Source organism: Anguilla rostrata, chromosome 6 (genome assembly GCF_018555375.3).
Source record: "Anguilla rostrata isolate EN2019 chromosome 6, ASM1855537v3, whole genome shotgun sequence".
NCBI lineage: Eukaryota > Metazoa > Chordata > Actinopteri > Anguilliformes > Anguillidae > Anguilla > Anguilla rostrata.
Genome location: NC_057938.1, coordinates 13,406,956 through 13,479,044, shown reverse-complemented (window position 1 = coordinate 13,479,044; position 72,089 = coordinate 13,406,956). Strand labels below are relative to the sequence as shown.

At 39.4% G+C, this 72,089-nt stretch overlaps 1 protein-coding gene across 1 annotated transcript; it reads left to right on the top strand.

Annotated features, from left to right (window-relative positions):
• The first annotated feature begins 31,463 nt into the window (after positions 1 to 31,463).
• LOC135256590 (BMP/retinoic acid-inducible neural-specific protein 3-like) lies at positions 31,464 to 59,972 on the top strand. Its single transcript, XM_064338515.1, has 8 exons — positions 31,464 to 32,085; positions 32,320 to 32,592; positions 37,435 to 37,625; positions 43,159 to 43,346; positions 47,399 to 47,504; positions 50,755 to 50,991; positions 52,170 to 52,392; positions 57,123 to 59,972. The coding sequence occupies exons 2-8, from the start codon at positions 32,363 to 32,365 to the stop codon at positions 58,237 to 58,239; spliced, it is 2,292 nt and encodes a 763-aa protein (XP_064194585.1). The 5' UTR covers positions 31,464 to 32,085; positions 32,320 to 32,362; the 3' UTR covers positions 58,240 to 59,972.
• The last annotated feature ends 12,117 nt before the right edge of the window (positions 59,973 to 72,089 follow it).

Sequence of the window (72,089 nt, the reverse complement as noted above, 5' to 3'; positions counted from 1 at the left end):
TTTGAATCACCATTTGTGCGATATGGCAGTTTACTAACATTTTTTGATGTGGCCATGAAATACAACTAAATACTGTTCCAATGTCCCAGCATGAAATGTTTTACTGTGATCTAATCTGTGAGTAAACCAGCATTGGACTCCATTGCTAATTAAGCCAGGGTAATTGGTTGTAACAAAATCCTGCATACACACTTTCCCTTCAACAATGGATTTGGCAACTTATGTAGGCCCTCACTGCATCCCTCTGGAGTCAGATTCAGAATCACAACTGGTCCTGGAGAGCCACGAGGCCTGCTGGCTTTTGTTGTTAGTGTGGTCTTAATTGACCAATTAAAATTCTAATGACACAGTTAAGCTTTTTGTTCAGGTGCCGGGTAAACTACCAGGGAGAGCAGAGGGAAGCGTCTTTGAAATTGGGTGCGACTGAGAAGCGCCCCCCACTTGTGCATGTGTGCTTACTCTGGTGAAGCACATGCTTTTTTTGCAAATGCGGGGAGAAATGTTTTTCTTTTTTATTTTGGATAATTTGGTGGGAGTGCATTTGAGGGAGTATATTTGCCTGTATAATTGTCCATTGCGGTCCAGTGTATGCAATGGACAATGCTGTGGTTTAGCATTTTCCTCTTGCATGCAGGTGAATTAATAATACTGAAATGATTTATTTTTATTATGTAATGTAAGCTAAATATGTAAGCTATCTGGGTATCTTACGGGGGGAGAAATTGTAGAGGGAATAGCATAGACCAGAGGCTCTGTTGTTGTAGTTGTAACACCATCTGTTCACCTTTAAGTGGCAGTGTTTAGCCTAAGGGCATGTACAACAGAGAATTATAGTTAGTGTTTGTCTTTTTGTTGTTGGTTTAATGATTTATTTTTGTTTCAGACAAGATTTTCAGGTCTGCTGTCATTGTCACTGTATCACTCTTTACAACCATAAATAAGGAAATGAATTCCAGCATGCTTTTTTCTGGAACATTTTGACTCCTATAACTTCCTGGAGGTCCTTGAAACTACTCCTCACTACTACTCCTACTTTTTGACATTTGAGAAATGCATTATAAGCACAACAAATTACAATTGTTTCGCCTTCTATTTAATGCTTTCTGTTCCTGCTAATTTCATTTTCAATCATTGGTCAACTTCGTGAGGAAGAAAAAAAAACTGTAATATGATGCATTACCTTCAATATGGTATTGTGATTGGCTACACCCACACCCAGGAAGAGTCACTTGTTTGTTATTCGCATTTCTGTATTCAGTTGACCAGATAGTCCATAAGTGTAGGTATCATGTCTCTGAAGTACTACTCATACATACAGTGCAGTCAGAGGCATTTGAACAGTGACACAATTTTTGTTGTCTTGGCTCTATTCCAGAAGACTGGATTTGAAATGAAACAATGAATATGAGGTTGAAGTTACTGTCAACTTTAATTTGCGGGTATTACATCAACAAATGGATTAAACATGTAGGAATTACAGCTTTTATACTCATTTCCGCTGTTTTCGGAGAACAGAAGTAATTGGACTAATTAACATCATTTGTAATTTATACTCATATACTGAATTTATATAATTCATTATATGAGTATAATGAACATATGCTGTATTAAATGTATTATATTCCTTGTGATAGATTGGTTACCTGTCCAGGGTGTAATCTTGCCTCTCGCCTAATGCACGCTGGGATAGGCTCCAGCACCCCCCACGACCCTGCCCAGGAAGCAAATATAGATAATAAATGGATGGATATGTATTATATGAGTATAATGCAATATATATATACATATACTGCAAGATGTCTATTTTGATAATGAAGAGTCACCAAATTCTCTATTTATTTCTGACTAAGGGTCCATGCTATATATGTTGCAGTACGCTTGGATCTTTGCAAATATTCTTTTTCCTGGTACGTTTGAAATGGAAATGTGCCAGATGAAACATTTCATAAGCCTTATGTTTGGAATGATAAAACAAGTTTCATTTTCCCCGCGTATTCCAAATCCCATACTCTCTCTGGGGGGGTGGGGGGTTCGGCGAAGCTTGCGCGGGAAGGCTTTGTGAATGGCGGATTCGAGCGGTGCTCCAGCCCTGTCGCTCCCAGCGCCTGTTCCATTCAGCCTTTAATTCCGATATTATTCTGCAGAGAGCCACGAGCGAGGCGGGCTCAATTTACAATGGGATCACGGACGCCGGTCCCTAAAGGCCCGAGCGCCGCCTTTATTTTATTTTTTTTTAATTACAACTTTAAAGTTTAATGCTGCCCGTCTCAGAAGGTGCTCTGGATATTGGCTGCACTGTGGATTATCATAACTAATGTATTTTTAATAATGACCAGTTTAATGTCATGCGGAGAGGTTGTTTGCCTCTCAGACTGGGATTGTCAACCCTGAGGCACACGACGGTAATGGGAATTCATCATCACACACTGACAGCAGTTCTGGATGCTCTCATTAAAGTGTTTTCTGGAATGTTCTCCCCTTTCTTTTGTAACTCTCAAGCTGGGCTGTCAATCATATGATATGACAGTGGCATTCTGCCCCCCCCCCCCCCCCGCCCCACCGAAAATTTAAATAATTTAAAATGTAAAATTAATTGGTAAGTCAGAACAGATCCCTGTCCATTGTCATACCTTCAACAGAGGTATTTTTCAGCAAACAACTCTCGTGTTTCAACAAGCTTGACGGAGTTTTTCGCTCCACATTGGTCAATAGGTGACTGAAAACAGGAACAAATAAGGTACATTCAATGGCATTGATTTCTATTTTTCTGCCACAATTATGAATATTTTAAGATGTTATTGTGAGATAAAAATGAAAAATGGTCTGTCTGTATTCTCTGTAGTTAATATGAAAGAATGTGTGTGCGTGTGTGTGCGCGTGTGTGCGCGTGTGTGCGTGTGTGGCTCTTAATCTCAACTAAAGTAGTCGGTTTGGTTGTTTTTCAAGTGCTGTGGTCTATTTCACAGAGCTAGAAACTTTTTACTTCAGGGTTTACTTTTCAGCTGGTGTGCAATTACATTCACAAGGTGAACCAGGGATTCATTGTCATTAGTGCTACTTTCTTAACAATTAAGGTTTGTTTCAATGAGCTGGTGAGTATAGTTAAACAGATAAATAAATCCTGGATTGTCAATCTGGTCCTTGCGTACATTATTTACCCACAAATGGCGAATGAGGAGAAAGCTGTAACTCTGGGAAGACCAGCGAGCCGCTTCAGTGCCTCATCGATCTTGGCTTGCCGAGCTGAATACAACCCCCCCCATCCTCCCCCCCCCACCCCCCACCGGCAGAGGTAAAGAGCAGGCCGCAGCTCACCGACCGTGCCGCACCAGCCGCACAAATAAGCCCTGCATCAAAAGAGCTCCCCGTCCCGTGTCCACTGCTCGTCTGTGAATCCACTCGCTCGAACCCATCCCTGTTTATTTTTCTGCAGCGGGGAAACGCATTTCTCTCTGCCAGGGAAGCTCCGGTTGCCAGAACCCAGTGAGTGAGATAGAGAGCACATCCAGCACCTGTTGTCCCGTAAAAAAAAAGAGACATATTTTGGTCAAACGTAAACTCTGTCTCAACGCATCGCACCCTGCCGGAGGGGGGCATAAATCACTCCGGCTCCCCCGTACCTCCCAGCCCCGCCATCACTCAGGGCGATCGCGGTGCTGCCGGGAGATGCTGGCCTCATTGGCATAGTATAAATAAATGTAATGTCATCTATCATTCTGAATGAGATTTTCAGTGAATGATTTACCGCGCTCAAACATTTTCACTGTTGCCATTAGTTGCCATTGTTGTGAGAAACTGTATATTACCAGGAGATGTTACAGATAAAATATAACTACGGAGGATGATAGGAACATCTGTTAATCTAATGTTTGTCTAATGTGGGCTTGGCACAGGCAGGCTGTTAGAATGTTCAGTCGCTCTTTTTTGATATCCACAACATATCTGATAGACATTCACATCTGATATCAACAATTGTTTGTTTAATTAACACCTCTTAGTTATGAATAGATTTTGTTTTTGAGAAAGACTTCAAATTTTTTATGTTAACTTACTCCTCATTATGTCAAAATAAAAAATTTGCACTTGCCTGAATTCAGGGGCTTCACAGGCAATAGAGAGAGGCGACAAATGAGGTATCCCTCCCGCATCTGTTAATGTTTGTGGTTCAGTGAGTGGATGGCACAGAAGGTGGAAACAAGTTGTTTTGTTCTGTATTGAAAGCCTGCCTACCTCAGGAGACTGAGGCATGGAGATGATGTTAGTTATAATGGCAAAAGTTGAAAAATAAATAAATAATAAATAAAAGACACACACACACACACATAGGTGTGTGTGTGTGTGTGTGTGTGTATGAAGGGTGACAAAATAAAGCAAAAACCTGAATAAACGAGTGGAGAAATGTAACGAATGCAGATGCTTCCATACAGGTGTACTGCATGATACAATTAAGCAATCAGCATTCTATCATGCCCCGTGACATCTATAAAAATGCTGAGCAGGCCCAACTGACCTAGATTTTGAATCAAGATTTATGTTGGTTTTTCCTTTGTCACTCGTCTGTGTGTGTATTCATGTATGTATGTGGCTGCAGAGGCCACTGCTCACGTGGTGAACAGACAGGACAAAATGGAATAACAAAAACACAAAGCTGGCACCAACCCACCCCACTGTGCATCACCTAGCTCCCAAACACCCTCCAAACACTCCTGTTCTAGGCCTGGAAGCTAGGCCTCTTATAGAGCCCATAATTAGGTAATGGGTCGCAGCTGATGTGATTGCAGTGAACCACAGCTGTGGCCATACCCATCTGCAGGGCCGATGCTGCCCCCTGGTGGGCTGCACCCCAAATCCCGTTCTGGGATCACAAAAATATGAATAGATAAAATAAAATTATATATACTGTATATATGTGTGTGTGTGTGTGTGTGTGTGTGTGTGTAGAGTCCCTGAGGCATCCTTCGGTGGATCAGGCATGATGGATTGTGGTGGTCACATGACAACAGGCCAGCTGATGATTGGATTCTTCATCCAAGTGACACAATGGACAAGAGTTCAGACTCGACCATGCAGTGGTCGACACAAGAGACAGCGGGGAACTTCTCATTGTGCCTTGGGGACAAAGTCAATTTGAGAGCGACTGAAAGACCTGCATCCAAAACAGGTATCTTTAAATCTCGTTTCCATTAAGCAAGAAATTCATTTTAGAACCACACCTCTGCTCTGCCTATACTCGAGGATGCAGGTGCCTTGTGAAAACGAGTTTGGAAAGATAAATACTTGTTTCAGAAACATTTCGGCCCTGTTGTGTTTGTTTCCCCATGTGTGATTAAAATGCATCCATTCAGTGTGTTGTGTGCTACCTAGCATTCTATTTCTCTTTTATTTGGTCTTCTTTCCCCTCCCAGACAAAAACAACTACAGGTGGCTTTGATTTTAGGTGAAACACAATTACTTATCGCACAAATTGAATATCCACAAGAAGAGAACAAACCAGGCTAGCATGCCAATAACAATTCAAGTTCCAAAATCCTCTTTTTTTTTAGCTGCAACTTGTGAGCTTTCTGTAATAAGAAAAATCTCGACTACAAAAATTGTGAGGTTGCACAAGAAAAATGAATGCAAAATTGCAATTGTGTCTGATAAATTTTTTCATTTGTGATATGTGTGTGTTTCTGAGAGAGAGAGAGAGAGAGAGAGAGAGAGAGAGATTATGATGAAACAGCATCTTCAACTGTCACTATGCAGGAAGTCTGGTTTTCTCATATATTATATTAAATTATTTTCTAATTAAAGTTGATTTTTTTTAAAACCCCAAAAAGAAATAAAAAACGAATTGAAGTTATAAATAAATCATGTGCTGCAATACAGCTTAGCAGCTTTTGTGGGGGTAAGCTTTAGTGTACTAATGATTTACACATGCATTATGATCAGCCCTTCTGTTAGAGGCTATTAGGCAGGTGAGCTTTGCTATTACTGGTATATAGTCAGACAAATATATTGAGAGTATAACCCTGCATTTCTTTCACAGTGTGCCTGTGTGTTTCAGGCCACTCAGAAAGGTAAGCAAGGGCACACAAATGCCCATCAATCTCAGTCCACATCCATTCCCCTGCATGCCAAATGTGCTAAAATAGGTTTATTTGTTTTGGTCCCATGCATCCAGGTGACCCAGAATGCGTTTTTGGATGAGTATGCACTCAACCTGTATTACCGCTCGAATTTGCACATGCCTTTTAATTGGTGACGACGTTCATGTCCGTGTTTGAAATCCCAAATACACGGTGGGAGGGTAAAATGGAACTAGAAATCTGTACAATTCGGTCCATTGTTTTGAGCTGGTCTTAATGCAAAAATTCACAGGCACTAGATCTCTGTGAGACACCATACTGTACATGGACCATTTGTATTGAGTTTTTGAAACCATTAATCCTGTTCTTTCTCTTGCTGAACTAATTAATGGCCTTTGCCCCTGGCTGGCACCATTTGTCATTACTCCTCATCAGCAGTTGGCAACAAGTGATTGTTCCTTTTCTGTCTTTGGTACTATTCTGCAGCCAGTTTATTTTTGTGCAATCATAATAATACAATGCTAATATTTTAGATTAGCTCAGCTTTGAGCCCAATACAAATGCATGAATGTTCTCAATAGCAAGATAAAGTAACAATGTAAGAAAATTATTGTACAGGCAGGAAATGAATTAATTACATAGATTAATTAACCGCAGCATGCATTATGTATTAGCTCATTAATTATTCACAGATTAGCTAATCTATTAAAATTAATTATTAAACAGAATTTTAGATCATTTAACGGAGTAATCACAGACATTAATACCACAGGTTTGTATTTATAAATAAAAAAGTTAAGTGGAAAAAGGTTATGAGTAATATTACACTAAGAATAACAGTTCCAACAAACCAAGATCTGTGTTTGCTTAATTGATTCTAAACAAGTGGTTAATTTGCAAGAAACAATCTGCATATATGTGAACACCTTTCATTCTGAATGATATTAGCTGTGCAGAACTATGATTATTCTTGAAGATTATGTAATTATAATTGTCTAGTTATTTACGGAATCCCACAACACATTCGCTAGCAATAAAACTCGTAAAAAAAGAAATATATTACCTGCAATTGTTAGAGTGCTGTGTCCCTCAGATATTTAATAAATCACTGTGTCTGTGTCCTGGTGGCAGCACAAGTCTTAATTACCTTTAGACTTCTTTAGAAAAGAGATTCATTATCTGATTGTCCCGGGATGGAAATACGGTGGCTTTTATCCCATCTGGCTTACGGTCCTGGTTCTGTGTCTGGGGTCTGTTTGCCCCTTGGGGGGGGGGGGAGACAGCGTATAATGCATTCAGGGACTCGGAATGCTCTCCAAATTCTTTTTGGACATGGCACTGCGAGGAATAAAGATGATTTATGACGCTTTCTGCGAGCACCAGAGGTGTTTAATCTCTGTTATCTTGTCTCGTAGCTTTATCTCGGCAGCGCTCAGTTCCACAAAGTCTCGGCCAAAGATGGGGGAAAACAGCCGTTTTGTGACCGTTTGACCCCACAGAAGAGGCAGGGTGCTAAATGAGCCTCTCTCTGCCAGGACCGGGCTTCGGCATTGCTCCTGTTTTTATAACCCACAATGCATTGCTTAAAATGGAAGTCCTATTCTGATATGATTCACTGTGGTAGAGGTGCTCTATGCTGAACCTATTAATTAGTGCTCAGCCTATAATAATAATAATAATAATAATATGCATACACACCGTTCTCTCACACATTCATACCCAAAGGGAAATTTTGACCCATCCAATTAACCTAATCATGCATGTCTGGACTGTGGGAGGAAACTGGAGTTCCCGGAGAAAACCCACAAGGAAATGGGGGCAACATGTAAACTCAGGAACTTCCTGCTGTGAGGCAACAGCATTAGTCACAGTATTAGTCACACATTAAAAGCAGTAGTAATTAAAATAATAATAATAATAATAATAATAATAATAATAATAATAATAATAATAATGCGTAAAAATAAATCTAAAAATCCTGTTTTCTCCTTTTTTTTCAACCTCCAGGCTCTCTTGAATTCAGTAATTATCTGGAGTTCAGGAAAAGACTGCAGGAGAAGGTGCTAACAGCCACCTGTCAAATGGCAGGTGCCACCCGTCACCTTGACCTGCCAATGGCAGCTGTCACTGTCAGGTATTATAAGGCTCATAGGAAATTGCATGTCAAGCCTTTACATTAAAGGATAATCTCCTATCCTCGACTCAAATGTTCCCCCTTTTAAGCTCTCAATCATTCCACTAACCACAATTAGGTACTGCATTGTCACTACGAACCAAACTTTGAACTTTATAAAACATTTACAATCAACTTAATGCTTAGAATTAATTACATTTGCATGTTAATGAAGGTGGCTAATGGTTTCAAATGTCAACAGCTTTTCAACTACCATGTAAATGAATACAATAGGTGCTCTGTAAAATGCAGAAATTTTTCATAGCAACAAAGGAGTCAAAATTTTGGGTCTGAATAGAAGTCTTTCATGTTTGACTTACGTCTCCAATCTACATTTCACCTTCACTCTTGAGAATGATGATGAGCTCAAAGTTAAGAAAAAGTTTAATATTGCATGGCAGATGGAACAAGTACATTTAGTTGAGAAAAATGGTAAATGTGTATTTAAATTAATGTAATTATCAACTGAAATGTCAAATGAATACTGTTATATTTACACCAGAAGTAATTTACTCATTGCTGTTTTAGCTAGTGATGTATAGCTGAGTAATGTATGGGTGCTTTATATAACTCATAGTCCACTGTGCAGTAGCTGAGGTTGACTGAGTGGTCCCATTGTTCATTTAAATATAGGCACATTTACTGGCGTCTGAAAAGACTGGTCTGACTCATCTCGAAACATAACGGCTCATTATGCAAAAGAAAGCGTCTGAAGAGAATCGCTGAGGGCAGCCGACGAACAAAAAAACCGCATTACTACGAGTGTCTGAAGCAAGACAGAAGAGTTTGTGGCCAAGACCAGCATCTGAAAGCCATACATTAAAGACTCTGGCGCGTACGCTACCTTTCAGAAGCATTCATAACCACCTCGTTGGCGCTGGATCTGTCCTGCGGCTAACGAGGACACAGGAATGCGCCGCGGGGTCACAATGTTAGAAAGATGCTCCGGCCATTTTGACAAGCGCCTCTGACAGCGACTGCGGCGATGAGATGAAGCATCCCTCATCCCAGTCCGAAATCGTTGCGAGCAGATGTTTAGACAAAGTTTACTAGCCCCTTTGGCCAAATGAATTGACGGTGTTTACAGCACTCCTGCCACTTTTAATGGAAGGCCTGAGTGGAATTCTCAATCATTGCTATCTACCCAGATGGAGGTATTTTGCATTATTAAGAGAAGTTGGCCAACCAAGACACTTTTAATGACATGATATATGATTCTCTTTCTCTCTCCCTCTCCCTTTGTGCTATTGCACTCTCCCTCATTTTTTCTTCCATTGCTCTCTCTTGCTCTCCCTCTCTAATAGAAAAAAGGAAATGACCACTGGTTTTCATTAATCATTGTAGGGTAGGCCTAGGACTACAGGGTGCGAAATGTGAATGCTGCTTTAATTTGGCTGGTATACATTGTTAATACATAGTAATGAGGCGGCCTCAGTAATTATAAAACTACCAGGATAATTTATGGCGTGACACTCACCTGTCACTGGTGAGCTGGTAGTATACGGCGTAACTGTCACTGTGCAGTGTGTTCAGGAAGACACAAATCGCTGAGATCATGTTGAAGACAGAAGAATAGCTGTTGATATTCTGAAGAAGTCGACAGGCGTAACAGTGCAGTGTGATGCTGTGCTTAAGGAGGAGAGCTTGGAAAGCAAAGGTTGCATGTTAAAATTCCAACTGAGGCACTGCCATTGTACGCTTGAATAATATATTAAACCTGCGTGGCTTCAGTATAGAGACTTCCAAATGTTTTTATTTTGTATTCCGTCTTCTTCACTCTGATCTGTCGGACTCACCGATGACAACCTTGGTGAACTTTTTAAAAAATGAACAAAAAATAAATAAATAATTCAAAGGGGCTGAGTAAACAGAATTTATCTGTAGGGCTCTGGGGCAATTCCCTGCTTTTCCAAGGTGACGTTAAAGAAATGAGATGCAAAATGAATCAATCATGTTAACCAAAAAAATAAAAAATAAAAAATCATATACAATTTCATGGTACATTAAGTTTATGTGCACTCTGGAAATGATATGGGATATGAAAAACATCATAAATGTAGTAGTTTTCCCTCCTCCACCCACTATGTGACATCAGAAGAGACACAAAACATTTAGGCTCTTGAAACTTCGTTACAGTGCATTCTGGGATATACTTTTTATCCTAGTATTTGAGGGAGTTTGGGTCAGGGCCATAGTGGACTCATATAAACTCATTTAACACCGAACATTGTCTTGTGTATCTTTACTGGATGTGGGAAAATGTATGTATCTTCTGGTGCCCTGTAAGACCGTATTCAGCACGATGGACAGCGCAGAACAAAATGCAAATATTCTAGCTGTGGTGGAAATTGCAGATTGAATTAATACAAATGTGAGAGACTGTAGTGCAGCCAGGTGCTTGATTGTTGCTGGGTTGGAGTGGGAATGTGATTTTTCACTTGTCATCTTTTATTTCTCCCAGAAGTATTTCTGGTTTATTTCCCATCGACAGTTGTTTTGAGGAACAATGATCTACATACTTTTCCTCCATACCTCCCTCGAGCCTGGACCTGAGTAGAAGATGTGTGCACATCCCAGGTCGTCTTGACCGGAACCTGTCGCAACCCCAGCTTCAAAGAAGAAGTTTATCAAGAGTCTCTGCGCATTTGCCATGGACCTTGGACCGGCTGACAAGATGATGCATCACCTAACAGAATTAAGGACTGGCCTCCCCTTTCATTGCCCTTGAGTACTGAAACGCATTTTATTTAACACTGACATCAAACCACAGGATAGCGTAAAACTTGTAATACCTGATGAGGTCATTTTACTGCTTTGTTGTTGTGTTTGTTTTGCTATACGTATGTTGGTCTGGAAATTCAAATTCCCTGACCTTGTTGTTCTACATTGTTAAAACTTCATTTTATGAGGGTGATTAAACAAACTAATCACATAATATAGAGTAGCATGTTACTAACCTATGACAGGAATTAATCTTTGTTAAATGATAGTACTGTTAACCTCTATGTGTAGCCGTCGCAGAATTATCATTTCCTCTGATTAAGAATCTTATTATATTATTCCTCATATTTATGCAAATTATTGATTTCCATTAGCCTATTCACATATTCATTATCATAGCCAATAAATATTATTTCGAAGCCATTGTCATGTCTATGTTATTTCACTAAGTTGGGCTCTACAAACACACATAATTCTGATTGGTTGTTGAACTCCATTGTTCGGAATAACCCTGACCAAACCTCACTACAGCACTGTGCTTCTATATAGAACTGTGCTTGCTTGTGTTTTTCTAATGGATTAAGCTGGCTCTCCCTAAAGACAGGGTACAGAATTTGAGTGTGTTACTTACCCTCATCGAAGCATATAGCACATGGCCATTTGTTATTCTGGCAGAGTACTAAGAAGAAAGGGCACACAAAGCATACTCAAATCACCATTTGAGGAGATAGTCTCATTAAACCTCTGCAGCTAGCCTAGAAGCCTTTAAGAGCACATTGTATCCAAAGTGGATGCTTTTACCTGCTACTCTGGCTTAAAAGTGAGAGCATGCAATATGCAATGTAGCACAACTTGGCAGATTCAGAAAACTAAATACACGAAAGAGGTACACAGTGACTCAGTTGAGCATGCTCAATTCTTGGGTATTGACTTGTAGAATCCAAGTCTCATTGGACCTAGTATTGGTGAAAAGGATAGTGACAAACTGGGGAGGGGGATGCAAATGTAAAAATAGTATTTCCAGTATGTTTTAGTCATGCAGATTCTTCCACATTTTTGAGGAATATCTCATTATAATAGTTTTTGGAGATGTGATACATACACGCTTACACATTCATCATGTGAGTGTGTGCCAATGTGCCTAGGGCTGCTTCGTTTTTGGGATGACTCATAAATTCAATAGAATTTATACAAAAAAGTTGCTATTTGGCAGGGTTGCCTTCTTGAAAGAAATTAATCCTGAAAAGCCGGGCAAAGCCCCCTATTCATTTTAAATCATTTTTTAAAATCAGTTTAAATCAGTAAATGGATGTCTGTGATATTTATTCTTATACGTATTCTCCTTTTCTAAAGGAAAATCTGTGACTGCATCTTTTTTGCCCTTGATGTTTACATGTAATGCTCAAAGGCTTGAATGATGTGAGATGCTTCAGTTTAGTCAACTGTTTTAGCATTCAGACTAGAAGGCAGCATCAATCTTAGTCACGGCCTCCGTGCTGACATGAAAAGAAGTGCCTTGTGGGACACATTTTGGCCATCATCCCTGTTACACAATGACCACAGCAAGGCCCACAGTCCCATCTGATTGCACTCATGTGAAAGGCCTTTAGTTCAGTGGGGCATGTCAGTGAATATCCACTGAATTGACATCTCTAAAGAATTATTTAAAATTTGTGACATGCCAAAATTTGGTATCAAGAAAGATGTGGATAAATGTATTTGAAAGGAGATAATATTTATTGGATGTAGACTTACTATAAAATATGCATCACAGAAACATATACTGGTCAATATTCAAGACCATACGCACCATAAAATTCACATGTGAATGCATACTGTTTGTTGTATCAGTACACCCCACAAACAGCTCTGTCAGCAGTGCAGTCATGGCAGGCTACATTTAGAAACAGTCCTCATTAACCAGGCCATAGGTTTACAGTGACAGCCATAGATTGCACAGAAACCACATGCACACATGCATATCTGCAACTGCAATGCCGGAGACAGTGCGCCGTTCTGACCAGAGACGTGCTCTGATGGAGGTGTGAGCTCGTGCATTAACTCGAACAGCTCAACCCTGCCGAAACAGAAGCGTTCAATCAACTCACAATCCCCGTATATATATGGAGAGGGTTTGATCGTTCTCGTAATATTTTCTCGCGTCTGAAAGCACGCTGGTTGGGCAATCTATAAACCAGACGTGCCATATACAGAGGTTGTTGTTTTTCATTTTGGAAAGAGCGTTACCTAGGAGAATAGTTCGAATGTTTCACTTACAGTATGCCTACCCCGAAGGAGGCGTAGAATTTACACCCAGGTGTAGCGCTGCGTCCCGTTGGTGCAACAGGTATATTTTTTTATGTCTGACCTCGCGCACTTTCGATGTCAGATCTAGCTGGTGCAACCGGCCCCAGATGTGATCTCTCTTTTACACTGCCTTGCTACTTCCAGCATCAGTTAAACCCTCATGCTGCCAGCTGAGATTTTCTTGCACTATGCTTTTGTTCCCTCGCCATCCTTCTCTTTCAGACAGACCCATCCCCTATGTCCTCCCAACTCTCCTCCCAATCTCGCTTGTTTGGCATTGATTCCCACTGTCTCAGCTTATGTAAGAGAAGAACCAACAGCCCTTCTACCCCAATCCCCCCCAAGGTAATCAGCATGCCACACAAAACATACAGGTAGGAGAGAGATGAGTGTAACCCGTCATCAGTTACAGGCAATTAGCCTGCTCCTAATGAAGCGATTACCTAGAGTCCTGCCTCCTGAAGCCTCCCTGCCTGCTGTTTTTCATGTCCTCGCATTGAGTATTCAAACCCTCAGGTGCGTTTCCGCTGTGGTGTAGAAACTGAAGGATGAAACACGGAAACATCCCACAAGGCAGACGTACTATAGGTTGAAGCCAATAATGGGTCCTCGTGTAACCTCTGTATTAGCACCCCCAAATTGTGCACCAGCCATTATTATGAGGGAGAGATATGTTGGTCCTTTGAGTGTTGCTATTTGATAGGGAAGTAATTGAAAATGAAACAAAGACAGAGGGGGACTGGCTTCTGAAAGGAATCAAACAATTATCAAATTATCAAGGCATCAAACAATGATCAATTTCTTGACATTAGCACCAACATATAGTTAGATCAGTCAAATAACTAAGCACTAGACATGAATGGTACAATGTTTTTCCATTACAAAACTATGGAAAAATTATTATTAGGCTCTTTCAAATTGTCATGGCTGCATAAGTGTAATGGAGGTTGAGAGGAGTTATTTGTACCTCAACACATCTTTGGGGCGTTGGTGTCAGCATGAACCTTACCGGGGAATCTGTAAGGTTTCTCACACTGACAGGGAAAAAGAGGAAGGTGTTAAAACTATTATATGAAGAAGTTGTTATATATATATATATATATATATAACATCAATCTAAAAATGTATATTCAAAAAGAAAGTTTTCATATGCTGATTTCACTGATTTGATATGCAATGTGGTTCATAAATAATTGTACAGTGAAACTTTTTTATGTTTTGTTTTGGCTCTGTACTCCAGTACATTGGATTTGAAATGAAACAACAAATGTGAGGTTAAAGTGCAGACTGTCAGCTCTAATTTGAGAAATTTACATCCATATTGTACGGATTACAGCCATTTTTATATTTCGCCCCCGCCCCCCATGTTAGGGCAACATAAGTATTTGGACAAATTAACATAACCTTAAATAAAGTCATCATATTTTGCACTTGGAAAATCCTTTGCATTGGATGACTGCCTGAAGTCTGTGACCCATAAACATCACCAGATGTTGGGTATCTTCCCTGGTGATGCCCTGCCAGGCCTGAACTGCAGCCATCTTCTGCTACATTTTATTTTATTTTTTTTTCCCGTGGGATTTTTGCCTTTAGTCTTCTTCAAGTGAAATGCATGTTCAATTGGATTCAGGTCAGGCAACTGAGTTCCATTTAGGAATTGCATCCTCCTTATACTGTATGTAGTCCTCCCATTTTAAGGGACTATAAACAAATTTACATAATCCTAAAGAAAGTAATCATATTTTGTAATTGGTTGCAAATTCTTTGCATTGGATGACTTTTTGGCCCTGAAAAACTCATTGTTAGCAGTGTTCGGGGTCATTGTTCTGCTACACGGTGAAGCGCTGTATAATGAGTGTTGAGCCATTTGGTTGGATCTGAGCAGATAAGGTGTTTATGCACACCACAAAATTCATTTTGCTGTTGCCATCACCGGTCACATCATCAATGAAGAGAAGTGCTCATACCCAACCATAGTATAGTAGCAGCCATACATGCCCAAGCCATAACGCTACCTCCACCCCATTTCACAGATAAGGCAGGGGGTGTGCTATGGATCATGAGCAGTCCACAAGACTCTACAGTTTTGTATGTACTTTTTAGCAAACTCTGGCCATGTTCTTGAGGCTTACTAGTGGTTTGCATCTTACTGTGAACCCACTGAGGTTACATTGGTGCTTCTTTTTATGGTAGTCTTTGACAAATCTTTGTTTCTTTGAGAGGGTTCTTGATCTTTTCAAAAGTAGAAAATGGGGTTTTCTTAACAAAAAGTATTCTTCTGTTATCCCCTACAGTTGTCTTCCATGGTCTATGCTTACGATTCATAATAATATTAATACAAATACTAATAATAATACATTTTATTTACATAGCACCTTTCCAGAGCTCCAGGTCCCTTGACAAAGCTAAAGAGATTTTTAAAATAAATAAATAAATTTAAAAACTAGTAAGTACAGGAGGCAGTCAGATACAGAAGAGAAAAAAGTATAAACACAAACAAACAAACATAAGATTCAAGGCAATAGTGGAGCTAAGGGTAACATATACTGAATAGGTGGGTCTTGAGTAGAGATGTAAAAATGTCAACACTCTCTGCTTCCCTGATGTTTATTGGAAGAGTGTTCCACCAAGAGGGAGCAGCCACAGAGAAAGCTCTGTCACCAAACTTTCAGAGATGGATCTTGGGGATGGATACTAAAGTGCTAGTATTAGAGGAGCAGAGAGTGTGATGGGAAGTGTACACGGTTCACAGATGAGTGAGGTAGGGAGGGCCAGGTCATTGAGAGCTTTGTAGGTGAGCAAAATAATTTTGTAATTGATACACGCCTTCATGTTAAGTTAATGGAGGTTTTTTGATAGTGGGTGTAAAGTGTTGCCAGCATCTAGTGTGAATTATCATTTTGGCAGCAGTATACAGATTGTTTGCTATTGCTGAGCTCACCAGTCCATTCTTGCTTCTTGACAATGTATCAGTTTATTTTGGATATGTCCCTAACAGATTTATTCAGATTTTTCATGGTGGTCTGCTTTACTGCCATTGACACTTCTTATTCCTCATGTTATGGGGCAACAGTGACAGACATGTAAATGCCACACCTAGAATCAATTGTTAGCTGATTGGCCCACATACAGTTGAGCAGCCAACTGTCTAATTACTTATGGTCCCCTAAAATGGGAGGATTACGTATAAAAAGGGCTGTAATTCCTAATGGATCACCCAATATGAATGTAAATACCTTCAAATTAAAGCTGACAGTTGGCACTTTACCTTGTATTAATTGTTTCATTTAAACTGCAGCGTGCTGGAGTAGAGCCAGAACAACAAACATTGTGTCACTGTCTAAATACTTACAGACCACACTGTATTTGTCTTACTTCCAAGAATACAGTAATTATTTATTTTTGAACAACTGGCCAGAAAATTTTGGATGAGACGTACAGTATGGCGCAGTTTGTAGGGTGCCAGACTCTCAAGTCATATGTGAATTCCCCCATACAGGCAGTGCTTCAGTTCCTGCCATGGCACCTTCTGACCTATCATCCCTTCTCTGTTTGTTAGTCTCTCTGCTTTCTCCTCTTTCTGAATGAAGCAATAATGCAAAATTACTTTTTTAAAGAATGAGCCGATCCAAGCGTACTGTGCATTAATTAATACATATTCAAAGCAATTGAACTAATTTGGAATAGGTCAGCTGAACAAAGTTTTAATAATTTATGTACTAATAGGCCTATAATTTATAAATGGCTTATTTCATAAATACATTGGTCTTCAAGGTTTTCCTGTCTACACCGGTTGTTTTTGGTTAATTTATAGACCCATATATCTGGACTAACCACCACTCCTCCTATTTATGGACATGTAACATAACTGTCCACGAATGTACAGTAATTATTCAACACTTTGACAATCCATGCACCTTGACTATTGCATTGAATCGTCGATACGATTAACTGTCAGCCTTAACTTTGGCTGACATGTAAATCCCATGTTCAGCTATTCGAAAAACCATTGATCAATCATACCCCCCCCCCCAAAAAAAAACTGACATAATACAGAATTGTATATAAGCATTTCCTGTAAATGCATGGCCAAAAAATTGTCTCTTTGCATTTAAGTAGTTACTGTGCACAAAAATGACATAAGACATTTAAAATAACCATTGGTACAGTTCACTCAAACCTCTCCCTCTTGGATCAGGTCAGACTGTTCCAGCTCAGCCATAAACTATTACTGTGTGATTCAGAAGGGAAGAATAGCACAACAGTGCATGTCTGTTACAATAATAAAAAAAGACTGTGCTGAATGAGTTCCTTGAAATGAATTATTGTTAGTATAGTATGGACCAAGAGTAATAAAAGCCATAATGATGAAAAAAACCGTAAGCTGCACATTATTTTTTTAACGGATATTACTCCAGTAGCATTTTTTTACTCTTGCAGAAGCAATTTTGCTAGATCAACAAAAACTACAATTAAATTGTTTACCTCCCTTGCAGATAAATCATCTGAAATGGGCTTGGTATTGAGAAATATCTTTGAGCGCATGCATTTAATAACTCTGAGTGATTATACGGCAGAGTGCTGCTTACAAACACTGGACTAAATATGCCCCTTTGCTCTTTATAATCACCATGAATATTATTCATGCAAACATAGAGATGATGGACAAGTAGAACACCAAATGGAAACTAATCTGACGAAATCAATAAATTTCCAAGCTGAATGATGCAACTAGCATCGGAATTCAATACACTATGAAATTCACCAGTGCATTGATTTCTAGTCGAAATGCCATTAATGGTATAATTAATGCCATTAATTAATTGAGGTAACTTACGGCTAGAATATCTGAATCTGACTATCACCACCCTCCTCCCCCCAGTCAAAAGATTTTGTTAATTGAAGATTATCAGTTTAGAATTTGTAAAAATTGGAAATACACCAGAAAATACAAATTTCCCAGTGCATCTGTGTCCCACTGCTATTCCTCTGGCACTGGCCATTGGAGATGCAATTGACAAATCACTGCATCTAGGGCCCCCTAGTTGCAAAATAAAGTTCCTTTCATCATCACAGCAGTTGTGAAGTGTGTCCTGCTGCACTCTCACCTTCAGGGTATGTCTGTGTTCTTCTGCCTTTGATTCAGTACAGATCTTACAGATAAAGAGCTATAGCATGTGTCATGAGTTGTTTGGACTCTATTATATAGCGATTCTGAAATTGTTCTGACACAGTTCGCTGTTTCACAGCTCTTTTCTCTGAACATGAACTTGTACACTATTTGTCATCTTGGTCAAAAATTATCCAATGGGTGTGTGTCACGGTGGTGGATGTGGCTATAGTGTTAGTCAGAGAGTATAAGTTTAAAAAAAACAACCGCCTGTGGTTTCACCTTTCATGGGGTTGTCAAAAAAAAGAAAATGAATCCAAACTACACAAACTCTAAACACCCCACACTGCAGTCCTCTCTATTAAGAGAATAGTTCTCCCAGCCATGGCAAGCTGTGCCTTTATGAAGGGCTTAATGAAGCCAATGGCCAACAACTCAGCTGGGTGCTGAACAGCCGCAAGTGATCATGTCTACAGTGTGTGTGGCCACTGCTCTCCTCGGTCCTGTAAGGTTCCCTGGTTGAGGGAGGGAAGAGGAACGACTGGCAGTGCTCCTCCCTTGACCCCTCCTGGCCTCACCAGTGACAGGATATGTTTAAAATGTTACCAGAAGTCCACCCATGTGGTGTGTCTAGCAAAAGAAGAGTCATACACAGTTACATACAATTTGGTTTACCCAGATTTTATCAGAGTGATTTCCATGGTCATTTAAATAGCTGCAGTCCACCTGTATCAGCCAGTGGACTGCAGAGTGAAAATAAAAATTGAATGAGGCTACAAAAATGATTGATTATTTTAAGTCAGGAAATTGTGAAATGAGATAAAAACTGGAAATAAATTAAATGTGTTTCATTCACTTCAGCGTGTTTAATTACAAGACCTCTACCAAATCCCTCCCCTGACATTACTGGCTTACTGTCTATGGGTGGGTGGAGTTGGTTGTCATTAACATCCATCAAGTAGGTATGTTTGTTCAGATATGCATTTGACCAACATTAGCCCCAAAAGGTAAGATTGATGCTACAAACAAGGCATACACTCATAACGGGTCTTTTTATTTTTTCACACAAGCTTCCTGACTTCCTTTGCTCTGGCCACCAAAATTGTGCATTTTTTATATTGTTCTCTTTTCTTGCATATACAGTACAAATGTGGCACAGTTTATCTCACATAAATGTGCATACCAAAATGCATAGGAGTACATATAAATTCATGGCCTTAGCTAGCACGAATCTAAGGAGTTCCCAGAGTAATAAATTGTACAATGTCCCTTTCTGTAGCAATGCAAAACTCAGAATCTTGCTCTTTAAACCTGATGACAGTTATAGGCATGGGCTGATGTTCAAATTTCTAGAAACATTTTGAAAATGTTTTTTGTTATTATTATTGGTAGTGTTCATGGGTATTCAGTGGTGAAGTTGGCTGATTCAGCACGAGTGCAGTCACGTCCTGCAGGAAGAATCACATTATAAAAACATAATATTTGGAACAAAGGCATATTTTTTTGGGATTTGGCTCAGTACTCCACAATTTTAGATTTGTAATCAAACAGTTCATGTAGTTAAGTGCACATTTGCCGCTTTTATTACAGGGAAATGTTATACGTTTTGGTTTCACCATGTAGAAATTACAGAATGTTTTATACATAGCCGACTACCCCCACCCCCATTTCAGGGCTCCATAATATTTGGGACAAATGGCTTCACAGGTGTTTCTGATTAGTCAAGTGTTTTCACTTTATTTCTTAGTGCAGGTATAAGAGAGCTTTCTGTGTCTAGTCTTACTTCTTGGCTTTTTGATTGCTTTTGCAGTCTGTTTGTTACATTTGTCAACATGAGGACCAGGGCTGGCCCAGTGAAACTCAAAGAAGCCCTTATGAGGTTGAGAAATAAGAATAAAAAGAGTCAGGAGCATAGGCTATACCTTCGGCTTGCATAATCAACTTTTTAGAATATCATTAAGAAGAGAGCACTGGTGAGCACAGTGATAGTAGGCCAAGGAAGACCTATACCACTAATGACCAAAGAATTCTCACCATAATGAAGAAAAACCCCAAAACACCTGAGTGAAAGATTAAAAACAGTCTTCAGGAGGCATGCGTGGATGTGTCAGTGACTACTGTCCACAGAAGACTTCACAAACAGAACTACAGAGGCTACAATGTAAGGTGCAAACCAAGCAAATGCCCCCAAATCTATTGGATGGCGCTTCATCCTACAACAAGACAATGATCCCGAGCCTGCTGCTAAAGCAACAAAGTTTTTCAAAGCCAAAAGCTGTAATATTCTTGAATGACTTAATCATTCACCTGATCTGAATCCAATAGAACGTTTCATATGCTGAAGGGAAAACCTAAAGCAACTAGACCCAATAACAGGCTGAAGATGGTTGCAGTACAGGCTTGGCAGAGCAACACCAGAGGAGATACTCAGCACCTGGCAATGTCTTCGGGTTACAGAATTCAAGCAGACATTGCATGCTGAGGATATGCAACAATGTACTAAACATGCCCACTCGCATCTGCATAACATTAATATGTTGTTAACATTATGGTGCCCTGAAATGGGGGGCTAGGCATACAAAGTGCTTTCATTTCACAGTGAAACAAAGGTGTAGGAAAATACCCTTAAATAAAAGCTGAGAATGTGAACTTTAACCACATGTAAAGTGTTTGATTACAAATATTGTGCAGTCCAGAGCCAAATGAAGAAAAAATATGTCTTTGTCCCAAACATTATGGAACTCGCTGTACGTCTACCACCCTTATTCAAAAATTGAATTATTTCTTCCCTGCTTTACAAAGCAGGTGGTAATTGTATGAACTGTCACCCAGATCAATCCATCATCTATTTTTTTCTATTATCAACTTCACTGTTGAGACGACAGACAGACACACAGGGGAGTAATACATTGATTAAATAAAACTAATTAGCTAATAAAAGTAATGGCTTAATGAGGCACTATGGAGGTAATTAAAATGTACTTATTAAACAGATGGTTGATGGTTGGTATATTGTTTTTACTGTATAATGTGGAGGCTGTGCAGAAACACAAAATGGCTGGTCTGGAGTTATGCTAATGTAATTTCAGCTGGAGCATTTTAACCATTGGTAGCTGTTGACTGTGGATAAAATACATTTATTGATAATTATTTTCTGCTGAGAACTCCCACTCAAACTTTTAAAATGAAAGTCACGGACAATGAATACATTAAGGGTCATATTAATAATGTGAAATGTTCTTCAGTGCCTCTTTCCATGCGCAGGGGAAGAACATTGTATGCTTTTGGGGCAAAGTTCATCCTTAGAAATGGTTCCTTTCAATTAAATGAAATCACAGGAACATGGCACAGGTTAATGGTTTATGAACTAAAAAAATAACTGATAATCATGAAATTAGATTCGGCAGGGAAAAGCTATAGTACCCAAAATGAGTGGGATAGACATGTCGCTCAATCCATGTCATTAGTAGTCTCGCTCCAGTTTTAACCTCAGTGAAAGGAAGGCCACAGAGACCATGCTGAGGGCTGGCAGGCATTTCAGTCTCACACCATTGTTGTACATCCTATTTGACTCTGTCGGCCAAAAACCCATCTTCCCTTGAAAATTTGCTTAATTGTATCTCAAGCGTCTGTTCCTGACCCACCTCTGGCTTGCCTCTGTCATATTTTGTTAGAGCTCAGAAAGCAGGATTCTGCTAAATGACTCCGTGAGGCATTGCTGCTAATCCATAGAAACCATTCCACAAGGCAAATGAGGGGAAGGTGTGGCACGCACAAAACGTTTTTTTGCGAGGAAAAACCCCCACGCACAACGTCTGCCTGCCTCTTAGAAATTTCCCCTGTAAAGAATGCACGCTGTTTGAAACAGATAACAGCCGTGCCCGTCGCCACCCCCGCCACCTTCCCTTCTCCATGGGGGTGGGGGAAGAAACCGTCATTCTTTTTGCCGTGATTAGTTTGGGCTCCTGGTCTGAAAAAAAAACCGTGCATTCTTTTCACATCATATTCGCACCAAATGTCGAGGTGAATAACATCACCAGCCCTGGCTCCCGGCTCATGCTGAATGCCTCTGGCTTTTCCCTGAAGTCTGAATTCCGGTAGATGATTACAGCGCCGGCAATCTGCGTCAGCCCTGTGATGTACAGCACTGCCGTTCAGCGAAATTGGGAACGTGCATGTTTAGGGGAACATTTGAATGACTATACGTACAACAAAGGCTAAGATTATGGCAGGTTGGATCAGTCTTTAGCCTGTAGGGAATCTTAGTTTAGCTTTGTCAGTCCTCTCCCCGCTTCCTCGATGCAAATTACAGAGGAGAGACACCTAATGCATTTCGTTTCCGGCATAAGCAATCGCAAACAACCATACTGTATCATTAAACATCATTATATAATGTCAGAAGAACAAATTTCACCAGGTCCGCAATTAAACGAGGACAGCATTATCACGCAAATGGAACAGATTGATGCTTTGATGGAACTGACGTTGGGACTCAGCATAGCACCTCACGACTGCTGCAACAGCAAATGCAATTTAGAAAGTTGCACTCCTGTAATGATTTGAGTGCTTTTGAAACGCAACAAAAAAAAGAGTTTCCTGTCAACACAAGTTTCCTCAGTGACGCTACAGAGTGCCCGTTCCTCCCAATTGCACACCAGGCATCCACAGGCTGACAGTATTCTTCAGTAGGAGATCTTCTGCGTGATGACTTAGTAAGAGCACTCATTCAGTCAGTACTGTGTGGACTGTGGGCTGTAAAATAGCCACTGGCTTATGGCAAATGTAATTATGGACAATATATTTTGTAATAAGAACATCTAAAACATCCTTGCTACTGTTTATTTTTATATTGATTTAACGCAGAATCAACCGCAATCATTAGCTCTGTACTCCAGGACATTGAAATTGGAAAAGAAACAATGAATATGAGGTTAAAGTGCAGACTGTCAGCTTAATTTGAGGGTACTTACATCCGTATTCGGTGAACCCAGTAGGAATAACAGTCCTTTTCATACATAGGCACCCCACTTAAGGCAACTAAAACTAATTGGAAAATTGGCTGTTCAGTTGTTTGTTGGACAGTTGTCTGTCATTGCATCATTAGTTCATGCACAAAAACAACTAACAAAAGGCTTAGAATTGATTTAAGGCGTGGAATTTGCATTTGGAGTCTGTTGCTGTTGCCTCTCAACATGAGGACCAAAGAAGTGCCAAAAGAGTAGAACAGGCAATCAAGCTGAAAAGCTGAAAAAATCAGAGACAGAGCCAAAACATTGGGTGCATCAAAAAAAACATTTGATACATTGCTAGGAAGCAAGAATGCACTGCTGAGCTTATAGAAAACAACCTGGTAGACTACCAAAGTGCACTACAGTGGATGACCGAAGAATACTTTCCTGGATGTAGGCATGGATGCATCAGCGAAGACCATAAAGAGAACACTACACCAGTATATACTTACCATTGGTAAGCCTCAAGAACAGAACTGCCATTTTAAAGTTTGTTACAAAAGTACATCAGTGCAGATTAGATAACTATTAGCATGTGCCAAAGTCATGGAAAGAGGAAGCTGTGGAGAAAGAATGGAACTGTTCATGATCAAAACAATACCATGTCATCTGTGAAACATGGAGGTAGTGTTTGGTTTGGGACTGCCACTGGAACTGACTCACTTTTCGTTATTGATGTTGTGACTACTGATAGAAGCAGCAGGATGAATTCTGATTTGTACAGAAACATCTTATCTGCTCAGATCCAACAAAATGCCTCAAAGCTCAATGGACGGTGCTTCACCTTGCAGCAGGATAATGACTCCAAACACAGTGCTACAGCAACCAATGAGTTTTTCAAAAGTGGAATATTCTAGACTGACCAAGTGAATCAGCTGACCTGAATCCAATGAAAAAACAGGAGCTGACGATACCTACAAAAACCTCCAGTACAGGCCTGGCAAAACATCACCAGGAAAGATACAAAGAATTTGGTGATGCCTATGGGCCACAGGCTTTGTGTATTACATGCAAAGGAATTGCAACCAAGTCCTAAATACTGTTAGTTTGTCCAATTATTTTTGATCCCCTAAAATGTGGAAACTGTGTATAAAAAAGGCTGTAATTCCAGCACCTCATTTAAAAATTCAATTTACTATCCAATGTGCTCGAATACAGAGCCAAAACGACAAATATTGTGTCACTGTCCAAATATCTATGGACTGCATTGTATATTTGTACATTCAAAACTGGGGGAAAAGGGGGGGGGGAAGACTACTCATACATACTGCTCATGCTAATGTTTTTTTCAGCCTTAAGAACCTTTGTATTCAACTTTTCCATTTGAGAGGTAATATTCTGTAACCAAACAAATGCAGCACTATAATCCAGGTATTTGAAATGATAGGGCCAGTGTGCATAACGCACCGTGACAACATAAAAGTGGAATAAGTAGGCAATTTAGTTTTTGGAAAGTAACATTTTCTTAAGAGTGTTTTAGTATTATCGTATAATTGAGTGGTACAGAAGCAGTGCAATATTAATAATCATGCTGGAAACAAATACAAAATAAAAAAGGAAAAAATATCATTAGTATATGTAAATAATGACAGTGAACACCGTGACAACTTTCGTTTTCCGTTCAGATAATATGTGGAAAGTGTACATGCACTGCCACATTAAATGTTTTTAACAGTTAACATAATAAAAATATGCATTGCGATTTCCATGGCCTATAGACCTTCAGAGACGGCAGTTTTAGAGCTGTAACCGGAATCGTATTTTCTGATAAATGAAAAGCAGATGCCGTCGGAAATGTGATAATGCCTTTGAAAGCAGCAATGCCGCGTGTGCTGCATTTAATCTAGCCAGCATTTTAACATGAAAAGAAATGCCTTCACCTTTGGGGGATCTACAGTTTTTGTGAGTTTCTTTTTTTTCTTCCCATTTTAGTCTTCCGATGACAGGGGGGTATACTAGGGGGTGCACTTCCCCCTTAATGCAAGGCTGATTTCTGTGTGGCTGGATGTGCATGACAGTTTCCCCAGTCAGAGCTGGTGCCTTAGTGGCTTCACTGTTTCCAGCTCTTTAAACCCCACAGTCTTCGGTGCTAAATGGAACACTGGCTTCTCTGTTTGTCCCCCTCTGTGAATTTGGCTGCACCTGGCTCAGCTCTGAGTCGAAACGCATTTTCAGTCTCTTCTCGCCACAGCGAGACTCTTTTTCAGAAAAGCAAGTGGCAGTTAGCGCGATGTAAATTCCAACACGGCACCTTCTTGGCAAAGGAAACAGATTGTTCATCATAGCGAGAATGTTTTTCGAAGGTTAATGAATTCTTCAGTGACTCTCAGGGTTTGCCAGTTGTCACGAAAGTTGTTGTTGTTGCTTTTGTTTTCCTTTAAAATTTACATTTTAGACTTAAAAAAGATTATTTTAAGATGCCAAATAAACTTACAGAATATGTATTTAGCATCGCTGAAACCAGTGATAGAGCTACAGCAATACAGAAAGTTCAGCAACAATTAAACTGGCGGTATCACAGGCGTGCATGGCCCCAAGATAAAAGAGAGGAAAGCTAGGTTTTTTATATAAATACTTAACTGGGGTGTAATCTGACAAGATAGTATCTTGTTGAAAAACAGTCTGTGGTTCTGGCTTTCTGACCATGCAAGAAAGTTCAATCAGCAGAAGACCAGACCAGAACCCATGAGGTGTGACTGCCATTGCTGGAAAAGCCAGATGGACAGAGGGGGCTGAGCTCGGAGACCTGGCTGGAGAGTATGGTGTAGTAAGTGTCTGGTGTAAAGGGATGTTACCTCAGGTAACTGGGTGTGCCATTCATGTTACTTGAATTGGACACAGGCATCTGCTGGAAGCCAGTGAACTGTGGTAGCAAATAACTGACCTCTGTGGCATTCGTTTTCCAGCATGTTGAGCATTTTCTTTTTCAGAAACTGAATTAAAGGCAACACAACTGAATCAGAACAGAAATGAAAATAGGTATGATGCGCAGAAACCCTTAAATGCAGGGTGACTTGCTGAAAGAGCGTGCCTGTCTTTTCTTCTGATTTTCCAACCAATGAACTTGTCTCTGTCATCACCAAAGCCAAGGAGAGAGAAGAGCAGAGGGTACAGGAATTGACAGGATAATGGGATTCCCTTGTCTCCCCCTCCTTCTCAGAAACACAACTTCTTTCCTTCCACTTCCCCTCACCCCCTGTGTTATGGCCATGTGGCTAATATGTGAAATGTAAGTGTTGTTATTTTGATAGATGCTGTTTTCCGGTGGGCCGAATGCAAATGCAGCCAAGAAAGAAAACATAAAATTGGCACACAAAAAAAAGTAGCCCGAGTCCCCCAAGCACAGCACAATCAACGGGACCACAGCACTAACCAAACGTTTCTCATTTCTTTCAAAATAGCGATAATAAATCACTTTATTTTATTTATTTATTTTGTCACTTTTTTTCCCAGTCCCAAATTTTGAATGGTAAGTCATAATTGTGCACCTGTCTGTGCAATGTATTAAGTCTGATTTCCCAAATGAGTCCTAATAGAAACACGTTCAAAGGAAAGCCACAGAATGACAAATAAAGCCCTGCAAACTGAAATCCTCCTTCCCCATGCAGGACCCCTGGCCGTTCTGTTAATCGCCATTGGCACAGTCAGGATGCAGCCTGGGTGATGCAGCGGATCAAGGCATTACTAGTTTGTGCTTTAGCTGGCTACAAAAGTGAGGCGCCCCACATTGCTTTATTTATAACAACTTCGATTGCCACTACTGTAGCCCGTAGCTATCTGCAGAAATACTGCGTGGCCAGTAGGGAGTAAATTGTCACTGGCTCGCAGGCGAGAAGTAAGCAAACTGTAAGTTTCAGCTGCAGGGCTCCGTGTGTGTGTGTGGGTGATGCAGCGCTGACCTCAGAAAAACTGCAACCGCGCCTGGCAACCACAAGTTCAAAAACTGGAAAGGAAAAAAAAGTTGGCGACTGCACACTGTACATGTTGTGATGCAGCCCCGCTTTCAGACGCTAGCCGGACGCATGTGCCCGTTCGCTCTGCTGCCCTGATTGAGTACAAAGTGCAGCCCTGTTTAAAGAAAATGCAGTCGGGGTTGCTGCTTGCTGTCAATTGCGTCAGCTTGTGCAATCCTGGACACTGAGGGATGTGTGACTGATCCTTTCAAATGCCTACCGGCCTCGGTCCTCTGTCAAACATGGCCTCCATGTGACAATCTGGTGAGCTCTCACTGTAGATAAAGAAACCCCGTAGATTTATCAATGGCCTGTCTCACCAGCCCACAGTAGCTGACATAATGTTGATTGCATCTGAGAGGAAGACACCCCAAAAGAAAGATTATATGTATTCACAGCAGTGTGAAACCTAAAGCAAAGCTCATTTTCAAGCTGCCCATTAAAAGTTCTGTTGCCTCAGATGGAAATGCACCTGTATGGAAATCAACATCTGATTAATTATACCCTGTTCTTTGAATCAAAACAATACATTTAAGGCATTGATGCATGAGGGGAACAAGACCGTATTCCGACATGTAAATTAGTGAATTATTATGTCCCACTAAATGCTTCCTGGCTTTTCCACAAGTTGGCTGTAAAACTACTCAAATCCAGGTGTGAATTTAAATCGAAAGGCAATTATAAAATAAAATAAAAAATCAAAGCAAATATCAAAAAGTAAAATGATTCCACAGTTACCTTCATCATATTTAACCATCATTTAGAAATTTTCACTTACATATCAGAAACTGTAAATATAAAAGTAAGTATAACTTAAATCACTAAATCTGAAATTACTATGCTGTACTGGTGTTGGTACACAGACTTGGTTTAAAAATAAATACTGATTTATTACTTATGCAAATGAACCATTTCAATATTAATTTTAATTTGACTTCTTTGACATCAAGGACAACCTACTTTGAGGTAAAACTGACAGAGGCCAAGTCTCACCAAACAAATTGTTTAGCATACTTTTAACCCCTTAAGTCACACTGGCCCAAGTTTGGGACAGAATGGGTTTACTTGCATTCCATTTTTTATGGTGAAATTTTCAATCAATCTGGCCACACAATATACCATTTGAAGAATATTATGTTAAAACTCAAGATTATACGTCTACAAAACATTTTACAATGCCAATGTTTTAGCGACAGCCTTATTTTGTAAAATGTGGGGTGGCAAAAAAGCTTGGGGGGTCGACACCTTCTATGCATTTTGGAAATCCACAGACAACACAAATCGCAGTAAAGTCAGCATCTTTATCACGGCAAGGATCCAGCAAACAAAATTCATGGTAATGTGTAGTCCAAAAAACTTTGAAGAAACATTGATAGAATGTCCATTATTAACTTAGCAACTCCCTGGAGGAATTATTGTTGTTGGTTTCACTGCTGCAAACACGCCAAAGGTATTGTGTACATTGGAATATTATTATGTTTGGTTCTCTGGAACTATCTGGAACAAAGTAAACCCACCTACAAGCTTCTCTGACCACTACTGACCAAGCAGCATAACCAGTGGGACCCATAATGACTCAACCTGGAGATCTTTGCCCAGCACAACCGCAAGTTATTATAGTGACAGCTGAACAGCATTTTAGCCTATGAAAATATGTTCCAAATGGTGTATAGTTTGTTAGGCTTGCATAAAAGGACATGCATTGTTTCTCCTGCCTAAACAAACCATAACCTTTTCTGTACACATGATGAAATCTCACACACCGACAAAAACAAGTTCGTGACTTTACGCTATAAAGGTTGTTTTACAACAAATTATTTTGCAATACCTAAATCTAAACAAAAGACTTGGAAAAGTCACTTGTCTGAGTGAATATTTCCAAGGAGGGCAGTGAAAAAAGCTTTGACTCCACAGCAGAGGGCATGTTCATTGAAGGACTTGATCCCATTCTATGTCAGTGAGCTTCTAAAAACATTCTCAAAATATTTTTATTATTATTTAGCATGCTTATAAATAAGGAGTAGGCCTGATTTTGAATAATAAATGTGGCAGATGAAATTGTGGGATGTGTTTAAAATGTTGATGGGGGTGGGGAATGTGATTAAAACTTCAATCAATGGAACTCAATCGATGGATTAGTAAACATAGCTAATGTAGTTATTTTCTACAATCTTCCTGACCTGCTGTTGCCAAAAGTGGCAAGAAGAAAGCAAAGAGAGGGAGGTTGAGGGAGTGGGAGAAAGGGAGAGAGAGAAGGAGGGGAGGGTGGCAGGCAGGGGGAAAGCAAGCTAATTCTAGCACACATCTTCCACAAGCATTCTACACTTGGTATTGGTATTCTACACTTCTAAAGACCCATATCATGTGGTTACCAAGTGTCTTTTTGGAGTCTCTTTGGAGGCTTTTTTGGAAGCCTGTCTTGACAATGCTTAGAAAAAAACAATGCAGAACGCTCATTTTGATGGTATTTGACATCACATTTGAATCAGAATGAGTCGCGTCTTATGGCTGTGGCTCCAAATGTGTTTCCAAGCCCACAAGACACAGCCGCAAGGATCATTCAACTTCTGCTGTGTTTGAGCTTCTGTTACATTGTTTAAGTAATATTTAGAGTAATTCTAACACTTGGAAAACAAACTCCCATGAGCTACCTTTCAGAAGAGACCAGTGTTATGCCTGTAGTCAAAAGGGTTCATTAGTAACCATTTAATTTTTGGGTATGTCATTTTCAGGCTTGTGTTAAAAAAGGGGGAGGGAGGGCTACAGAATAGGTTAAATATCAATATCTCTTTATATTAGTGAAAAAAGTTATAGTTATAGCTAATAATGTCTATTGATAGACTGATGGCTTAGAACTATTACGTGTACTACCAATTCAATATTTACTATGCAAATAAATTCATAAAACACCATTATAGCATATTTAACTTAGGCCTATTTATAAACTGTTGCCGATTATTTCAGATTGAAATGGATCTGCTAATTGAAAAGGCATCTGCTAACTGTCCTTTTATTATTTATAAATCATTAAAACAACATTTAGAAACCAGAATAAAAGTGGTGTCCAATATTAAAAGTAAAATCGTACATAAAGGTTAAATGAATGCAGGATGAACCCTTGATTGATCATTATTAAAATACAAAATAAATGTTACTTAGTGGCCAACAAAACATTGGCAAATGCATGTAATATATTTATTCAGTGATTAATCATTATTAGGTTAACGTTTGTAAATGTTTGACGAAATGTTTACAAATAGTAGTACGCTTGTAGTGCGCGAATCACTCATTATTGATAATATGCATTATTTTCAAACACAATACAACAGGACATAAAACGTTCGGTCTAAAAACGACTACTGGGAAGAAGAAAAAAATCCTTAAAAAAATGTGATTTCTGGACCATTGCAAAGTACTGTTCCACAACCGTGTATCTTGGGACTGTGATGCAATTGATCTTACCAGTAGAACAGAAGCCGCTTGTTTTGCACCTGTAAAATAGATATTAAGAAGATTACGCACGGTTGGAGGACCACCAACCTTAGTGTCCTCAATTCATTAATTTATTACGCTTAAATTTAATAGTTTTTGGTGTTAACTTTGTGGAAATAGACTTAAGAAATGATTATTATTATTATTATTATTATTATTATTATTATTACTAGACTTGAGAATCGTAATTTGCTTCTTTTAGTGTTCTGGCATGCAGTTATTCCCATCACACTTGCACGCAATTAAGTCTTGTGCGTTCCCATGAGAAACGGTTTATCGTTGGGGAGGAAGTGTACTGATGCATTCCTACACCGCAATGTAGGCTATTGATTGAGAATATTATCCATATAGTTTACCCGACAGAATTACTTTTCGTCTCTACATATAGGCTACGCTACTGTTTTGTTAAACGCCTCCTTTCTTGTCATTAAAATCAATAGTGGTATCATAACTACGACTCGATTATCATGTAAATATATTGTGCGATCATCAAATAACACAGGCTACCTTTCAGACACTTAAAAAACATGCAGAAACAATGCATTTGAATGCATAAGAAGCAGCATACCGTTCGCAGGTTAAACTGAATCTCGAGCATCGTTTACCATCTACGTATGCAGCCAGCCTCAGATTCAAGAGCCCTCCTTCGCTCTCATTCATACAACCAATGGACAGAAGAGTAGGAACAGCTCAGCAATAAACTGAACATTCCACAGTGCAAAAGAGCGAACCAGCAAGCAGTTACGCGTCGCTGGTAGGAGCGCAACGGGTTTAGGGAATCGTTACAGCAGTTAAGTCTTATAAGGACTGAAAAAGATCAGACTGAAAATCAACATAATACAGCATCTGTGGATAAACAACTAAACACTGGAGCCGTAACTAATACCCATTACCGCATCGTATGTGTTTTTTTTGTGGCGACCGGTCCACAACTTTCAGCCCGTCCAGAAATCTGCGATTTCCACTGGTGTGGCTCCAGTCTTGTCCTAAACGTCTTTGTCATGGAATGTTGATTTTTGCTTCTTTGGAATTTACTGCGAGATACCAACTGGGAATTATAACGACAGCACAGGCGCCATACGGAAGGCATTTGCCATTTCGAGTTCATTTTAATGCTTTATAAATTATTATTCTGTGTTTGGTCTGCCCTATATAAAACTGAACTCTTTTTCCTGGCAGTTCACTTGTACTTCTATGCGCTCGCATATCTTTGTGATTTACAAAACTTAAGGTCCAAAGTTTTCAAATTCAGGTAAGAACTTTAAAAGGGACTGTTATTATTTTTAAACTTTTCTTAATGTTAAGGCGAGTACTGCGCTAATAACGATATATCAGGATAATCTCAACGATTGATGATGGTGATGATGAGGTTTTGCTAATAATCAAACATAATGGTCAGTGTTGTCTGTTGAATCTTTAAAACACATGCCCGTGCACGGACAATCACCACCGTTAAATCTAATGTTATTTTTCTTTGTCGTTGCAGGACGCAAGGATTGTTGAGAGAATGAGGAGTCTCTGGGTGAAGCATGAGGTGTCGGCGCATTGTTTTTAGACTGGCGTGTCTAATGCTTCTATGGGAGTGTGTAACACTAAGTATTCACTGCTGGGTTTTGGCCACCGCAGCGGGTTCCAGTGATGTCGCTGGTCCCCTCGGCTGGCTCCTTTCAGATAAAGGGCCTTTTCATCACTCCGCGGAATTTACGGAGTTCGTTGAGCGCTACCAACAGGGCTTTACCACCAAGTACAAGATTTACAGGTGAGATAGCAACACAACACGTGTTACATATGGTCCAAATACCCCTGGTATGCTGCATTAATTACCAGTACATTCACTCTGAGGCAAATGGCAGTTTTTCGGTCAGCGGGCATTTCAACAGTTAAAAAAAAAAAAAAAAAAACATTACCTAGATAATCTTTAAAGTTGTTTGGTATATACGCTGTATTTCCTGAAATTACACGATTAGGTAGTGAGTTGCGAGTTGTGTGCTTTTAATGCAAAATAAATACAACTTAAAAAGAAACAATTAGTTGTACTAGTATGGACAGATTCTCATTTCACTGAGCTTCCAAGACAGCATGGACTTGGCGCCTTGAAAAACCATGTACCACAAGAGGAAAAAAAAAGGTAGACTTCAGGTTTCCCCTGAATGATAGAATATGTGGGTTATTTATACTTCTTTTGCATCATTGAATACGTTAGTGTTGCATTGCTCTTTTGTAACAAAAGATAACGAAGTGGTCAAATAGTATTGCTATAATACGTGATCTCCACCTAGCGGTCCCGTTAAGAACTGTGTCCTTCTTCACTGAAAAACATGTATAATCTTACATCTTAAATTCAAATATTTACCATCTGAGTTAGTGTTGTTTATGTGGTTCCGCTACGCATGTCTTTCAGATGAATAATATTGCTTTATGTGTACAGGCCAAAAGCTTGCACCAAAAAACCAATCGACAGAAATACGGCTCCCCTAAATAAATTAGGAACAAATGCCTGAACAGGTTATATTGCCAAAAAGTAATCCTTCAACAAGATTCTACGTTGTATTTGTGTATTACGGTATTAAGGGATCGATATCTTAATGGTAGAATAAGAGCTGTTTCTACAATGGTAAAATTCAAGTGTCTCCTACAGACAGGTAGCCTATACTCTACACCCAAACCGCCACCTCTCTATAGTGCAGTGCTGATTGTCTAAAGCTGTGGAAAAATGATCTTCTATTGCCAATTAAAAAACTACCTGGCACCTGTGTGTCTAAAAATGGGAAACAGAGAGCTATGAGTGATATAGAAGCTCTCCCCTCCCAAGACAAAACTGATCCCCATAAGCTTCTAGAGGCAGCGGAGGAAGGTCATAAAATGCCACATGCAGTGAATATATACCCTTTTGCTGAAGGTTATTGGATATGTGGGAATGCTGGAGTTATGGACGTTTCTTCTGAAGTTTACCTTGTGGGTTTATAATAGGACATTGATTAGATGCAGTGGAGCTAGCAGCACTCCAACAATGTAATCTTTGTGGTGAAAATAAGGTCTTTTTATGGGAGGTGAAACCTATTGGCTTAATTGCAAGGCAGGAAACACAATGAGACACGTTGACTTTGTACAGCTGCTGAACTGTTTTGCCTGACTGAATGTTTATGGTGGCCCTTTTTTCTGAAAAAAACTGTTTTGTCAAAACATGCAATCAACAGCTTATCATCCCACTGATTGATTTTTACACAATACAGAAAAAAAATGTTTCATTTTCCTCAGAGTCCTTTGCCATGACCAGGAAAGGATCCATAACTTGTGTTGATGTCAGTCCAGTTCAAACCTGCCCAGTAAACTTTAGATCTGATTCCATTTTAATTAATATACATTTTAAAAATACGTTTTCAATTATGGATCGATATTGAAATAAATCAGGACGAAGCACGTGGGTCACTGGAGGGTATTATTGGATTCGTTTAATGGGTTGTCAGGTTGATACACGTGTTTGCGATGCCTGTTACGCCTCGGAACATTCAGTGAAGCCTCCACTCAATTGGAGAGCTTTGGTTTCAGTTTCTTCTTGACCCTGCTCATTTCCCAGGTGCATAATTCCCACTTTAATTCTGAGTCACTTCAGGCCTTTGTGGGAGTGGGTTGAGTAGTTCTTGACCAAGTCTCTTCACCTCGAGCAGCCTCGGGCAGATTATCTGCTCTGAAAGACTGTCTACAGCATACAGCATGCTGTTTGGCGCATGGAGGTGTTTGCGGTTTGCAGTACTAGTGCCACCATTTCTGCCTGTTTTTTGGGACTGTTCCCATCTGGGCCATTTGACTGACTGCTCGCGGAAAAGAAGGTTTATTTTGTTGGTCACATATAGAATTTTTTTTAGAGAACCACTGAAAGATGTCAATTGCAACAGTTTAATTAATATGTTTAATTAATTAATTTTTTATTATTTTGCTGGATGTTCCATGTAAAAGCCCCCTTTTTCCAGTGTGATCCAGCCACAACTGACCAAGCAAAGCAGAACCGAGGTGCACAAAGTACAAAAATCAGGACCACAGCAAGCATATACAATGCAAAAAAAAATATATATATATATATATATATATTATATATGAATGTAATTGATAAATAAATATAATTAAACAGTTGTTTAGAACATATACAGTATGGAGTTAGATAGTTGTAAATAATTGTTCAGGGGTGAGTTTTTAAACCAAAGAAAACATTAAGAAGCATTATATTTTGCTTCGATTGAGAGAAGGACTTCTTATCGCTTAATTGCTTATCGAAACGATTATTCAGAAATCGTACCATAGTTTTATCCACCATTTTAATTTGAACCTTCATGAAGACTGAGCAAATCAGACAAGCGTGGCATATGGACGGTATCAAATCTCTGCTAAAATATTTTGAACAAGGCTGTTTTTGAACATGCCCATCTAGTTAAACAGATGCTCATCGAGATGAACAGCTGCTCTGTGGAAATCAGTTGAATAAAGTGACATGAATAAAACCGAATAGGAAATGCAGATTCAATGCCCCCGTCTGCCACTGTGGGATTTCAAATGGAGCAGTGATGCGTAACATGATCTGGATTTCCACCATTTTTACATGTTTAATTTGTTAGAAAATTACTGTGAAATAAAATGCAAAAAAAAAAAAGAAAACAATTCTGAAAAAAGAGTGCAGCTGATGGAGTTTTCTGTGAATTAAAGTTACAATCTACTGGTCACCAATTCAGTTCACTAACCAATGTGTAACTCAGGTAGGTTTTTTATTAGTCCCTGATGTACACTTCGGGCAACAACATATATGGCTTGGTCGCCGAGCCGAAGACCAAAGGGTGCCCAGTTTAGGAAGCTAATCCCACTCTTATTCAAACTCCAGTGGGTGATGTCACCTTCTTTAGTGGACGTTTGCGTGCTGCCTCACGTCGATGAAGTCGCTATCATCGCATCATATCACTTGAATCTTGTGCCTCCGTTTCAATGCTTAAGTCATGCAAATGCATTAGGAAGGGATTTGTGTTTCAATACACAAAAGGAGCTTTGGCTAGAATGTATTATCGTGGAAACCTGTCTTAGTGAGATCATGTAATGTGTGAGATGTTTTCCCCGTATCACCTATGCCGCCCCGCCAGCTACATTTTAGTGTGTCCTTTGAATTCTTATCAATGACATTTTACAGTGCACACATTAAAAGGGCATATGCAAATTGCTGTTAGAAAAAAAACATGTACTCTGTTTGCAGTAATTATCTTTTGTGTTCCCACATTATTCGCCTGTGTGTGTGTGTGTGTGTGTGTTCTGCGGATTGGGTATGTAATTGATCTGCCTTCAATGCACGACAACAATTTGACATTTTGACTGTTATCAAACACTTTTGTCCGGACTGACTTACACAGATTAGTGGGTAGTTTTCTAAAGCAAATTAGGTTAAGTTCCTTGCTCAAGGGCACAAGGGTGCCATCCCAGCAAAGAATGGAACCCACATCCTTTCTGTTCAAGCCCAGTTCCCTAAAAACTTTACCACACTCAGACCAGTTTAATCCCAATGCAGTGCTATCCATTAACCCCTTCATTCATTGTTTTCCTACATTTGCTCATGTACACAGCTCTGTGTTTTGTCATCTTATCTCAAGATTTTTTCGAATCTTCACATCAAAGACACAATCCCCAGAAGTCAGCGTGTATATAATCATTTGCATGACTTTCATATTGTGCATTCGAAAGTAGCCCACTCCATTTCTTATGATGCTGACTGATACTTCACATTACAACCTTACGTTTCTCCAACATTACTTAGAGTACTGAGAATTTCCGAGCATAGCTTGAGTATCAGCACGTATATGTGTACAGATTTGATATTTTTTCTGATGCTATAAGTTTGAAGATTCACACATACTTCCTAGTTTCAAACTACTACAGTATGTGCAAAGAACCTATCATCCATAAGACATCATTAAAATAAAAATATATTTTTCTCCAGGACCACAGTACACACTTAATAATGACTACTGAAATATGTTTTTATTCTTTGTCTTTTTCCTGGTAGCACATGCCGTCAGACTAATGATTTTAATACTATATGGGGATACTTGATGTCATATTATTTATAATAGCCATACTACCGCTCCTACATTAATATACTGTGCATTGGTGGTGTGAAAAATCCTTTCTCAGTTTATATAACAGAGAAATATAAATCTGCTTTGTAAGATGAAGTTTGAGTTTAAACATACTTTTGTTCACAAAATATCCTGAAAGACCCAGAAAATGGCAGGTGGCAGATGTTTGTTGTGCTAATAATTTAATACAGGATGATACATTTTCCAAAGTTATAAAATGCAACACAATGAATTATGTTCCTTTACAAGTGGTCAGATGGTACAGACTTTCAATTTGTAACTCAGAGGTCATTCTTCTTCTGATGAAAACTGAAAAGTGGAAGACTCTTGGTGCTTTATAGGTATGGAGTATGCTCTCCCCCACCCAAACTGTGAACTGTGTTTGTGTGTGTGTGTGTGCCTGTGTGTGTTTGCGTGTGTGTGTGTTTGCGTGTAGTATGCAGATCTTGCACGCATTCAGTGTTGTTAATATGCCATTTTTGAATCCACAGAGAGTTTGGTCGCTGGAAGATCAACAGCCTGGCGCTGGAGAGGCAGGACAGCAATGGCCTCTCTTTCCCCCTTGACCCGGAGTTCATGCAGAGCATCAGACACCTGGGCCGCCGGCCGAACCTCCGCAAGATCACAGAGAGCATCATCAAGAAATATGGCACCCACTTCCTGCTGTCCGCCACACTGGGAGGTAACACTTAACATTGCATTCATCAAGGTCTCTTTATGCAGAGTAGTTGAGAATACAGATCAGTCCTGCGGTCGTGCAGCGTATCATAAATGCCGCACTGCTGTGCTTTATACACTCCATATATTATGTGCATAAACCGCAAAAGGGTTCTCAGTGGGTTATTTATACTGTTTCAGCGAGGCAATTCCCAGACAAACAGATGTTTAAATGAGTTTTATTGAAACATGGGCTTTGGAGGTCGACCTGGCCGCAAGGAGGAGAAATACACGAAAATGTAAATGTTTCAAAGATGTCGAAGGAAGCTGATATTTCTCACTGTCCGTTGTACAGGCAGCGATGTTACAAAATGTAATTTTTTAAAATACCCACTAATAACTCTATTTGCATACCAACTTGGTGAGCATTCTCTTTACTGCTCCTGTTAATGTGAGGCTGTCCATCAGTCAGAATGCATTATTCATCAGAGTAATTTCCAAGTGTGATTAATTTTAAAACACTTGCGCTGCTGTTAAGTCTTTCAGAAGCGAAATACGTCCCACTCCCCCCCCCCCCTCCCCCCACCCCCACCCCCTTCGGGACTCAGTGTTGACTTAAATCAGTGGCAACATTAACTGCAGTGGCATGTCTGGGATTGCTCATTTGGGTGGCAGGATAGCTGTCTAACAGGACTAATCAGCAGAGATACCGTGCCTCTATTGACAGGCCCCTCGACTCGTTATCTGCTGCTCTGACGGCCGGGTCTGTTCTTGCCCACAGTAGCGGTGTCAATCCTGCTAACTGAAGCATTTTTAACACAAGCTGCTGACACCCGGTCTCTCGAAAAATTAAAGGAGAAAAATAAGTTAACTCAATATGAAAATGAATATTTAAAGTAACAATTTATATTGCAGTGGCCTTGTATCCTGGTAATTACAGTACACTGGACTAGATGGTTACCCATCACAATGCCCCGAGCAAGCAAGACAGCTAGCTAACAGGATAATAGTTGTTTAATATAGAAATATAGTCAACTGCACTGTTTATCCAGCACATATTTTCCTAGCAAAAAAGGAATGGTTATCTGAAGCAATAAACAGTAGAATATTTCTCTTTAGTCTTCACCATATTGAAGGAAACAGCCTCAGCAACTGACAGTTTGGATTTTTGGATTTTGGAATTTTATTAATCACCTGACTTAAAACAAAACTGACTCCAGTTTCTGGTAGCTTATGAGCACAGCCTGATGGTGTGAAGATGTCATTATAAAAGATTATCCGAAGGCCACGGATTGCCTTAGGCCTATGTGGAAAGCATTTGAATTACCTTAGTTATATTACAAAGTAGATATTTCAGGATTTACCTAGAACCGTAGGACTCATTGACATTGCTAGCATATGTCAAATTGCTGATTGAAAAGATATGAATGATTAATTGAGCATTTCCTATAATATTACACTTTCGACGAGAGCAGCACAACTTTTTTTTTCTTTACCTTAAAAGAGTGGTGATAGCTGTGATACTGATCAATATCCAGGCATACTCTGGAGACTGACAAGGAACTAGTGGCAGTTGTGAGAGAAACATAACAGAAGTAAAGGGACCACAGATGATGATATATTAGTTTTTATATATTTGTGGTAGCTCCTACTTCAACTACTAGACAGCAATTTTTCAGATGTCTTTTAGCCAAGGCTGACCTGCACAGTAGAGGGGAATTATCACCGCTAGTCTAAGCCTTGCTGATTCTTTTAAAAAAGTGTGAGGGTGCCAAAAGCTGAGGGGCTGTGTCTGCAGCCACTGCACAGAGAATGCCTTGCAGTGAACGTACTGCATGTGTAATACAGTAATCTTTATTGCTGCCCCTGAGAGACAACACAATCTGGAGTGGGCATTCGCATAGTCATGACTCTGAACTCCACTACCCACAATCAACCTCCAAAATAGCGTACATTTGTCTGCATGCCATTTCAAAGGCTCCATTGTGTCCCATTTGAAAGGCCCATTTTGAATGCTTACTGTTCTGTTGCTCCTTTGGGTGCAGCTGACTTTGTGTGTGTCAAGGTGATCTTTTGCAAATAGAAGCCCCATGAAGGAAGGCATTTCTGCATTATGCACAAGAGTTGGTGTTTACATTCAGAGAGCTTTTTTTTTTAAAAAGGAATCACTGGGAGGCTGTGAAAAAGAGGCACTTGTGGTGGATGAATGAGCACCAAGGTCTCGGATCGAATCCGACCCGTGCCAGTGCTGACTGTGGCCAGAATCCCCACTGGACCTCGAGCGACTCCTGCCAGTCTTCCAGGCATCCATGGCTGGCACTCTTTACACACACGTATGAAATAACTTGCAGCTTACGAGGACAGTGGACCCTCGTCAAAAAAAGGCTACAGAGAGCACAGAAGAGCAAGTCCACTTCGCTAGCTAGCTTGTGAGCTGATACTGTTTACAGTTGGAACAGCAGCTACACCAAATCTCTCTTTGACGTGAGTTTAGTCAATGACACCTTTGCCTACGTGGGATGTCTCCCCAAATTCAAATTACCCGCCTATTGTAGTTCTTCAAAAATGAGTAAGGGTAGAGGTGTACATCATCATGATGAACACCTCTACCAAGGTAGTGGTGCTTTCGCTGGCGATATCTACAGAGATTGCTTTGGACAGCCACACAAAGAGAATTAATCAGTTACACCTTGATCTGTTAAATGAGATAAATGTTGTTTAGCGCTGGAATCCCCTTAAGCACGATAAATTCAGTTATCCTCTCTGTAATTTTTTGGGCCTTGTCACTTTCTTGTGGAAACGATTCCCATCTTTCCCATCCAGTATCCTACAGTGTTTTCTGATTAGCCGAGGTCTAATGTTTTGGTAAATGGACTGCATTTATATAGCGCTTTTATCCAAAGTGCTTTACAATGAATGCCTCTCATTCACCCATTCACACACACACACTCACTCACCAATGCTGAAAGGCTGCCATGCAAGGTACCAATCAGCTCGTTGGGAGCAATTAGGGGTTAGGTGTCTCGCTCAGGGACACCTCGACACGCCCAGGGCGGGGGATCGAACCGGCGACCCTCGGACTGCCAGACAACCACTCTTACCTTCTGAGCTATGTCGCCCCTTGTTTCGGTTGAATTGCAAAAATTCGGAGCCCCTTGAAATATTGCCATTGCAAATGTTGTAAGTGGCTGTAAGACTGCTTTTGGATTCCCCTTTGTAAAAGTTCCACACATTAGACATCATAGCAGATAACTTTTTTCATAAACAACAGCGTCATTCATGGTGGTGAATGGATAGTGGTCGTTCGCGGGAGTGATGGCACATTCAAACAATTGTTGTAAACGGAGTACAGACAGTGTCAGAAAGTATGGAGTGAAGCTTTGCTACACGTGAGAATGAATATGCATAGTAAGTGTTGTAGTGTCAGAGGACTGGATTCAGATAAGATGTGTCCAAGCTGATAAACGATCCTTAAAATATGGTGGTATCGGGAGCCGATATCGATCCATGGATCGGATTCAGACATCCCTACTTATAAGTCATTGTTTTAGAAAATGGAACACAGCCAACATGTTGTCTTCAGAATACTCACGGCACACTAAAAAGTACACACTACTATACAAGTGCACATTAAGAATAGCATTGAGTTTCAGAATATTTTCCATACAGTGATTACTCTGTAATAAGATGCAGTGGCATTGCCACTCTGATACTGAGAGGTGTGGGAGAGAAGCAGGGAGTGAGGGCTGCTTCTCATAACTGGACAGCCTTCTGCTGCCTCCCACATAGGGAGGCCTTCGAGTCTTGCCACCAAGCACAGAAACAGGCAGTATATTTATTGAACATCCTGACATTTTTTCAAAAGTGAATCAGCCTCACCCACAGACATGCATAGCAAAGGATGATTGGTTATCGTCCCAATTGTTTCTCATTGAATTTGTCAAGCTTATTTATAAATGTAGAGAGGACCCTGGACAGATACAGTCACAGACTTTTCAAGATCTGAGTCATCATGGCAAGCCTTTTCCAAGAGGTAGCTTAACTCACTTTGTGTTCTTCGGCTCGATTTTTGTCTTTTTACCCATTTCAAGGAAAAAAAGACCTCCTTTGGCCTATTTCACTCCAATTTTTTGTGTCTGTTGAAGCTGTCAGTCCTTGTCACACACCAATGTGTTTTAGATTCTGTCCAGCGGCAGTCCTTGCCATACTCTCAGCGTTGCATGTAAATAAACGAAAAGGTATGTAAGACCGCTATAAAATGTTTTATTATATGAGAAAATTAGCCCTCACAATGGAACACTGGGTCATACCTGGCGGCACGTTGCTAGTAATTACAAACTTGTTAATTTATTTGGAGGCCATTCAGGTCATGCCGAGCTGCATTAAGCTCCGTTCACAGAAACAGGAACATTGCTGTACAACTGCAGAAGCTACGAAGCAACAAACAGTGGGGGTCAAAAAGCTAATAATCATTTTGAACTTCATGGGCTTAATTATTATCATTTTTGGGCTTTTGTGCTTTTATTGCAGTTATCATGCAAAAAAAGGTTTTGAGTGGAGATCTGATCTCCAGGTGCAATGCTTAATTTTTTTTAACAAAGCAGAGATCAAATCCAGGTATGTTGAGACAAAATTATAGGAAATGAAAACAGCGACTGGTGAGTCTGATAAAAAAAGAGATTAACTTGTTAATGAAGAAAAGCAAATCCAGGACTGCTTAATGGTAACCTGTCTGATCATCCCCTATCCCTCCTTTATAATTCAACAGCCATTTCTGACACGGAGCTGCCGGTAACACAACAGCTGATTAAAACAGTGATAAAACGCATTCACCAGCAATGGTTTCAGCATACACAACTTGTTAATAATTAAATATTAAAGATGAAAATCATCAAACTACTGTTCAGGAAAACTACTATTCTAGTTTCATCATATTCTTCACACTACAATTGTTCATAATTCATTACTATGCACCATACTAAAATACTCATATTGCCTTTGAGCCACCCTGCATTGGATTGTCACACTTTGTGATTTGTAGATTCCTTAATGATTCATGAAGGTTTTATGACATCTTCGTTACCCTGGCGTGAGATTTATAACTTATTAATAAACATTTGTCAGAGGATTGCCCTTATGTTAAGTGCCTTTATTCCATTTTATCTACATGTTTTGTTACTATGTGACTAAATGAACACATATTGGTCAGCCGTTGAAACATAAAGTACATAAACCTGCGTTTTTTCAGTTACCAAATTAAGTCTGTTTATGGAGTGTTACAGACTTAATGACGCTTCATAATTCTAAAAATAATTGAAATGACTTAATTATGAAGTAATCCGCAGAACTAATTGACAATGAGCTCACCATGACAACAAACCTTGTGAATTGACAGTGACTACCTAGCTGAAAATACAGCCTAAAATATTTTTAAACTGATCAAACCAGTGTGTGTGTGTGTGTGTGTGTTTGTGTTTGTGCGTGTGTGTGTGTGTGTGTGTTTGTGCGTGTGTGTTTGTGTGTGTGTGTGTGCGTGTTTGTGTGTGAATCCCCCCCAGGTGAGGAGTCCCTAACCATCTTTGTGGATAAGAGAAAGCTGAGCAGGAGAGCGGAGGGGGGTGCAGAATGGAACAGCACGGCAGTCACACTGGAGACCCTCCACCAGTTAGCCGCTTCCTACTTCATCGACAGAGAGAGCACGCTCCGCAAGCTGCATCACCTCCAGATCGCCTCCACTGCCATCAAGGTGGGCCCCCTGTCTTTAGCTTGCTCGCCTCAGCGAACCTACCGCATATGCGGTTTCAACCGCATTGGTTGCTTTCCTTTTCTTTTATCTTTAAGTTTTTGACTGTGATATAATCCATGGATGTTCAGGCTGGTGCTAAAGTTGGCAGCCTGCAAAAAGAAATGTTTAAATGATCATAGGAAGTAATGAATGAAAAAGTGAGAAATAAAAGGGTATATTTCCCCTGTGTAAAAAGAAACAAATGAACTACCATGAAGGAATAGGGCTTTTAAGGTTATAGCTTTAGCACCTTGTTTAAGTAAGTGGAATGAATATTTAGTATGTGGGAGTAGGAGAGTAGGAAGAAATTGCAAATGTTTCACAGAAGCATGTATTTAAAGTCTCCTTTTTATTAAGTAAAATATGTGCTTCTTAAGCATCTCAGGACAAACAAATACACTGAAATAACTGGAAGTAAGGCACAAAGACCATCTGCTAGCATCCGTTTGATAATTGAGATGAATTGCTTGAAAGTGATGAATAATTCATAAATTTTTATGGTGACTAATGTACATCAAAAAAGCTTTAATTCAAAGCGCAGACACTTTTTTACCTCCTGCTGATCAAGACTAATCGGATAAAAAATGAAAAAGGTGGTCACTGGATCCTATGCTTAAAAATGAGGTACTTACGAGAACAGAACAGCTCACCTGAATGCTAAGATAACTAGCTCTTGATAAATGTATTTCTCACAAGGGCAGTACAGGAACTGTGCTACTACAGTTATACATCAAGGTGATAAATTATCTGTATGATATCAATAATTCCTAAGATGGCTAACCCCATTTGTCAGCTGTTTCTAATATGAGTAAGATGTCAAATTGTAATGAATTGAAGAATTATGAAGATCATCTTCCGCACTGCAAATAATAAATGGTTCATCAACACATCACGTAATGGTGAGTGTGTGTACAGGAAATGTTAAATAGCTGGGAACCGTAAATCAGGATTTTTAATTATGATTTACAAAGCCAATATTATGGTACCCCATCCGCTCATATTGAAGTTTATTATACTTATAAGTCAAGCTGCAATCTATAAAGGAAAAAAAACCTGCCCGAGGCAGGTCCAGATGGCGGTATTATTTGGTACTACAGTGCTGTTTACCTGACAGTGCTATTTGGCTGTATCATGTTTAATTCTGCAAACATTCAGATGGAGGAAAAGGATGGAATCCCTTGCTGGTACCAGAGGGGTTTAAAGGGAAATGCTTCTCCTACAAACCCAGATTAAAATGTGAACTAAAGCAACAGAAATCTGTTGTACGTGCATCATGTATGCATGGTTTTGTTTTTTCTTCACCATGTATTGGCTTAGTAAACATTATTGTTATTATTACCTTTCATAATGTAGGGAATATCCCAAATCTTTTTTTATGTCTCATCTGAAAAACCAAATCAAAGTCTTTAGATGGCAAAAGTAGGCTTTGAGGAACTGCTTTTAATATAAATGTTATATTTATTAGTCTTCAAGCCATCAAGAACATGTTCAAGGTGTCCTTCTACCTGATGTTTCTGGTCAAATGGCGAGAAAATTAAACAGGATGAGAAGCCTCGTCTCTGAATCAGAAGGGATTTTCACATTCATATAAAGCAGTGGAGGCCTGGTAGTAAAGAAGCTAACGTGCTCATTAAAAAAAGCTCATTTGAGCTTTCGGGAGATGTTAACAACGGTTTTTCACTCTGGGTCTCGGTATTTGTTTCTTGGGGGTCAAAACGAAAGCCTCAGAAGTCATTAATGGGGTTATTAGTTAAACTCAAAGAAGAAAGGAAAAACAAATGTACGGAGATTTTAATGAGGCAGTTTAAGAATGGAGATTAACTTGAAAAAGATGCATGCTAATGCTCAAGTAGCAGCATAAGTACACTTTGAAAGTGTGGATGTTTCACGTGCACAGAGCTCTCAAAAGTTTTTTCACATCAAAGTTGAGAGGGTCATGAAAAGCCACGACCCATCCGCAGACATCGAATGTCAAACGAAATGCTCTGAGCTGTGTCTGCTGTCCTCATTAAGTTAAGTGATCTGCCTTATATATGCGCCTTGACAGGTTCATAAAATTTGGAGTGTGGCAGGCTACAAAATGCTCTTGGTAAGGTGGTGAAAACCGGCCAGATGAATTGAAGACGTTGACCTGGGGAGGACCTTGCTCGTAAATTTCTAAATCCCAGGGCCCAGACCACACTACACAGTCCACTTTACACCAGAGACAGAGGCCAGGCACTCTTTTTATCCTCCGTTCTGAAGGGACTGAACAGATGCAACATTACTTACATACTACTTATATACTAAAACAATGCCAATAAGCACTCACTAATTATTCTTTTGGAAAATTGCAAGTGTTTGTGTAATTAAATGCAACAGCAGGATCCCAGTGCAATCAGCAAGACTACATTATCGGAGCGAGTATTACCAAGCAAACGTTTCTACCTCTATAATTATAATCTATCCCTCAATGGGTGGAATTAATATTGACTAGCTCAAAGTTTTTTTTTCATCATGGGTTGTGTGCTTATGCTCCACCAGGCTTTTGTTGCAGATTTGGCCTCATTTCTCATGCAAAGGAAAAAAAAAACTGATATTCATATTTGCATTTTGGGAATTTCCCCTTTAAGTTGGACATCTGTTTCTGCTAGGAATTAATCTGCCGATCCCTGTAGAGGCCTCTCGGATTTTAATTAATTGCATGGAAGCACCAATAAAAAGAATGTAAATGCCTACAGCGTGACTGCTGAAGTAGTGATTTTCCTCTTTCTGGCCAAGTGTCTCATCGGGAAGTTACTTCAGCCTTAATATTCTATGAAAAAACGAAACAGATTCCATTTTAGATAATGAAATGTGGTGGCTCATGTAATTTTAAATGAACTTTGCAAACTGTTGGCTTTCTTACTTGGCTGGTGGCTCTATTGTATGTGAGAAAAAGGACTTACTATATTTTATTTTTTAATGTTATTTTTTATTCAGTATATATATATATATATATTCATTTTAAAACTTCTCTGTAATTTCTTATGCCACCTTTTGTGAACCTCGCATGTACACCAAGGGACAAGTTTCAGTTTTCCTCCTTAAAAAATCGAAGGTCGTCATTAATCGGCAATGGCAATATGGTTACTTTTATTATGCCATTAGGAATATGTCAAGAAAATCCACTCCAGCACCGGAGACCATTTTTAAGTGATGAGGAGAGATGTATTTGCCTTCAACCTAGCAGTTTGACTTACCATATGCCAGAGGGACCTTGATTTACAGTAACTTTATATCAGGATTTTATGAAGAATGGTAAAGCTGTGATTGCAAAGACTAATGGAATTCTAAAACAGAAACAAAGATTCGCGTCTGCATCACTGTGCTGTTTCACGTTCCATTATGTATTGAAGTCCAAAGGCTTTTTTGACATCATTTTAGCCTCTATTGATACTTTACACCCCACTCTCACTTAAGCCGTATCAGTCACTGCTGTAGTGTCATTTCTTGAAATATGCATGAGCGGAGCTCGACCATTATTGCTTCTGAGTCCCACATCACCTCGCAGTCTGTGAAACGCCTATCCTTGACCTCAGAGCTTCCTCGAGCAGAATGATATTAGAGCAGAAAATTATACTATCAATCAGGCGGTCATTCTCTTCATAAAGTCTCTTACAAAATTGGACTGCTTCGTAACAGATGCAGCTATGGTCATATGACAAGCTCATAGTTATGTGGAGGTGCAAAAATGGCATTATATGAAATACATTTAAAATTTTGTTCAAATTAATAGTTTATTAAGATATGGCCACAGACTACAATTTAAGTGTTTCCGTGAGTATGTGAACAAACTGGTCATTTTTGTTATGAAATACTAATTTTCTCTTTCAGTTCAACGATCATTTATTCCTGCTTTGCTTAACTGGTTTTAATGTCTAACAAGTATGACATTGGGGAAGTAGCCCTTCATATTTATTGACTTGGGTGGTATATTCTCTGCAGTGGAATGAAACAGTTCTCCCTTCTCTCTCTCCCCCACTCTCCTTTAGGTGACCGAAACAAGGACAGGCCCGCTCGGATGCAGTAACTATGACAACCTCGACTCTGTCAGCTCTGTTCTAGTTCAGAGTCCTGAAAACAAGATTCAATTACAAGGTAGACCATGTTTAAATTAACCCAGCCACAATCTCTAAAGACATTAATCCAATTTTCTCCTTCTGTCATTTTGCACCGGGAAGCTAAAAAAGAGCATAAAGCATATTCCAGAAATCCCTGTTTAAAGGCTACAAAAGGCTGTACCCTGAAAGATGATCAGTATTTTGAACTTGACTTTTAAAACGGTCCTGAAAATTAATTTCACAATTCCTGTCTCGATACATCATATATATTTAAATAAACCCCAGGGTCAAGTAATTAGCCTTTAACTGACAACTTGTAAATGGCTTGTATGGGCAACTAAACCCTGGGGTTTATTGTTTCTTAGACCCTGACAAGTGGCCTTTGATGTGGACTGCTGTTTACCATTTTAGTTATAAAGAAGACAGGGCAGTCAGTACTTTAATGTCCTTCACTTGACCACATCTAGAAGTGGACTCTTGGGGTGCACCATTGAGCAAAAACAATGAAGTGTATTGCTCTAGGATATTTAGCGTCCATTAAACATACTATCTAAATGGAAAGTCTGTCTGGGAGAATTTGTTTGTCCTTGTAACACAAAAAGATCCATGTGACCCCCTCAAGCAGTGCGCTGCGTACAACCCCCTAAAATCCCAACTCCCTCGACTGCCTACTCCATCTCCTTCTCATTTTATGGTGGATCAAGATTGTTCCCCAGAAATCCGGGAGCACCTGCACCCTCCCACCTGCCCATTTTTCCACCTGTGTCATAGACACCAACTTATGAAAATGATTAGGGGTGCTAATTTGATAACACACAAATCTGACAGCGACAGAAAAACGCTAAGAGGAGACTGTTTTCCCTCATTTATAAGGCTTCATGGGTTCCATGAGTTGTATGTCAAAAGCAAATAGCATACATGTACCAGACGGTAATGTCAGCTAAACAAGCAGGTTGACAGTTTCAACAGACTTCGGCCTCCCGGTAATGTTTGTATTTTACGTTAAATCCTCTACAGATTAATTTAGCCACTGTTTCTGACAGAAAGCATAGCCAAAAATGGCTATGCCTTCTGTCACCAGGTGAATATAGTATCATGCTTATTTGTATATAACAAGTTGCCAGTGCTTGTTCTACTAATCAGTAATCAATGAAATGGATGTCAGACATTGCAGCTTTATTTTGAATGTACACAAATTACACAACTAAAAGCAAAGAATTTATAAAGTTCAGGTACAGATTAAAAGCTGTTTCTTTCATTTCCTAGAGAATACATTTATAACAGTATAGGCATCATGATACAGCTTCAAGATTAATATTTCTCTGATTATGAATCCACACTGACCAACCAAACAGCACCACCTTAAATACCATTCATTCCATAAACTCCAACTAAAATCCTTACAGCTGGCTCAAAAAAGGTCACTTTATGTTGTTGTCCTGCATATTTTCACATCAACTGTGGGGTGAGATCTGTAACACAATTACACAAGTGTAATTGTAAAACCCAATGTCTCACCCAACGATATCAGTATGGATATGAAAATGTGTTCATATATGCGCTGTGTTGTCCTCTAAGTGACCTGCAAGTTTGAGGTTTCTGCATTAATTTTTTTAATATTTTAAAACAGTTTTTCCACCCACTTAAGTAAATTCATCGGGACCGATTTACATACTGTACATAAAACTCGCAGTGCAAAATGCGGACTGACGAGGGTATGTTGGTGCGTCTGCATGAAATTAAGGTCTTATTTACTAAGGCTACAGCTAATTACGCAATCAGCGAATGGGACTGCATATGCAATGAAGCAGAGATTAAAATGCGCAGTTCGAAAAATACTCTTGTTCAGTCCATTGAATATATTCAGTGGATGTGGGGATATTGATGCATGTTCTGGTGCAACATGAGAGCATATCCAGCACTACGGTCAGTGCAGGACAAATTGCGGACTGTGATATTCCAGTTGCGGTGGCAATTGGCAATTGTCCATAGAAATGATCCAGATGCAAGGTGAGGTAAAGATGCAAGGCCTGGCTATTAGCGGGGTGGAATCGGAATGTTGTGTGGGAGGATCTCTCGCTACGGCTGGTTATTTGTTAAAAAAAACAAAACTGTTGCATGTGTCAGCGGTTTCGTGCTTTTTTCGAGTTGGTGTCTTTCCCCATTTTAAGTGCTTTACGTGATTTTCCATCAGTTTCGGATGATAACTCAAAGCAGCCTCAAACCTCGCAATGTAACTACAATGCAGACTCAAACGTCAACTCAAACTTTAAAGAAATAAAAACAAACATAGTAACCCTGTTTTTCATTCATTTTAGTAATGTAATTTGATGATCTGTTTCTAATAATGTTCTGTGAAAGGCAAAAAGCGTGCTCTTTTTGTGATGGACAAAAGCAATTAAATGCATCAGCCCATTCATTTATTTACTGTCACTTTTTTTTTACTAGAACCAACTGCCCGCAGATTTTAAAAGTACAAAACGTGTTACTGTCACTACAATTGCACATGTTACACTTCAGATCTAAATTAATTTAATAAATTATTTTTTTAAACAGTCTGTGATTTCTGCCTCTTTTTTCAGTTTTCCATGATTTTTAACAACTTTGCCGTGACTGCTCTGTAACTTTAGCCAATGTTTTCCATAAAAAGCACCTAGCCTTTATCACATGGCTGCTTAATCGGCGCCATTTGATGATTTCTTTCTCAGGGAGTTGAAATAGTGTGATTTATGTTGTAAAGTCAGTGAAAATATATTATTTTTACAGACACTGCTACTTTTATTAAAAATTATTTGAATTAAAAACTGACCACCTCAAATATTGGGAATATAAAAGCTCCTCATCACCCACTATGACCTGAGTCGAGATACCTTGAACACTGCAAACACATCCACCCTGCAGACAATAACAGGCTGTATACATTTTTATAATCTGAAGGAATAATACCAAAGCCAATGATTAATTGACATTAAAGCAGCAGAGGTACAATGATATCTGCACATTAAAAAAAATGATTTCAGATTGAGAAACCATGCAATTTTCTTGGTTCCAGACACCTCACAGTGAATATCTTGTTTATGTGGACAGGTAGTTGACTGTGAACAACAGTACAGAACTGGCATTCAGATGAGATCTTACATCACAGTGACGTTACATAATTGTTTCCATTCTTGACCATTTGAATATGGACATGTGCAGTTACCACAAGAACCAATATCTTGTTATAAAGTAATTATATGTTTTACTAAAGTTGTATTTAATTTCCTGTCATCCACCTTTTTCCTCAGGACTACAGGTAATTCTTCCAGACTACCTGAGGAGTCGTTTTGTGCAAGCAGCCCTCAGCTACATCGGCTGTAACTCCGAGGGGGACTTTGTGTGCAGGAACAATGACTGCTGGTGCCAGTGTGATTCTGGGTTCCCTCAGTGTAACTGCCCAGATGTGGACCTCCGTGCCATGGAGAACAACCTTCTACACATCAAAGAAGCCTGGATGCTTGTCAACCAGGAGTTTGAGGAATCAGGTGAAACTTGATGTTGAAAGTCCCATGAATGTGTGTGGGGTGGTGTTTTATCAGGCATTGGTGCTACTCCTCGTTCATGAACTCTCCATAACAGGTTCCTGAATGAAGTTTCTTAGTCAGTAGTTTCTTAGTTGTAGATTTTAGGCTGGACCCTATAGCACAGACATTACCTGTTTGAACCTGGACTGTGTTATAAACTGTGTGTGACTAGGGGTTCACAGCAGGAGGACACAATTGGCTTTATCCATCATGGGTAGGGTGTGCTTAAGTTTGCCAAGATGCCTCAGGTTAGGAATGCACTACTTACTCCCAGGGATCCCTAATGAAAAACCATGTGTTCAAAAACCACACATCCAAAAACCACATGTGAACACTCATTATGTGAATAGTACACATGTGAACAATAAAAATAATCCCACTTATACGATAAGAGAGGGAAAAGGAACCTATGCAGTTTCAAGTCACATGTTTTGTTTTCACATGAGAAAATTGTAGTTCATGTAAAAATTTCATGTGTGATTTTTTGTAAGGGATAGGCCAGGCATCAACAGGCTACCAGTGTGGGATATTAGATTCTTACCCTCATGGAATACTGTGCTGTCTGATAGTGTAAAATAGTTGCTGGCTCTAAGGTGAATGCATCAGAGGAATGCATTTCTTTTAGTTGCAATGCACCTTTCATATGGTGTCTGTGGCAGAGCTGAAAAAATGGTTAACATACAAGTCTTTTCTCTCCACATTTCTAATGAAGAATAAGAGAGAATGTCTCTGTAGGGGCCTTTGAGATGAAGACACAAATGTGGTGCAACCCCAGTTAAAAATAATTTATAAGCACTCATGATACAGCTCATCACAAATGACACTAGTATGAATAATTCAGCTACACTACTTATTGATGCATGCCAATTATTTGAATGTTTGCATTGTTTTGCATATACAGTGCATGTTTTAAAAAAGTGCGTGGACAAACCATTCTAAAACACCCCCTACCCATCCTCTTCAAAAATGAATTTGCATGAAAAATAAAATTTGCAGCTCGACAGGATCATGAAAGGATGAAAAAATGAAATTATATATTTTTTGTGCAAATATAATTCAATATGAGTACCCTCCTAAAGTATCCATTGTTTTTTCATCCATAAGTATCATTAACTCTTCACACTTCTTTTCTTAATCAGAGGAGTTCCAGGTCTTTGTGGGCAGGCTGCCAACATTCTATGCTTTGAACACGTCTGCTGTGCAGTACTTCTGGAAGACGGACCCTGGGGTCCAGCGGAGATACCGACAGCTTGAGACCAGCACCAGCTTGCTGGCTGCCAAAGCCCGCAGAATTGTTAACAAGCTCTTCACCCTCAGCAAGAGGTGCAACACGCAACCCAAAATAGTTGTACAGAAGGAGAGGTGAGGAATATTTTTTTAATGGTTTAATTAACCTGGAGGTGAAAGAGGGAGGTTCCATAAATTTCTCAAACTAAAGACTAAGTGATGTATACCTCAGGGGGTCAAGGCATTCAGAAAGTTTTACAGTTTCTCAAATGGCCCTTTACCATCGCTGTACTGTACAATACTTTACCAGTTTCTGGAACTGTTACCATCACCAGCAGTAGAATACCATGTATACCATGTAACCCAAAACTAAATGGTGCTACTCCTCCAGAGAGGTACCAACCAAAAAGGTGCCAGAAACTGTGGGGTGGAGCTAGCAGTACATCGCTGATTAGTCAAACATAAACTTCCAGTGAATCGCCTAGCGAACCAACCGCCCTTTTTATATATATGGTAGCTAATTCTTTTACAAATTTGAAAGAAATGAATTTAGGGCAACCTTGCCAAACAAAACAACTACAACTACAAACTACAACTATGACTAGCCTTGATCAGCAATAAGTAAGCTTTTATCTGCAGAAGCAAACTGTATATGTGTATCATAGTGCTGCCACAAAAATGCTTTATGAAAAAATATATATTTTTCATTTAACACTGTCAACACTGACAATTTAAAATCAACCAGTTTTCTCATGAAAATGCAAACTGCCTCGTTGAAGCCCTCCCTGTTCTTTTATTTTGAGTCCCACTCCGGGTTGATGCTCGAGAATCACCTGTAAATAAAAGGCCAAGACAAAAGCTTTCAGTTTCATAGACATTTTTGGAATTGTTTCTCCAAGGTGCATGTAACAATGACTCTTTCCTTCAAACACTGAACACAACAAAGAAAATTACTGAAAGCCAAGCGAAATTGATGCCACATTTATTTCATTACACAACAACACAGACTGATGAACATGCTTTGTCAGAAGCATTGCAGTTGTAAAATACTCAGTTAAACTAACAATAAAATCATAATTTAAGTGTAAAATAATGGCTAATAATTTAAGTATAAAATAATGTTAATCATGCAAATTGCTTTACGTTAGCGCTCTGATATTGGTTGTTTACAAAGCTAACTCGTAAGCAAACTTATTTCAGAAGAAAAGGATAAATTACTTAGACCTAGACCCAAAGGATCATTCATTTGCTCATGAGTCCAATTTTTTTATGAGATAAAGTGAGCTCTGAAATGTTTGGAACAAAGACATGTTTTTCCATGATTTGGTTCTGTACATCACAATTATAGATTTGTTATCAAACATTTCCCATGTGGTTAAATTGCAGATTCTCAGCATTTATTAAATTTACATTTTTCTTTCACCATGTAGAAATTGCAGCACGTTTTATGCATAGACCCTGCTGGACTGATCAGTCTAATTATCACAACATTCTCAGTTCTAAATCATATCTGATTTGGTCAGAATGCAGACCCAAAATGAGCAGAGAAAAATGTCATAAAATTTAAAATGAAAATCAGATATAATAGAAATGAAAATACTGTTCTACCACAAATGGACTGACAATTTTCATTTTATTTTACCATACCACATCTATTTGAGACCTTTATCTTAAATATGTTAAAAAACCGTTTGAAATGTGAGGTGCGATTTTGAGGCGAAACATGTCGCTAGCTTTAATGCAGTTTGCCCACATAGTAGTACAGCCTGACATGATCAAATCTAAACTCTGAAGTCTCCTTCTTCTGCTTCAGCCACTATTCTTACAACCGCCACTTCAGCTCAGGAAAAGGCTACTACAGCTTCCCTACAATTGATTTTTTTTCTTTAGCCAAGAAGAGAAGCCATTCGCGGACGCTGAAGTTCCGAAGGAGTGTACTCTTGAGATGGTGGAAGGACTTTTTGCAGAAGACAAAAACAAAGCAGAGATAGTGAACCATGTGAAGTATTCCTCTCTGACACATTGGAAATGCAAAGGGTAGAGGTACTGTTTGAGGACTGTTTTTCAACATTACTTGCCGATCTACGAGTACATGTCACTGGCCGTCGAGGAATATACTGAGGCAGCAGATGCTGCACAGCTCTCGTTGTTTGTCAGGTACTTCAGTGGTGACGTTTTTGAAGTGGAGTCTTATGCCTTTTACCACTGACAACTAGTACTACAGGTGAAGTAGTTTTCACTGTACTTAAGGGTTTTTTGAGGAGAAGGGTTTGGATCTAGGGAAGATCAACCTTCTCATTACCGATGGCTCCTCATCCATGATTGGAAAAGAAAGGGGCTTTGTATCTCGCTTATCTGAAGAACTTCCCTCAGTGAACACACTGCACCGCATCGTACTGCAGTCAGAAGCAATTGACCCTGTCATAAAAACTGTGAATCATATTCACTCAACGTCAAGTCTGCAGCACCAACTGCTGCTTCAGGTGCAGAAGGCCGCATCCTTAGACCTCTTACCCCACAATGATGACCACCGGCTGAGCAGAGGACGTGTTCTTGAACGTGTCTTTACACTGTGAAAAGAGGTGACTGAATTCCTGTCGAGCCAGCAATCAAACTAATCAAAAGGGCTACTTGCACACATGCAAAATCCAGATTTCATGGGACAGATTACCTTTCTGTTCAACATCATGGGCCCCCTAAACACACTAAACTTGCAGTTACAAGGAGGAGGGTTAAGCCTGATTTATACTTCGTTGTACCACCATTTTGACAAGTATCCTGCGAAAAAATGAAAGTGTCGCACAACGTTTTGCATTTATACTTCGGCAAAGGGCTGCAGAGAGATATCAGACTGTTGATGTTTACATATTATTATTATTAGTAGTAGTAGTAGTTGTGATGTCACAGAACAACAAGAGAGTCAGTACTTTGGTGGCTAGCTAGTTTAGTTAGCCACTGCTACAATAAGCTATTTCCCCCTCCCCATGACAGAAACACATTCAGTGTTTGTTTTCTTCTGTGAGGTTGTTCTCCCTTGCATTCCACCAGACAAACATAACTTAATGTTTTTCATTTCAAGAAAACTAGCTCAATATACTGTCAACAACCAGTACCACACTATGTTAGATCACAAGTTCTAGATTTGATATGTGCACTCATGATCTTAGAGAGTGAATTTTGGTCATGCCTCATTAATACAGGTGAGTTCAATTTTATTCACTGGCATGCAACAGAGCGAGCTATTTTTGTCGCGCATATTGCCATGGACAAGACAAAGTAAAAGTCCATTAAGTTATTGAATTGAACATCTAAAGAGTTAAGTGTAGCATAATCCAGGTGCATGGTGGGAGCATTTTCATTCAGTTTATTAAACTCAGTTTATCACCCTGTTCTCATTAAATAAAATACATGGCTGTGAAAGTTCACTGAATTGCTTCCATTTTGATATTTTTGGAGTAGATGCGATGTAAAAAAAAATTAAAATTAAATGAAATTAAAATGAAAATTACTCTGAGGATATTGCACATATTAAATATATGTAGCAAAGAAGAAACCACTGAAGGACTTCTTACGGTGCCCAGACCCTCGAATGATCTATATAGACCTCCAGAATGCTGCTAAAGAATGCTGTGCACTCTGAAACTGAGTCAGTTTCTCTTCCCAGGTTTCATTACGCTTCAACTGCAGTCCTTTTTTTGTTTCCTATGGCTTTCGTATTAAATCCCATCTGGATTTTTTTATTGCTTCAGACCCATAATTTATGAAATTATGGGTTTTTTTCTGAGCAAAATGGATGCATCCCAAAGCTACACTTCCACCTTTCTCCATCTGTGTGAGAAACGCTGACAGGCAGCGGAGAACTCATCCATTACCACCCGTCCGCTCTCTTCCAGGGCTCCAGGGGACTCTCTCTATGAATATTTACATATTCCGCTGGCATCGCTTATGTTAGGAGGCAGCTGAGCGGTTCTCTCGCTGAGCTTAAGTTCCATCCTAGTTGCAGGAGAAAAGATACCTGCACACCTGATTGACATCTCTCATGGGTGGTAAACATATGTTTGATGGTTGGTACCAGAAAATGGGACATGTTTTGAATGATATAATTGATGTTTCGAGCTGCCTAGAACAGTTTTTTTTTTTTATCTGATGGAAAATTTGTGAATATGTTAAGATCTATTATTGGAAATATTAAAGTATCTGGTTGCAGTTCTTTCTTTTTTTCTTTGTTCTTTTTTCTTATTTTAATCAATAGTAAGATATGTTATGACACTTTTTAGCCCCTAGGGGGCCATAAGCTTCGCCCTGTCCATGAAAAAAATCTGATCTTAACTGAATGCAGAAGAACCTAAACCTGATCTATTTGTTACTGAAGGAATCCTGAGGCGGTTTTGGTTGACAGGGAATACATATAAAGCATTTCCTGGGAAAGGTGCAAAATTCCAGGTTTTGATGGGGGTAAAAAGAGCACCAAACCATTCATCATGCCTCAGAAGGTGGTATAATTGCATATAATATCATGAAGATATCGACAGCGAGGAGCCGGCTTCCTCTGCTTTGACTTTAATTGCTCCCATGTGGTCAAGGCTCGCAGAATATAAAATACAGAACACTCGCAATTCTGTATCCAAGAATCCAAGAATGCAGAGTGCACAGGTTTTGTTAATTACTTGAGGTAGATACACATTATGGTTTATTCAATATGTTTTTCGACTGAATTATATCCCTTCAATAATGTAGCACAGTGACAGTATTGGGTTCTATAAAATGGAATTTCATTGCAAAAATAAGTTTAATGCGCGTTGTTTTTGGGGTTAAATATCTGCTTTACTTTTTGTGTGGTTTTTTTTTCTTCTTTTTTTCCATAGGTCTTTAAACTACTGGCTGAATTACATCTTGTCAATACTGTACTGCAGTGAGAATAATCATATTGGAGTCTATACAGAGGAGACACGGAGCTGTTTCTGCCCTTATGAGCACCTCAGCTGCCAGGGGGCCATTCCATGCACAGTTGGGGACGGACACCACTGCGCCTCCTGCTCCCCAGAGAACCGTTCGCGGTGCGCTGACTGCAACCCTGGCTACATGCTAAGCCAGGGCATCTGCCGCCATGCAGTCCCTGACTCCACCGACCACTACATTGGCTTCGAGACGGACCTGCAGGATCTGGAGATGCGATACCTACTCCAGAACCGCGACAGCCGAATTGTGGTGCATGCCATCTTCATCAGCAATGACATGCGGCTTAACACCTGGTTCGACCCCTCCTGGAGGAAGAGGATGCTTCTCACACTGAAGAGCAACAAGTACAAGTCCAACCACGTCCACATGTTGCTGGGGATGTCCCTGCAGATTTGTCTTACCAAGAACAGCACTTTGGAGCCTGTACTATCTGTCTACATCAACCCCTTCGGTGGCAGCCACTCGGAAAGCTGGGTCATGCCCATCAGTCAGAACAGTTACCCCGATTGGGAGAGGACTAAGCTGGACATTCCCTTGGACTGTTACAATTGGACACTGACACTAGGTAACAAATGGAAGAGCTTTTTTGAAACGGTCCACTTCTACTTGCGGAGCCGGATCAAGACTACCTCGGCAAATGGCAATGGCACCATCTACTTGGAGCCGCTGGAGTTGGCCGAGCCTGCCCAGAACCTGGGCTACATGAAGATCAACAGTATGCAGTTGTTTGGCTACAGCATGCACTTCGACCCGGAAGCAATCCAGGACTTGATTCTGCAGCTGGACTACCCATATACTCAGGGATCACAGGACTCGGCCCTGCTGCAACTGGTGGAGATCCGGGACCGCGTAAATCGTCTGTCCCCGCCCGGACCCCAGCCCCTTGACTTCTTCTCCTGCCTGCTTCGACACCGGCTCAAGCTGTCCGCCACCGAGGTGGTGCGCATACTAGCCGCCTTGCAGGCTTTCAGTGCCAAACAACCAAACTCTGTAGAGTATGAAACAACCAAACTCTGTAGTTAATCTGTGGGCATGGACGACCGAAACAAGAATGACTCATTTTGACAAAAAATGATCCGTTTTCTGTGATATTAAGGTCATAAAATGGTCATTGAAGATTGTATAAATGTAAAAAAAAAATTCTATAATTTATCTTTTTTTTCTGGAGGAAAAAAGTCGGTAGTATTGAAAGAAAGCACGAGGATGAGTTGAGCTGAATAGGAACTGCTCATTACACACTAAAGCACTGTCCTCACAGGCTGGTCGGTGAAATGCTTAGTAAGGGCAATCAAGGTCTTTCCTTGGAGTTTCTCTTCTTTTAGAAAAACCTCTTGGTGCTTTTTAAGTGATTACACATTTAACAAGCCTGACTATACTTTAGAGATTTGTGAGAGCCTGTGCCATAGGTGTGTTCTCTCTGTGTTTCAGTGGAAAGGTTTCAGTAGATTTTGTGGACTATTAATGTACTAATCTCATATTAATTTCAAGAGTGTTGAAGTACCAAAGAGGGCCCACTGGTTTTGCATCCCCAAGACACTAAGAAGGGTGGAATCGTTAGAAATTGGAATTCATCATTTATGGGCATGAGACGTTCTACAAGGCTGGATGTCATCTGGAGGTTCACCACCATCCCATTCTATTTCAGTGGCTTGTGTAATCCACACATGTAACATGAAATAATTGGTCTAGATGGAGATTTTGGAATGCAGTATTTCTGAAAGATTACCTTTTTGTTACAGCCTCACTCGGTAGCATGCTGCTTCTTGTCTCCCCATCTTGTAAGTACAACAGGTTCTGCTGTAGTTTTGCTAGTTGTGGGTAAACAAAAACCATACATGTCTCTGGGGGTAATTCTACCCCCTACTGTTTATGTTTTTACTAAATGGATTTTCGTATTTACAAATATCTATATTACCAGTACTTGTTTTTTTATGTTTTTTTTTTTTTTTGGTTGTTGTTTGTTATTGTTATTTTTTTACAAATATTTGTAAACAGATAATTTAAAGAGTAATTGTGCTGTAAAAAGGGAAAATCTTGTAGTTTTCGGCAGATAATGTTTATGTATGTTATATATTTACTGTAGCCCTTTTAATACAGATTATTTGTGTAAAGTAAAGAAAGTTATCCATACTAAATTAAATTACATAATAAAATGTAATACATGATAGAAAAGTCGTAAAATATTGGAAAATCACAGTCATCGTATTTAAATTGTCCAGGTACTTGGTCTCTATGTTTACCACTGAGAGCATTGAAATATTTTAACCATTTCCAGGTCTTATTTTTATATTGTTTTTCTTTCGTTTAAAAATATATAGCTTTTGTGGTACATCAAAGGATTGTGCAAAACATGCAACGACTTTTAAAAATGGCAACATGCTGCAACAGAAAAAGTTTTTTTTTGTTTGTTTACTAATTTACAAGCACTAGCACTGTAAATATATATTGTAGTTAATTTAGACTGATCTATTATAGTCTATATTATGTTATAACATTGTGTCACTATTCATTTTGTTACAAAATGAAATGTATGAAAAAGAAGGCCCAACCAAATGCAAAATGTGTCCTTGGGGGGAATAGTTATCATGAATATATTCAGTTCCTATGTGTAAAAGGAGCAGTGTGCCTGAAAACATTAAATATAGACAAAAAAATAAACTTTCGCAAACTTAGATAAAATCATATTCCATTGTTTGTTCATCTCTTAATTGTTTGTTACTTTGGATAGCTCTACAATACATTATTATCATTACCAAGGTCATTGTCATCATCTCCATCATCATCATTAAAATTCAGTGCACTCTATACTGAAACTAAATAAACTGAAACAACATATATTCTAAACTGAGGCTGATATAATAAAAAAGAATGATCACTTGTGTGGAGACAGGAAAGTGTATTTTGCATGGTTTATACATCAACCGAACTTATGGGGTACAAGTAATGCTATAACAAAAAAGGGGAAGGTGGTCCTCTCCAGATAAATAAAATAGTTCGTTTTAAACAAAGATTACCAGATGGAATTAATCACGTGTGCATCCACTGACATGTCTGATTAAAAGTGGCAGAGGTTGGTAACTCTAAAGTCAATAGCGTTTTGCTGTATGCTATTGCTTATCTATACTCTTGTCTTGAACCATCCACATGCAGCATGAATGCAATTTGTTGGTTGGAACACATATGAGAGTGATTATTAGCAGTAGCTAGCCTGCTCAGCTACCTACTAGTCCACAGTGACCTTCTAGCTAGCAACAGCCCAGAATTGTCTTTCTGGCTGTTAACATTGAACTCAGAAGACAAAATATGTGATGATGGTAGAAATCCTCCTATAGCACCTTCAGTTTCTGGTGTGGTTAGAACTATTGTTGTTCAGAGACTACAATAACATTGTAGTATATATGTGGTAATTATTTAGGACATCTAGGTTAGTGTTGTTTGTAAAATACAGCTTTAAATAGAAATAATCGATTAAACATTGCAATATTATACTGTTACTTTGTGGTTAATTATATGTCAGTGTTAAATCATAAGGTTGGTGCTTTGAAAGCATAGCAATCGCAATGTCAGTGGGCATTAGGCTAGAATTCATAAATGTTCTCCCAATCCACACAAATTCTGGTTTAAGTCAGACCTACTTCTGGTTTTCTATCCAAATACAGATAGAGATAAAGTTGAAACTCAAAAAAAGAGTCAGGTACCTTGACTTGTAATTTTTTGGGCTCAGCACTTCTCCCTAACTATTTTTGTTTATGCACATTCTTCACTTTTTCTGTATCACAAATACAGAATATAGATCATTTTGTTGGTTGAACAGATGCAGAAAAAAGTTACTCCCCTATTATGCAGGTAGAATAGACACTCACATACATTATATACAAGCCTGCGGAGAAGGAGGGAAAATGGGAAAGCTTTTAAGGGCCCAGTCACTGGGTAGAGCCCAAGAGAGGGAGGCAATATTGACAACTACTATGACCCCCCTCCCCCTCTGAGGTGCTCTATTTGCAGAATGGTCTTTCATACATTTACAATACTAAAAGTGCACATGACCTACGTTTGCAGTTCAGCAGCCATCGCCGGGGTACCCTGATGGTTTCTGTCAGGTGTGAGGGAAGCAGCAGCCGCAGAAGTGTGAATTGCCCTGAAGTCATATTTACCAGGAGGTTACTGTAAGGCTGCTTTAAAATGGCAGCCAGATACTAACTCTGTATGCCCTCCAAGTAGCCCAAAAATACTGCCGCGTGAATCTTAACGAAACTCCAGGTCAGATATCTAAATGCTCCGCTGCGTTCCTCCCAGCTGCCTCATCATTAATTACCAAACAAACACGGCTTTTTATTTCTGACTTAATGGCCTTGTACCCTATTCATCAGCGGACCTTCTAGGTAATTATGTGTAATAACCTTGAGGGTACTTAGGTTTGTTTAATTGAACTATTAAATTGAGAGTTCAGATGAGGGATTTATTCATTTGAGGGTTCAAATGATTAAACTATCGGAATGCATTATGAATGCTCAAATAAGTGATTTAAGTTCAAACTAGGGATGTATTTTTTATGTTATGAGCTAAAAAGTTCATTACTTTGCTCTGTTTTTGGCAAACTCTAAGGTATATATAGGCATAAAAATCTTCAATAACATAACCATGGATATAGTAAGAGACATGTGAAGAAAGGTAACAGTAAATGGTTTGCTACAATTTCCATATAGAATATTGGAATTGATGCTGGTTACTTATTTGGCAATGTCTGATTACATACAACCTTGAGAAGTTCATAAAGCAGCTTGCATATGTTCCTAAAGGTTTGTTCGTGATGGATATCATTTTCTATGCTATTACTATAACTTGAAATTAAATTATCATTTTATAATTTTACAAGAAACTAACAGAAATGTTTTTTTTTTATGGTCATAGTGGCCATCTAATAAGTCGGTACTGCTGGGCAGTAAACTTGCGTTTGAGGAGAAATAGGTGCTAGAAAATCTAATGTGCAGCAATGTGAAGAGAATTACCTCTCTCTCGCCCTTTATCTCTTTTGCATTTGCATTGATGGATGGGTGCAATAGAAAAATGACAGCCCCAGTATCAAAGGCCATTATCAGAGATTTTTCTTGCAGTACCTTCTAGTCATCTTCAGGTCTCACCGAGTGCACTGAAATAAAGAGATATCAGCTGCAAATCCCATAAGGGTTGACTCCTATCCATATCCACAGCTGTAGAAAGCATTTGCATTTTATACTGCCTGAATGAACTGAATTATTAGCCCATCTTGTGTTCAGCTGTTATAGACCTACGATACACACAAGTAAGCATATTTACACATACACACAGCTCACAGTATAAAGCTAAAATATATTCCCATAGTAAATATCAGCACAGGCATCAATAAGCATACAAGTATAAAATGTGATACATAGATCAATGAATAAAAATATAAAATTAAACAAATGACAACTGAAATTAAGTATTTACTGTAGGAATAACATAATCAAGAATAAAATTCCCAGCTAGCATTGGGCCATCTGTACTCATCCGATGCACTCGCTCACATTCGCCAGTCGCTACTTTTCACACAACACTGGCAGCCTGGAAACCTGGCAGCCAGTGCACTGTGAGTGTCACCGGAATGAGTAAATTCAGCAGTAAGCAAAGAAACCAAGACGGACTGAAACTCACCTTACCCCTAGACGGACGAGGTCAGACACGTCCCATGACATGGACCCCGGTCATAGTCAACTGATGACCTACATTGTGCATCGCAGTGTGTACCACTGAGACTCTAGTATTTAGTTCAATGATATTCCCCAGTCAGTAATGAATCATTACTGCACCAGTTGCAGCTATGGCCTTGAGTCCCATGGGGTGTGGCATGATTGGCATCGTGTCACAGGGGGGGAGTGTCATTGGCTGGATGTTCCATGCCTCTTCACTGAACAGGAACTCATCTGAGCTGCAGCAGCTGTGTAAGTTTAGCAGTTCTCTGCCGCCCTAGTGTATGCCCTTGTGGAATACAAAAGGAAACCTCAGCTGGCTGATCTGAATAAATTTGATAATTGTGATTTCTGAACAAATGTGAAATTGGATTGTATTGCCGTTGTTCAGTTTTAGCAATTTTCCACGGACATTTTCTATTTATGTGAGAAGGAAAAAAGAAGGCCACAATACATTATATAAAAAACTATATATATATATTTTAAGCAAACTTGAAGGGCAAAAAGTCTCCTTAAAAAATTCAAGCTTTGTAATATGGAACATTAACTCATTGGAAGTATCCATTTGAAAAAGAGTATACTGTGGCCATTGAGGGATGCACATGCTCAGCAAAAATGCTTAGGTATTCAGTGTCATTCAAATGATTCTCAATTGGCATTAAGGCCAAATTTGTGCCAAGAAAACATTCCCCACACCATTACATGACCACCACAAGTCTGCACCATTGGACACAAGGCAGGATGGATTCACGTCGTTCACACCAAACCCTACCAACTGCATGTTGCAGTGAGATTCCTCAGACCAGACAACATTTTTCAAATCTTCAGTTGTCTAGTTTTGGTGATCACCTGCCCACTGTTGCCTCATAGCTTGAGTCTGCCCTTTTTCCTCTGACCTCCCTCATTAACAAAATGTTTTTGCTTATAGAACTGCTCCTGCTTACCAGAGGTTTTTTGGTTTATCGCACCATTTTATGTGGGTGTGTGAGTGTATGTATATATATATAATTTATAATTGTACTTGGTAACTGCTACTAGACAGTTTTGTGTGCATACGGACAGAATAAAATAAATATTTTAATTGTTATGACCTTCAACAATTTACCTTAAGCTATTGCATCTTCTTTAGAAATACACAGAGGCATTCAATGTATTCAAAGAAAAAGTTAAACTGATATTGCATTTCAAAGAAATGTGCCCCCGTCCCCCCGTCCCCATCCCCCGTCCCCAATGTCAACAGGCAATGAGAAATAATGCCATGCCAGTTCTCATGCATGTCTGAGGGCAGTCCACTATTTAACAGCATAACATTTCAGGTCATTCAGTGAATGTATTCCATACAAAGGAGGACCTTCAGCAGAAACTAATTGCCAGTCTTGGCAATCTAGCTCCAATTGTTTGTCTTAATTTATCTAATGGGTTGTTTTAAAAGCATTCCCAGGCAACGGGAAAGTCATTAAGCCCAGTTTCCACTAATTTATCAGTTCCCCTCACCTCAACGTGCCGTTTCATAACCGTGGGGTGTCCTGAAGGGGTGCTGATTTTCACCAGGTTTTTGCTCTCATTTGAATAATTTTCACTCATTCAGTGCTCCCTTTCTCCTTGCCATGGGTCACTATCTTGTCACTAACAGCCCCTCCACCACTTAGTGTCCAAGGATGATTTGTGTCTTTTGTGTTGAGTGTATTAGATACATGAAGAAAAAGTAATTTAAAAAAAATGTAAAATGGAGGTTTTTGAGTGCTTTTTTTTGCAAACCACACGCTCAGAAAACATCAAATCACATTGCAGCCTTTGTGATATCAATTTGAGCCATTTACAGGTGTGCAAGTTGGAAGTGCACAATTCCTAGAATGTCATTGTATTCTGTAGCATTAAGGTTTCTTTCACTGGAACAAAGGGCCCTATCCCATACCATGAAAAACAGCCCCAGACCATTATTCCTGCTCCACCAAACTTTAACAGTTGAACTTCAACTTTAACTATCCATTCTGCCAAACCCAGATTTGTCCGTCAGGCTGCCAGATAGTGAAGTGTGATTCATCACTCAAGAGAGCACATTTCCACTGCTCCATAGTGCAGCCAACACTTGTCATTGCACGTGGTGATTAGGCTTTCATTTGGCTTGTGTACAGCTGCTCGGCCATGCTGACGTTGTTTCCAGAGGTAGTTTGGAACTTAGTGTAGTGAGTGTTGCAACCAAGGACAGATGGTTTTTACGTGCTACATGCTTCAACATTTAGCGGTTCCATTCTGTTAGCAAGTGTAGCCTACTGCTTCGTGGCTGAGCTGTTGAGGCTCCGATATGTTTCCACTTCACTATAACGGCACTTACAGTTGACTGGGGCAGCTTGAGCGGGGCAGAAATTTGATGAACTGATTTGGAAAGGTGACATCCTATGACAGAGCTACGTTGAAAGTCACTGAGCTCTTAAATATGACCCATTCTACTGCCAATGTTTGTCTATGGAAATTGCATTGCTGTATGTATGCTTGAATTTATGCACCTGTTAGCAATGGGAGAGGCTGAAATAGCCGAAAACCACTAATTAGAAGGGGTGTCCACATGCTTTTGGAAATGTAGTGTGTGATTCAATGTCCTCACACTCACCCCTTTCTGCCTGGTGTCTGCTAATGTCTTGGATGAACTGGGGGCCAAGGGGAGCACATCTTTACACTAATCACATCCAACAGCACATCTTTATGCTAAGCACTGCACCATGTTCCAGCATTGTAGTTTAGTTTTATTCTTTTATTTGTTCTTACTTTTAACATGTCTCACACTGCTCAAAGGTATATGGAGAGGCTTTTTTGTAAATACACACTACCTTTTATGTTGACTTTCCCTTCAGACTTTACAAATAGAGCCTTGTATGGCTGTTTACAGACATGTGCCCCTTATCAGAGCCCCAAAGGAAAATAGGGTCATCAGATGGGTCCAAGTTACTGGTTGTACAACAGTTAGAGGCAACGCACTGTTTACCATACGCTCCTGCTGCCACAAAACTGATAGCTTTATTTATCTGTATGTGTAACACACTGCAACTTGTATCCATCAATGACACCAAATTAATTCATGTACAAACTCTCCACGGTTTTGCTAATGCTATCCAGGTGTCACACCTGGTCGGTGGTGCATCATCAGTGTAGCAAGCACAAAGATTGTCACTGACACTTTGAAACTGGTCCAGAGATTGATCAAGGAGACCACATACCATCTGAATCAAGCTCAGGTGAAGGTCATCCTAGCCAAACAAACCACAGGGTCCTGACCAGCACCTCTACACACTCAGCCCAGAATGCCTACTCCTGATGGGACTGGGTCTACCGAGTGTGCCTCCATTTTATATTTGTAATTAAATTTTTTTCTGTCTTTTATGATAGATATCCACCCACAACCTGAAACCAGGGAAGACAGAACTTCTGTTACTCCTGACAAAGGGGCCCTGGATATATTGACACTGCAGTCATTATCAATGGCTCTGCAGTGTGTCCCTCCGTCTCAACCTTGGGGTTACCCCAAATGACCACCTAAGCTTGCGACACAGCACAGCAACCACACAGCTCTACAGGGGAATCCACCCCTTTCTCACCCAAGATTCTGTACAGTTACCTTTGGAAGCTGTAGTAATCTCTCTTCTGGACTATTGCAGCACCTTGTTAGCCAGTTTATCCACTTGTGCCATCAGGCAACTGCCAATGGTCTATAATGATGCCGCCTGGCTGGTCTTCAAGCTGCTTAATTTCGCACACACACCTTAATTTCACACACTGCCTGCATCCAATTTAAACCACTCACACTGGGATACCCAGCTGTGAATGGTAGTGCCTTCTCCAATCTTCTAGCCAGCTGGCTGTCCCAACTCTTTGAGCTTAAAATTGTAAAATCTCTTGAGCTTAAAATCTCTCCCATAAAATTTGAATGTCCGCCAGTCACCAGTTACGGAAAAGAATGCTTCCTAATGAACAAATATGCCCAAATAGAAAACTAGTTAAGTTGCAGAATATTACGCATTATAAATTTCCACTCAACTAGTTTGCACAAGGGAAGATTTACGTCAATGAGAGAGTATAGCAGCAGCAAAGCTGCTGGGTATTTCAGGTTTTGTCAGACCCTAGTCAGCTAGTACGACAAAATGACAAACACACTGTGAAAAACATCCAACATGTGGGAAACTGCAAAATTGGATAGCAGGGATATAGAATGAATCCTCATTTGGCTTGCCATACAAAAACATTTGTGGCTTAAGTCCCGAAAGCCCATGCCTAATGACGCCCATGCTACAGACACATATCCTTTGCCATTTTTACTGAAAAGTGTATTTAGAAAAGAAGACATCATCTTTTTTGGGGGAATGAGTTAATCAGAGACAAAATGCCAGTTGGCTCTTAAATCCTATAAACTAGCGAAAATCTGTGATAATTCAGAACAAGAGAATTTATATCAGGTCTGAGCTTAGAATTGGAATAAAGTTTTTAAAAAACTAAAACTGCGTAAACCACATATGCTGGTAGGACAAGCTGAATCCCAGCCACAAAATGAAAGAATCAGACGATAGAGACATGTCCTCGTCACTGCCCCCCATGCAGCAGCTTGTGTTTTTATTGTAGGACTAATGAAGGAAGTGAGCAACACTTGGAATGATTACCAATCAAACTCAGCTGTGCGTGTGCAGACCTGCCTGTAGATGAGGCCACTACAGTATATGGTCTTGACGGTCTCAAACACTTTTAGAGCCAGATTTATTAAGGGAACAGTCACTGTGCAAAAACATTCAGTGCACTGCGGATCTCTTGTGGTCACAAATACAGACACATTAATGACCTATTTAGAAAGACTGTTTATATTCATGCAGGTAAATAAATTAAACACCCTCATTTGCAATTTTTCAGCAGGAGAACAGGGTCAAAATACAATATGGCATGCTTACACATCCATATTACAAGGCCATAAGGAATGGGTAGGGGAGAGTTGTTATAAATCTAACAGTTTTTGGATTTTGCTCATTTACTCAGAAAATATTTAGCCTAGCACTATGAAATTTTACTTCAAACAGATTTGACATGTCAGTAGTCATTACCCATTTTGATTACGTGCATAACATAATCAATTCGGATACAATTTAATACAAGGTCCAAGCAATCCAATGTTAAATTCACATGACCTATTCGGTATAATTGTAACAGAGGGGCGGAATAATTCAAACAGGAAATGAAAACACCCTGTAATGTGCATTTTGGCTTGGGCAGCATTGCTTGCTCCCATACCACCCCTCTCAGCTGTACAATTAGCTGCAGTGTGTTCAGCACAATTGGCCCCAGAAGTTTTTCTTATTATTTTCAGGCACCAGCTACACAATCCCAGTTAAGTGTCAACTCTTCAGAGACATGAATTTCTTGCAAACATACATTTTTTTTTAAATTCAGTACGGTCCAAAGAAGACATTTTTCAATTTTTCATGTTAAGTGGGTTGCAGATAAAAAGAAGAATGCACCAGTGGGGACTATCAAAGTTCAGTGTGTACACAGCTAATTAGAAATTTCTACTTGCCACTGGAGAAATATGCAGTTACACCCTATGCAGTATACCTATTTTTGGGAGCCTATTTCACTTCTTTTTGACATTAAATCTTGGGACTCTGTTCAGTGATCTTGAACAGGGTTGATTTTTTGTGCTTTTTGGTCACTTCTGGCCTAGTTCAGATGCTACAAGGACGCTGAAGGTGGCTGAAGAAAAATATTACTGTACAGTATTTACTTTTTTCCATAGTCGTTCAATATTAAATTCCCATGCATTAGTCTTTCAAATATTAAAACTGTTGCTGACTAGTATATATTGCAGTCAGTTTTAAGTAGAGCCAGTAACTGAGATTTACACTTCAAAAATGTCTCACTGGTTATTTCAAATTTGTTTTTGGTTCACAAAATCAAGTGCTAAATCTTTCTCTAGGACTTACTACTTATAATGTTTGCAACTTTGCACTTCAGCCTTTGGGTTTTGTACTAGACAATGATTTCTGTGTAGGTTTGCTGAATAGTTTGTGACAGAGTGATATATTTAACTTAATAATTGTGTGTTCTATTTGGAGTTGTGTGTGTGTTTGTGAGCTTTTATTTACAAGATTGTGTGGTGGGTTTAGGCATTATACTTACATGCTCTTCAGAAAATAAAAATTACATGTTGACATTTTCTCTGAGTAAATACTCTATATGTCAATGTCAAAATATACAGAATATAACCCATAAATATTGGCAAGGCAATCAAAAACAACCAAGATTTATAAGATTACCTGCATGGCATTATCTTTACTGCAGTCAAGAAAAGTTGATGTGCATTTTAGTACTCTTAAAGGAAAAAGAAACAAATTCAAGATACAAAGCATGTTAATACAAAGCATGTTAATGAAATAACATTAGTTTTGTCACTTCCTGTGTTTCTTATGCGCTTTGGTCAATAAATGCTATTTTATGCACATTTTGCTTCTAGAGATGGGACATGAAACAAATTTAGTGGCAACAACACTAGATGAATGGTTCATGTATATCTGAACACATAAAAAACTAATTCTGTATGAAAATTGTATTAATATCCCTGAATATGCAGTTGTGAAATTGGCCCATAAAAATAATAATGTGGTCGCTCAAATGCAAATGGCTCTTTTGCTAGAAGGCTGCAGGTTTCAGTCAAACTCAAAACATTTCAATTGAATTAGCATATATGTGGAATTGCCCCTATCATGAGGTAATGTACATTGCCAAAATGAATTATGTACTGAAAAAGAAAATGGCTATTCTAATTTCGGACAGAAACCTTGTGTGGAATCATAATGTTGAGAGCGAAGTTCATCTGTAGCATAGCTTTGTGAAGCACCAGAACTGACTCTAGAGGGAGTTGGCAGACATTGAGGTGCTAAGAACGAGTCTATTGAAAAAAGTAAACGTATTTAAAACTTAAACTTCATGTTAAATATATTTACTCCAAATATTGATCCCTTTAATTTGGCAACCAGAAACATATAATGCTACAGTATGTACAGAAAGGATAAAAAGCATTACTTGGGTGTAGCCATTGGTCAGAGATGTGGGAGAAAGTGATTTGAAATAAAACTGAAAAGACTACATACACTGTCATACACTGGCACCATGCGATGGTGTATGGATGCTAGTGGCTGGTAGTTCCATAAGGTGATGAAAAATTGGCATCATCTCATCACTACCTGGTACCCGTGGACGGAATGTTACAGCCGTGTATGAAAGGACTTCTCCGACTCTACGGACTCTTAGCTGAAAAGAAGCACGCTGGTGACACCACGTGTTCCGAGGAGAGCTGCGTTTGTCTACACTCTCCCTTATAGGCAGTGGGGTTCACACATGAACATGGCTGCAGGTGCAGAGAGTCGGCCATTACAAAATAGGGTGGGAATTGGACATGCTCAGCCCCATGTTGGGCACCAAATTTATTATTTAAAAAAATAACAAGAAGACTGGTTGTGCAGTGAAAAAAGGACAAATGCTTCCAGGGCTTTAACACAAACCCTAATTTACCACAGCTTTCTTACATTCTATTCCACAGTATCAAAGCTACAAGCTCCAGTAGATAACTGCGATGGCCTCCTCTGGTCACAGAGCTCAGGGGAGGATTGGGGAATTTCGGCAGGTCAATTAGCAGAGCCTTCTCCCTCGACTGGCATATCGCCCCATGCTACCCTCTTCCCAAAGCATTTCAGGCTGTCGTTCGTTTCAACCCGACACAAGCCCTTATGAAAAGTAGGCCCCAGAAGGCCTAGTTTAATCTCACTGATGCCATCTTAATTTGCTTGCATTATCACAAACGTCTGTTTTTTTTTTTTTTTTTATCCAACCAGTGAGCATTTTTCATAACCCCCTAAGCTTCTTGACAGAATGTGATTGCTGCCTTTTTTTGCATTCTGTTTTACAAAGCCTTACTCAAAGCAATATTCTAGTATAATAAAAATCCTTCTATATGTGGGCCAAAGATGTAAGAATATTTTAGTGAAGTCTAAAGATACTCACATACTGATTAGATATTGCTGATTAGAAACATTTAAGCATGAACACAAATCTATATGGAAATATATTTTTTGTTTAGTGTATAGGTGCAGAAAATCATATATGTGTGAAAGACAGCAACACAGGGCCAGTACTGTTTTGGCTTACGCAGTATTACAAAATACCAATGAAAGGACATTGCTGCTGCCAATAAAACTTTATACCTAGGTATTTGTAAGCTTAGACAGGTGAAGAATTAGGGTAAATTGAATTCTCTGCAACACAAATGTGAGACTGGTGTGTTATTGATTGCAATTTTCAAGATAATTGGTCAACTGATGTAGCTCTACATCACTGGTTCGGATGAGGTGCCACATCTGCTGGTTTTTATTGTCATCCAGACCGTAATTGACCAATTAAGGCAGCTGATTACACAGTTAACTCACCTTTTTTGGCTGCTGATTTTCAAATGTAAACAACTGAAATAAAAAAATTTAAAAAAATTGCAAGTTATTGTTAAAATGGCCACTGTACTAGAGATTGGCATCTTGTTACAGGAAGACATTATCAAGTGAATTAATTTTACATAAATTTAACAACTCACAGATCCTTTTCTGTTTTCCGTAGTTCCATTCTGGCAAAAACACAGTTTTCAATCATATGTAGACATTTTTGGTAATTTGATAATGTTAATAATGTTAGTACAGAATACATGTTTTAAGAAATAGAAAGTTCTTGAAATGTCAGAACTGCTAGAATACACATTGACTAGCATTCTGCACAATCTGCTTGTTTGATTGTTCATGTTTTGTGCTTGATGAATTGTACTAACCAAAACCTATTTAAGCTTGTAAATTACATAATTTTCTGACACCTGGAGCTCATGCAAGTGCCTTCCTAATTGTGATTGCCCAAAATAAGACTGTCAATAATAATGGGTGAGTTTTTATGCAGGTTGCGAACAAATATATTTCAAATCCTTCTTTTTTTTTTTTTTTGGAAGTACATTTTGAAGTTTTGAACTATTTATTCTAAAGTCTTAAAATATGGCCTGTAAAATTAAGTCAGCTATTATGAAAGGCTTTCTTTTGTTTATTTTGTAGAGAAATACAAAAGCATTGTGTACAGGGGAGTATTGTTCATATTTAATGACAA

Coding starts and splice junctions, on each gene's coding strand:
- LOC135256590 (XM_064338515.1), top strand. CDS start 32,363: ATGAGGTGTCGGCGCATTGTTTTTAGACTGGCGTGTCTAATGCTTCTA. Junction 47,505..50,754: donor AAACAAGATTCAATTACAAG/GTAGACCATGTT, acceptor CTTTTTCCTCAG/GACTACAGGTAATTCTTCCA. Junction 52,393..57,122: donor ATAGTTGTACAGAAGGAGAG/GTGAGGAATATT, acceptor TTTTTTCCATAG/GTCTTTAAACTACTGGCTGA.